Genomic DNA, 72,089 nt, shown 5'->3' with positions numbered 1-72,089 from the left:
GCGGCCTAAATACATGCTGTCAAGAGGGCACTGGCGGCGTGTTGCTTGTCGGTGTGTCTCTGGCTTCTCTCGTAACAGGCGCACTTGATCCAGCTCCTACTATCGATCTTCACACTACATCTTTGCCGACCGGTGTACTGGCGACAGTAATGGTAAGTGGAGCCTGTGGTTACAGGTCTATATTTAATGTTATATTAAACAGTCAGTCAATTTAAAGAGTATGTGGTTTTCCAGGTTGGTCTGATCTTCTATGAGTTGTTTGTTATCAGTTATGGTCTTGACAGTGATAGTTGTCTTGTAGGTGATGAGGTATTTTTTGTTATTGTTTATTCTTATGATTTCCATGTCCTTGTCCCTCATGGTAATTTTATGTTGTTGTTGGTGTAAGTGCTCTGAAAAAGTTGAATGATTTGTCCTATACTTCCACATTCTTACATGTTCTTTGTATCTGGAGTCAAATGTCTTTCTGGTTTGACCTACATATATTCCATCACATGTATTGCATGTCAGTTGGTATATTTCTGGTTTCTGATATATATCAGTTTTTTTTCAATTGTTTTTGGGAAGTATATATGAACTGAATTGTTAGTTTTGTGAGACTTTTATGCCTTGTCTTTTGAAAATATTGGATATTCTGTGTGTGTATTGTTGTTGTCTGTCATTGTCTACCATCTTTTGTTTTCCATTTCATTCTCACTTTGTGTTGTTCCTGTTCTTGTATTTTGTATGGGATTCTGCCCTTGTGTTGGTGCTAACTAGGTGTTTATTCTTTTCTGTTTCTCGATTTCATTGTTCACCTTCGTTACTAAGTTTTCTTTGTATCCATTGTTTGTGGCTATTTGTATTACAGTATTCATTTTTTTAGTAACTGTCTGTATCTAATGGTACTATATTTATTCTATGGATCATGTATCTAAGTCGTGCCTGCTTTTGAGAATTGAGGTGTTTTGATCTCTCATGTATAATTGTGTCTGTAGTTGTCGATTTTTGGTAAATGTCAAATGTGTCTTGGTCGTTCTGAATCTTTACAGTGATGTCCAAGAAATTTAACCGCCTATTTTTCTCTTTTTCTATTATGAAATGTGGCTTGTCATAAGCAGAATTTATGTCTGTGTGTAACTGGTCAATTTTATTGCTTGGTTCATCTATCAGGCACAAGATGTCATTCATATACGTAATACTATATAGGATGTAGCGCCTATCTGGCACTATTTTATTAAATATAACCTGTCCTACATGGTTTCCTGTTCTGTTATTAGCTCTATCACCTTCACTGTTTCTTTGATGTATTCATATGGAAGTGTACTGTGTGGTTTGGTTTAAAAGGGGGAGGGGGGTCATCAGTCCCATACTGTGTGTCTTAAGGTTCTTTTCTTTATTGTTTCCTTTACTGGTATATTAGGATACCTATTCTCTACAGCAAATGGCAGGAAGGTGGCTGTGTCTGGAACCTGTATGTTTTTATGTAATGTATCAATTGTGTTGTGTTTCTTATAGTTCTGCCATTTTGTAATTTGTAGTTTTCTGATAAGAGTTAAACATGTATCTTGAAATGGTTAAGCGGGCGCGTTTCTATAACTAACACTGGCTTGGACATCATCATAAATATTCAAAACAATCAACACACATTTGACATTTACCGAAAATCGACAACAACAGACACAATTATACACGAGATATAATAACACCCCAATTCTCAAAAGTAGGTACCAAACACAGTACCGATAGATACAGTCAAATATCAAAAAGAAAGAAATATTGTAACACAAATTGCCACAAACAACAGATACAAAGAAAACTTAGTAATAAAGCTGAACAATAACATCAAGAAACGGATAATAAGAAACAACAAAAAACTCCACATCACTATACAGAAGAACTACCACATTCAAAGAACCAAAACGGAAGAAACAACTCAAATGATCAGACCAACCTGGCAAAGCACATACTCTTTAAACTGATGGAGCACTTAATATAACATGAAATATACACATATAACCACAGGCTCCATTTACCATTACAACACTTGTCCCGGTTTCTTTCCTTTGATCACCATCCAATCTCCCCCCCCCCCCAAAAAAAACAACGACATTGAACCACACCTCGCAGTCACCCCCATCTCCCAAATGTCCTCTCACACCTCTGCTAAACATACAAGACATTTTCATTAATTTACACTAACACATACATACACATCCACCCTCAGCCCTCTCCCATCTCTCTCTCTCTCTCTCTCTCTCTCTCTCTCTCTCTCTCTCTCTCTCTCTCTCCCTCACTCCTACCGTCTCTCCTTCCCTTCTACCTCCAGCTCTCCAGCTCCCCCCTCACACACACACACACACACACGCGCACATATACACACACTAATTATTCAATAAAAAGTAAAAAATAAAAACGTGTATTACTGGTTGGCAACACTCACAACTTGCGTGAAATCAAACGAACAGACATAAACACTGTAATATTGTGCTGAGTGAGAACACACGTACTTCAGTTCGATTTACAAAAGCGACGTGAAGTGTGAATAACGCAAATATAGTGCAAGAAATATTCCAGAAAGGCAAAGACTGCCAAGTGTATAGGGGAATCTAAGTCTTTCGACATCAGCCACTGCTAACAAGGAGGGAAGAAGCATTGGTTGGGAGAATACGAAAACAAGAAGCAAAACACTGAAACTAATTTGTACTCCCACTTCATAAACAAAACTCTGATTTTAATCTAAAACAACAAAAAATGTACAAACATATGTATTCAATTTGCAGAATAAGCATGGAAGATGCTTTATAAATGAAAAATTCTCTTTAGTTAAATTGCAGTAAGCTTAAGACGGAAGAACCAATAATAACTGATTTCAAAAGCTGCAGCGGAAGATGGCCATTCAAACAACCTATTACTAAATATTTTGTTTCAGGATCAAAATTATTCTTCAGTTCAAACAACCTCAGTTGCACGTTTGTTATCGTTATTACTAGTTTCCGTCTACCAAGGCCGTCTTCATTTCTGAAGGAAGGTGAATCCGAACATCACCCACGAAATTTCGAAGGTTCACAGATATTTACTGATTATTTTGGTTCAAGTGGCTCTGAGCACTATGGGACTGAACATCTATGGTCATCAGTCCCCTAGAACTTAGAACTACTTAAACCTAACTAACCTAAGGACATGACACAACACCCAGTCATCACGAGGCAGAGAATGATTATTTTGATATTAGGGACCCATTGACTCCGGTGGCTCATTTCAGAGTGCTCACACTTAATTTAATTTCTTATCCTGATTGATCCTTGTATCTACAGGGTGATTATAATTGAAGTTAAACTTAAAAACGCTGTAGAAATAACACCACTGGCCAGAATGACGTCAAATTGCTACGGAATACTATCGGAGAAGGGGGAAACGTATGGCAGAAGAAAAATAATTGTGTGTAAATCGATCAGTAGATGGCACTGTGTGTGTGAGAATACGTAAATGAAAACACCTGTCATGCACACGACCCATTGAAGTTGGTATAAAGAAGCCGGGTGCACGGCATTTCCTCCTTCCGCGTCTGCGACGTTCGCCATGACTGTCCCAATGCAGGATCGCGCTCTGCTTGTAAAGCTGTATTACAAGAATGATGAATGTGTACATGTCGCTCTGCAGAAGTTCCGGACACTGAAGGGTTTGGGAAAAGGTGTTGGTCCGAAGATGCTGTGGGTCTGGAGAAAATGATTCGGAAATTCGAAAGGACGGGTTCTTTTGGTGTGCAACTTGGTAGAGGGAGGAAACGAACTGATTCGACGTCAGTGGAAGCAGTGGGCACAGCAATTCAGGAGGAGACGAGTGGTGATATGCAAACGTGTAATGCACGGAAAATTGTCCGAACATTTGACATACCAGTGAGCACGATTCCTACGAAACATCCTTCTTTGCTATCCATTCAGAATTACCCATGTGCACGAGTTGCTTCCTGTTGACCTGCCAGCAAGAGAGACCTTTGCTTTAGAATTTCTTGCTCGCATGGAAGTGGACAATGGTTGGGACGTGGAACATTTTGTGGACAGACGAAGCCCACTTCCATCTGACAGGATATGTCAATACACAGATTTGTTGATTATGGCCAATGGAAAATCCACACGCAAATCAACCAGTATCACTTAATTCTGAAAAGGTCTCTGTGTGGTGCGGATTTACGGCATCATTTATCATAGGGCCATATTTTTTCAGAGAGACCGGTACTTCCGGTCCTGTTACCTGTACCGTCACGTCATTCCAGCTCTCCAACAGCGTGGATGTGTGGGTGGGATCATTTTTAAACAAGATGGCGCACCTCCACACATTGCAAATCCAGTTAAGTAGCTGATGAAACGACACTACGGAAATGCTAGAATTATCAGCCGTCATTTCCCTGTAGCCTGGTCGTCCTGATCACCTGATCTTAATGGTTCAAATGGCTCTGAGCACTATGGAACTTAACTTCTGAGGTCATCAGTCCCCTAGGACTTAGAACTAATTAAACCTATGTAACCTAAGGACATTACACATATCCACGCCCGAGGCAGGATTCGAACCTGCGACCGTAGCGGTCGCGCGGTTCCAGACTGTAGCGCCTAGAACCGCTCGGCCACTCCGGCCGGCATCTGATCTTAATCCGTGTGAGTTCTGGCTGTGGGGCTATCTGAAAGATATTGTGTTCAGTATTCCGATTGCAAACTTAGCTGCATTGAAGGCATACGTTGCGCAACACATTCTGAACATGACTCCGGAAATACTTCGATCAATTGTGGAACATGCTGTTTCTCGATTTCAACTTGTTGCAGAAAACGTGGACAGCGTATTGAGCATGTTTTGCGCTAGTCACACGGAAATTAATAATCCGATTTGATTTTGATTGATGCTTTTTATGCGATTTTTGGTCTCAGGACAATTAAAAACCGATGTGATAGATGCTTTTTATGCGGTTTTTGGCCTCAGGACAATTAAAAACCGATATTTCCCATCCGACGCGATATGACCTTGCCGTGGTGGATGGGCTTACGTAACTAACAGTCTCACACCTGTACACCTATGCACACTGAGCAGTACAGCTTGTTTAACGTCAAACGTACACCTTAGGCATTGTTGTATGATTCATTTGTCATTTTTAGTCGACCATTATTAAATTATGGCGCTTACACTGCCATCTTTTCATACGTTTTGTAACTATTTATTTTTCGTCTGCTATACGTTTTCTCTCTTTTCCGATAATATTACGTTGCAATTTGACGTCATTTGACCAGTGGTGTTATATCCACAGCACTTTGAAAGTTTAACTTAAATTATAATCACCCTGAACATCGCACTGGATATATCTCCGAAGAGCGTGAATGTCGACGGTATGTGTTGTGAGTTTCATGTGGAAACATACTACTTCTATTCACTCCATATACACTCCTGGAAATGGAAAAAAGAACACATTGACACCGGTGTGTCAGACCCACCATACTTGCTCCGGACACTGCGAGAGGGCTGTACAAGCAATGATCACACGCACGGCACAGCGGACACACCAGGGACCGCGGTGTTGGCCGTCGAATGGCGCTAGCTGCGCAGCATTTGTGCACCGCCGCCATCAGTGTCAGCTAGTTTGCCGTGGCATACGGAGCTCCATCGCAGTCTTTAACACTGGTAGCATGCCGCGACAGCGTGGACGTGAACCGCATGTGCAGTTGACGGACTTTGAGCGAGGGCGTATAGTGGGCATGCGGGAGGCCGGGTGGACGTACCGCCGAATTGCTCAACACGTGGGGCGTGAGGTCTCCACAGTACATCGATGTTGTCGCCAGTGGTCGGCAGAAGGTGCACGTGCCCGTCGACCTGGGGCCGGACCGCAGCGACGCACGGATGCACGCCAAGACCGTAGGATCCTACGCAGTGCCGTAGGGGACCGCACCGCCACTTCCCAGCAAATTAGGGACACTGTTGCTCCTGGGGTATCGGCGAGGACCATTCGCAACCGTCTCCATGAAGCTGGGCTACGGTCCCGCACACCGTTAGGCCATCTTCCGCTCACGCCCCAACATCGTGCAGCCCGCCTCCAGTGGTGTCGCGACAGGCGTGAATGGAGGGACGAATGGAGACGTGTCGTCTTCAGCGATGAGAGTCGCTTCTGCCTTGGTGCCAATGATGGTCGTATGCGTGTTTGGCACCGTGCAGGTGAGCGCCACAATCAGGACTGCATACGACCGAGGCACACAGGGCCAACACCCGGCATCATGGTGTGGGGAGCGATCTCCTACACTGGCCGTACACCACTGGTGATCGTCGAGGGGACACTGAATAGTGCACGGTACATCCAAACCGTCATCGAACCCATCGTTCTACCATTCCTAGACCGGCAAGGGAACTTGCTGTTCCAACAGGACAATGCACGTCCGCATGTATCCCGTGCCACCCAACGTGCTCTAGAAGGTGTAAGTCAACTACCCTGGCCAGCAAGATCTCCGGATCTGTCCCCCATTGAGCATGTTTGGGACTGGATGAAGCGTCGTCTCACGCGGTCTGCACGTCCAGCACGAACGCTGGTCCAACTGAGGCGCCAGGTGGAAATGGCATGGCAAGCCGTTCCACAGGACTACATCCAGCATCTCTACGATCGTCTCCATGGGAGAATAGCAGCCTGCATTGCTGCGAAAGGTGGATATACACTGTACTAGTGCCGACATTGTGCATGCTCTGTTGCCTGTGTCTATGTGCCTGTGGTTCTGTCAGTGTGATCATGTGATGTATCTGACCCCAGGAATGTGTCAATAAAGTTTCCCCTTCCTGAGACAATGAATTCACGGTGTTCTTATTTCAATTTCCAGGAGTGTAGGTACTGTTACCAACACTAACGCTCACTTTAGTCTTTGCTCTCAAGCCTGTACTGAGTACTGTTCGACTCTGTCTCCGGTTTGTTTTTCTGGCATTGTTACTTCTACTGTAAAAGTGACACGGAGCAGTGTACATAGATTTACTGACGGAGGATGGGCCTCCACACACCCCGTACACGAGTTTGCTGAACGCAGCGGAAGAGCAGCACAGCTACGCTATGTTGAACTGCTCCGTAGCTCAGGCAGCCATATCACAATGAAGACAGATTTTGTGGACATCATAGAATTTTTTGTATCTCTCCGAGGATTGTTGCATTACTCTGTTATATGCTGTCCTTCTTGGTGATGGCACGTTACAGGCTTTTTGACTGTTGTAAAGGTATTTTAATAGAAACATAGGTAACCGGAATAGCAAACCAAATAATTCATAATTAGACTGTTACTGTGTAACAAGCCACCGGGGACAAAAATATTCAGAAAATATCCCCGAGCAACGTCTAAAGTTTTATCGGAGGAGTTTCGTTCCATTATGTACACAGGATACAAACTATATCTGTTTGCAACATACCACAGTGGTGTAGGTGATTCGAGACGAACTAACTGATGCCGGACACTTGCCGTCTATCAAGCTGGGAACACCCTCAAACTCGTCTACAAACGCAACCTAAGCTAAAGCGTATCGCGCAAGATTTTGGCTAAAATCGTCCTTGAATGTTAAAAGCCCCTTGCTCTTGTACTTACAAAACAGAAAACTGATGTTTGTGTAAAATTTACCTCAAAATAGTGTGAATTTTACAGCGTAAAATTAATAATTAACAAATAAAGTCAGACCTTTTTACTACCAAACTACTGTGCTTATAAGAGGTAATTTGACTGAAATGTCTCGTACTGAGAAAATGGAAGGAGCGGTCTCTATTTAGCTAGAAAGAACTTTTCGGTCAAATTCGCTTTAATTAATGTTTTGTTAGTGACGACCGGTTTCGATAGCAGAATCTGCCATCATCTGATCTGTAACATACTGATTTTACATAGAATACATCTACTATCATGATTTGTGATAAAAAAATTTTATTTGACATTAAAGTAAGGAAATGGAAAGTGTACATTTTCATAACTTCAAAAAATTTTTGGTTATAATTCGTGTTCCATAATTGGCTTGTCGCTCATATTATGTCGTCATTACGGTGGAGAATATATAGCACGTTATACATAGGCTTCTCAAAAGTAAAAACACATACTACAGATAAAAATCACCTTACGCAAATGGGCATGCTCACACAAGCAGCACCACACTGAGGCTTGTTTGTTCCTACAGCGCACGATATATAGCAAAAATGTACATTTGCGCGAATGTTTACGTTCACATGACATGTTCTATACACAGAGTGACAATCATTCAGCCGGCCGCGGTGGTCGTGCGCTTCTAGGCGCTCCAGACCGGAGCCGCGCTGCTGCTACGGTCGCACGTTCGAATCCTGCCTCGGGCATGGATGTGTGTGATGTCCTTAGGTTAGTTAGGTTTAATTAGTTCTAAGTTCTAGGGGACTGATGACCACAGCAGTTGAGTCCCATAGTGCTCAGAGCCATTTGAACCATTTATTTTTGACAATCATTCAACTATATGAAAAAACCTAAATTAATTACAAACTGTGGCATGCAAACACTTTATTCATCATGTAAACGTCACTACAGACATTCGGATTTAGGTTACGACTTGTTCGATACGCCTGCCATCATTGGTGACTATGTGGTGCAGACGAATAGCGAAATCTGCATGACCCTCTGAAGTGTCGGAAAATTGATGCCGACGATGACCTCCTGAACGACTGTTTTCAGCTCAGCAATAGTTTTTGTGTCATTTCTGTGCACCTTGTCTGTAATATATCCCTACAAAAAAGAGACGCGAGTGATCGGGTCTGGAGAATATGGCGGCGAATTGAGGCCCATGCCAGTGGCCTCTGAGTACCCCAGAGCCAGAATGCGGTCCCCAGAGTGCTCTTCCAGGACATCTTGCATGGAATCATGCTTCATTTTGCATGAATCACGCCTTGTCGGAATCAGGGTCACTTTGGATAATGAAGACGAAATCATCTTCCAAAGCCTTTACGTACCGTTTGGTAGTTACCAGTGCCATCAAGGAAAATCGCACTGATTATTCCGTGACTGAACATTGCACGCCACTCAGACAGTTATTGGGGGTGAAGAGACTTCCCGATCGTGAGAAGCGGATTCCCAGTCCCCCATATGCGCCAATTTTGCTTATTGACGAACCCATCCAAATTAAAGTGGGCCTCGTCGCTAAATCAAACCATACAGCCCATACTATTCCCATCACGTCCCGCTGCCAACCGTGCACTTTGAACATCCTCAGCAAACCGTTCAGAAGTTACGTCGATTTTATTTCTCGTAGTTCAATAACTGTCACATTATACCATGGACAGATCTCAGAGGAAGTGTGCGGTGGAAGTGGATGACAGTGAGGCAAAGGTAAGGCGTGCACACGGTTGCAGCCACTAGATGGCTCTCATGCAAGTATCTTAAACCAGAAAGTAAATTATTTTCTTTTTTGGTTTTGGTGCTGGCGGAAGTAAAGCTGCGGATCGCGCGAGGTTTCGGCTAAAATCGTCCTTGAATGTTAAAAACTCCTTGTTCTTGCACATAGAAAACTGATGTTAGTGTAAGTTTTACCTCAAAATAGTGTGAATTTTAACAGAGTGAAAAATTCCACTCAGGAAACATCTCTCAGGCTATGGCTAAGCCATGTCTCATCAATGATCTTTGTTCTAGGAGTGCTGGTCTCGCAAATTTCACAGGAGAGTTTCTGTGAAGTTTGGAAGGTAGGAGTAAAGCTGTGAGGACGGGTCGTGACTCGTGCTTGGGTAGGTCAGATAGTAGAGAACTCGCCCCAACGAAAGGCGAATTTCTCGAGTTCCAGTTCTGGGCCAGCACACAGCCTTAATCTGCAAGGAAGTTGAAATCGGAACTGCTTCCTAATAACAGTACCCCAACTGCTGGAAGTGCACGCCCGAATCTTTGCGCTCTTAATTCCGTAGGATGATTGGTACCAAGGCAGTGTTCTAAAGTCGCACATTCTCTCGCCTGTTGCGTGTACTCCAGTCCACAACAGTCCTGATGGCATAATCAATACCTGACAGGCCACAACTGCATGCAATGCAGTATAGTTTAATTTCGCTTCACAGTTCGATCGTTGAAGTTGAGTCTTGAAAATGACGTGGTGTTCACCTATCGAAATATCAGTGGTTGTCAGAGACTGAACATGACTTCTAACCAGTAAGTTACTTGAACATTTTATGGCATTGTCGCAGGAACTGTAAAACAGGTGGATTTCGTGAACTACTTACTGCTCTTGTCCCTGTGCGAGCTATCCGCGACGTATTGTTGGTTCTCAGCATTCGGGCGTTACGACACGATGTGTTCACGGGAGAGATTTGGGTTGGCTCTGAAGAAAGCTACCTGTATATGGCCCCTCTTTCACTGTGAGAAACGTGACGTAACGAGGCGTCATTCTCGTAGAGTGAAACGGGAAGGGAGGAGTGTGTCCCGGAAATGTCTGCAGGGGGGACGCACTGGCGAGCATCGCGCCGCTGCTCTCGCCCCTGGATCCCCAGCGAGAGTCGGCCGCAGTCACGTAACGCGGCACGTCCTTCCGGAAGGTGAGTTCCTTCTCGCAGCTGGAGCGCCTATGCTCCACGAGTCCTTCCGGAAGGCAAGGTCCTGGCGCCAGCTCCTCACGTGGCCTGCCGCGTGTTACAAAGGTGTGTTGCGTCACAAGGTCGCCGGAGCACCAGGCGCGGCGATCACCTTTTGAGCCGGTGAGCGCCTGTTGATCTCGTGCGCGCTCGGACGCTCTCCAGATGATGGTCAGACGAGAGCTGAGGGAACGCAGGCGTACGGCGCCCTTTACTCGCACGCCACAGAAACTCGTCGCAGTAATCAGTGCTGTTTTGTAGTCTGTTAAAGGCCGCAAGAAATTTTATAGGAAATGACCCAAAGTCTGAAGGCACTGTTGTCCCTTTTAATATGACGAAGAAAGACAAAACCATCTGGCTCACTTTTTGTGTTTGTTCGGATCACCAGTGTCAGCCACACCTATATGTATTGTGTGTGCGTGCGCCAGTTACGATACGTCGTACTTCGCTACATGGCCAAGGTGACAAGTCGAGTTGTCCCCTGTTCGATATATCGGCAGAATATAGCGTTGCGAATGGGGTTTCCAATTAGAAATTATGAAGTACTGGCCTGTCCAAGCCTTGTAGTTTGGGGGTGGAGTCCCCCGCATAACACTGGATATTCAAGGGTGCGGCTTTCAAATCAAAATTATGTCGTGGGTGGCCCTCAATTATGTACCCTCCGACTAAGAGTTGAAATATTGAAAGTTTTGGCTGGTTTCGTTGTCTAAAGGCTGGGATACGTAGTTGCCGCATTACAAGCCAAATACTGCTGAGTCTACAGTATACAATATGAATATACACGAGAATCGAATGGTCGAAGGTTCCCATCACTTGGCAACTGCGAATTTTGAATGAAACATAAACATTTATACATGAAAGATTGCAATTAAATAAATTCTTTAGGTACTATTTTAACGACTTTAAATGATGAATACGATAGCAGAAGTACCTTTAAGAATGCCCTTTATAACTGTAGAACACTTATTGGTGTCAATGGTCCAGCAATTAAATAAAATATAAGTCGAATAACAGGGAAACAATAGATTCCTACTTCACGTAATTAGCTATGAACAACAACATAGCTCGCGAGATATTCACTTCTAAACGCATACTACGTCTTCACTGCAGAAGCCACGGAAATCTCACAAGTGCACAAGTCGGCACTACGAAATATTTCTATCTCCCGCGAACATGTGTCCGTCACGCCATACTGTCCAGCACTCTCTCCAAGTCTTTCCCACGTCCCTCTCTCATGTCACCCTGTTCAGAACTGCCCCCTTCCATCCATTCTCTCCATTCACGAGCGCTGTGACTGGCTAGAGCGCTCCCGCCATGTCTTCAAGCCAACGCACACTCACAAACATAATGACACACATTCGAAATACTAGATTTACGTGTAAATAACTTGAAATTAAATCAATATTCCTACGGATGGACCATAAAGACACTCAAACACACATTATTGAATACATAAACAAAGTAAATCAAAATATATTAAAGGAATAGCATCACAAGGTAGGCCAGTAGCCTAATGTCTAAAAATGGTTCAAATGGCTCTGAGCACTATGGGACTTAACTTCTGAGGTCATCAGTCCCCTAGAACATAGAACTACTTAAACCTAACTAACCTAAGGACATCACAGACATCCATGCCCGGGGCAGAATTCGAACCTGCGACCGTAGCGGTCGCGCGGTTCCAGACTGAAGCGCCTAGAACCGCTCGGCCACACTGGCCGGCCCTAATGTCTGTGTGGTTTCTAAAACATAGTAAATATTTAACGAGTATCTTCATGAATAGTATATATCGGATATAAACAAAGACATAGACTATTAAATATATGTATAAGCATGCTGCTACCGTTTTTCAGTGTAACTGTGGAGTACTAATGGCCTGACGCGATCGGTAGTGATCGGCCACTTTGAGCTCCAATAACTCACGTACTCTTAAAGTTACATGCCTGTAATTTATACCAAGTCATGTTTACACTAATAGCTTTCTAAAGACACTCGATCGACCAACTCGGATGAACCGTGTAGATTTTGGAAATTCGTTGCTGGGTGTTACTTGTATAATTTATCGTCAGATACTAAACTTTAAACTAATACAGATATTGAAAATCTGATTGCATTCTCAGAATCGTCGTGCAGATAGTGGTAATGTACATGTTTCTTTTTGAAGTTTCATGATCCATCTGGCTACTATTAATTTCTATACGAACTGTGAAATGTCTGCCATTAAGGTTTAACAAAGTCCGCCATCTTTGGCACTCTCGGCATACAAGTCTCTTTCATCGACGGAGCGTCACCAAGGAATCCCCAGCCATGCGGTTGGCTAGCAACCACGTGGTCCAGAAATTGTGCCGCATCACGTGGTTGCTGCCGGGCCGCGGCTTTGATGACCGTCCTGTGCGGCCGCCCCAACTCCGAACACATAATATTTCCAGGGCGCCGCAACTCGCCCAATACCTCACAAGGCCATTGAGTAGCATGTCGTAAACTACGTTTGTGGACCCATTTCTATTCCTCCGATTACAGCGCTATCTGGGGCGAAACGAAGAAAATGCTCCAGAAAAAACTTACCTAAAATTTGCGGTAGAATCGTAATCTGAAATAAAAAGGAGGGTTCCTATCGAAGATTTCAAAGTAACCCCCCCCCCCCCGTCACCCACATTTGCGAGTATATTGTGTGTGTGTGTGTGTGTGTGTGTGTGTGTGTGTGTGCGTGGGTGACGGAGGGTAACTTTGAAATCTTCAACGGAAACCCCAGTCTTTTATTTCAGACTACGATTCTCGGAAAAATCTACATACGTTTTGTCTGGAGCATTTTCTTCGTTTCGCCACAGATAGCGCTGTAATCGGAGAAATAGCAACGGATATGCAATCGTAATGTACGACACACTACTCAATCGCCCTTCAATGTCTAATGGAATGTGGGATCTCTCCGCCATGCTGTGAGGGTCGGACAGACCAGTATTTCATAATTTCTATTTGGAAACGTCATTCGCAGTGTTGTATTCCTCCGACATATTGAAAGGCGACGCGCCATCGTGGCAGTGTAGCGAACTTCGTCGTATCATAACAGGCAGTACATTGCGGTCGGAGCTGACGTCTCGTGCAGGCGTGAAACAGATAGCGACTCTACATATTACAGTACTTGCGGAGTGTTTGTTGTCGTCACACCCACCTACCATTTGGAGAATAGAAGTGGAAGTGGACGATGAATGTTGCAACCACAGAAGAAAAAATTGAAATTGTCCTGATTTGCGGAGAATGTAGGAGAAATGTTTTATCTGCTGTTGCCTTCTATACGGAGCTTTTTCAGAGCAAGCTCGCTCTCTTTCGTTCTTTTACAAGGCTGTGAGCACTTTATGTCTGATGGCGGCATACGGAGCGTGAAAAGGAAACGAAGGGAACGTGTGTAAGTAGGCTGTTTAGCTTTTAATGATGATAACGCCACGTAGTCGCAGTATGAAAATCACTGACTATACTGTGTGCAGTCTGTGGCTGGTTGGCATTGTTGGAATATTCGCTTGTGTAGTGTTGAGCAGTTGGATGTGAACAGCGCGTAGCGTTGGGCAGTTGGAGGTGAGCCGCCAGAAATGGTGGACGTGGAGAGAGAGATGCCAGAGTTTGGAGAGGTTACTATAAGCGAACGATCTGGACGTGTGTCCGCCAGAAAAAGGAAATTTGTAAAGATGATCGTCATGAATTGATAGATATTATGATGACTTTTGAACATTATTAAGGTAAATACATTATTTGCTCTCTATCAAAATCTTTCATTTGATAACTATACTTATCAGTTGTTACTGCCTTCAGTAGTTAGAATCTTTTATTTAGTTGGCAGTATTGGCGCTCGCTGTATTGCAGTAGTTCGAGTAACGAAGATTTTTGTGAGGTAAGTGATTCATGAAAGGTATAGGTTATTGTTAGTCAGAACCATTCTTTTGTAGGGACTATTGAAAGTCAGATTGCGTTGCGCTAAAAATATTGTGTGTCAGTTTAGTGATGATCAGAATAAGTAGAGATAAAACTGTTTGAGTACATTGAGTTTTGCTCAGCTGTTTGAAAATCAAATAACGTAGAAGTTTAAAGGGGATGTTTCACGTGTTAGAGGAGAAGCAGATGAAATAGCTGTACAGCAGCAGTGCACCACAACCCACAGATAAGCGCTCGGCAGTTACACCGCGGATCCGGTATGTCCGTAGATGGCATTATTGCAATACTGCATCGTTATAAGTATCGTCCAAACAACGCGACATGGCGTCGAGAATGGACACATCAACTTATGCAAACTACCCCCACGTTGTTCTTTGCGTTGTACTGTTTTCGGAGGAGTCTACATTCACAAATTATGTTAGTGTTTAACCGGCGTTACACGCATTACTGGAGTGTAGAAAATCCCACTGGTTATAGCAAATTGACCATCAACGTACTTGGTCGGTTAACGTATGGTGTGGCATCGTGGGGAACAAACTCGTTTTTTTTTTATCGACTGCAGGTTAAATGGACGAAAATATGGAATGATTTTGGAGTAGGAATTAGCAGTACTACAGCAACACGTTGCCCTGGTCGTTCGACAGTGTATATGATTTGAGCACATTACGCAATTGAAGCACGGGAGATATTAGACGGTGTTTAGAGTGGTCGGTGGATAGGCAGAGGTGGTCCCTTTAATTTGCCCGCTAGGTCGCCGGGTTTAACGTCGCTGGATTTCTTTCTGTGGCGATATTTAAAAGGTAAGGTGTACCAGCAAGTGCCAACAGGCCGTGATGACACGGTCGACCGCATCAGAGACGCCTGTGCTGACATTCTCGCAGATAACCTTCTGTCCTGTGTACGGTTATTTAAAAAGGGGATTGAAGTTGGCGGTACTGTGTTCGAACACTTACTTTAATTGGGAAAGTAGAGTAGCGTTTGCTTCGAGCCAGGGCCACATTGGAGCGTCGAGTACTCCCCAGTCCGATATGTCGGAGGAATACATCGTTGCAAATGGCATTTCCAACTAGACAACTAGAAGTTATGAAATACTGGCCTGTCCTATCTTCGCAGCATGGAGGCGGGGTCCAACGTGCCATTGGGTATTCAAGGGCCACTGAGTAGCTTGTCGTAAATTATGATTGTGTACTCATTCCTCTTCTTCCGATTACAGCGCTATCTGTGACGAAACAAAGAAAATGCTCCACAAAACGTGCCTAGATTTTGCCGTTGGATCGTAGTTTGCTATCAAAAACGGGGTTCCTATTGAAGGTTACAAAGTTACCCGTCCGTGTGAGGGGTCGAGTGTGGTATCACTGGTTGTCCACCTCTGAGACAAACAAATTTGAATCATTACTTTTTTGATTCTATGTGTAGTTTTTGAGATATTTCAGTGTCTTGATTTAAAATGAACACCCTAATATTGAGTTAATTCTAGTAAAGTTCCAGTGCTCTGAAACATTTAAACAAATGACATAAAGTGTGCCCACCTCAGCACAGTCTTTTACACAGACTGGCTCATAGTAACATTTAATAATAGCAGTCATCTATTAAATTTTTAACAGACAGTTTCATTAATTGTGATTATGCCATCAATATATTTGTTGCCTTTAAATTGTGGCTCATTCTTCATATGTCTGCCTAGCCCCAGCGCGCATGTGGCAGTTCATTTTAGAGTACGACCACACTGATTAGTCAGAATAGTATGAACGAAAATTGTGGGCGAACCAGCGTCATATGCCGTAGGTAAATGTCATAAGGCACCGGACATGACACTCATCGTCACACTTGCCTGTTAGACGGGACGTCAGTGTTCACACCAAAATCTTAATAATCAGAGTGTGAATAGCCGCCAAATGGTATCCATTCCACTTACATCCTTATTGCATACTGGTATACAAACTAGAATTGTGAATGTCTGTGTTTTAAAATATACCGAATTGGCGTCGTTCCCTGTGATGCTTGGAATTGCTTTACTCTTTCTGCCACAGTAAAAAAGCAGTACTACGTCAACATTCATCATTTGGATAGAATATCTTCCAGCAACAGCAAAACTGTTTTTTTGAGTGAATGTCAATCAATCATATTAAGAAAAATAATTAATTTCATTTTTAATTATGTGTCAGTCAATCCACTGTAAACGGAAAAGGGCTAAAATAGGACCCGTTTCTTAAATTTTAATTGTAACTTGCGTATTTGTTTTATTATTCCTGTTCATTGTGTATATATCTGCCAAACAATTGGCTTTATCAATATTTGCAACTTTTGCAATGTTTGTTTAATTATTGTATTCTTCGTATATATATTCATCATTTTCATTTGCAGCTCATTGTGTTGGCCGTGTTTGCAGTTAAAATTGTTGGCTGTGAGGTCCGCCAGTTATGCAAAACACCGTTTTTTCTCAGTACCCAAACTTGTTTCGGCCCTACTGTGCCATCATCAGTGAGTTTTCGTTTTTATTTATTCTGTAATGTGAACATTTTTGTTAAATGATTATAAAATTATGTGGATGTTTAGTTCAAACAATAGATCGTTTCTTTTTGTAAATACCTTTACATTTGGTGTGCATGAATTTTCCTGGCCACTTTCGTGTTAATTACTACAGGTAGCTTGTCATCTGCAACCAAACGATGTTGATGAGAAAGTATTTTGCTGGGAGTTAACCTACCTTCTAGAATGTAATTTAATTTGGCGCAATGTTTTCGCGCCTATATTCGTTTTTACTTAAGTTTTCGTGTGGCAAACACTTTCATTCTCCACATCATGGTGAGGTGTTGTGATGCAAACGTAACTATAACAAGTAGTTTCCACAAATAACGTAGTAAAACATTTTCCACTTCACCAAAACACAGTGTGGTTGTTGTTTGTTGTGTGTCCCAGCCCAGTCAGTGTTCATTTGTTCACCAGAGAGTTCAGTGCCAAATTTGAATTTGGTTTGCATCTTTTATATGGTATTCCTTTTGTGTGTAAATGTGCGTCTTTGCAGGTTTTAGTGTGTATATTTATCGTGTGTGTGTGTAGACTTTATCTGTTTGTGCTGTTTCTATTTGTAAAGTTCCTTTAATATGTTAAATAGTGTGCCCTTTTTCGTGAAGTGAAAAGTGTTTACTACTTTAATTGTGGAAAATACTTGTTATAGTTACATGTGCAACACGACACCTCACCACGATGCGGAGAATAAAAGTGCTTGTCACACGAAAACGCCAGTAAAAACGAATATAGGCGCAGAAACATTGCGCCACATTAAATTACATTCTAGAAGATAGGTTAACTCCCAGCAAAAACCTTTCTCATCAACTTTTGGTTGCAGATGACAAGCTACCTGTAGTAATTAACACACATGTGATCCGGAAAATTCATGCGCACCAAATGTAAAGATATTTACAAAAAGGAACGATCTATTGTTTGAAGTAAACATCCACATAATTTTATAATCATTTAACAAAAATGTTCACATTACAGAATAAATAAAAACGTACTGATGATGGCACAGGGGTGCCGAAACATGTTTGGGTACTGAGAAAAAACGGTGTTTTGCATAACTGGCGGACCTTACATCCAACAACTTTGTATATATGTTTGCTAAACAAGTGACACCACCGCTTTACTGAAAGCTCTCTTTCGTTTGTATCAAACTTCTTGACTAATTGTAAAGTTTTGTGAGTTTGTGTGATTTTCTTATTGGTGGCAGATGATCCTAATCCCCAAGCGTCAGTTACAGAACTTCTTTCTGTTAATATAGTCTCCACACATACAAGACGGAAGAGACCATTAGATCCCACCTAGAATTATATTCACTTTCCAAGCTTTTGTGGTATTAGAATGCGCAATTTGAGCTAGTTTTCTCCTTATGATGGATCTTTACATTTGTATGCCTATGTTTACTGAGTATTTCATTTCTGACCATACAGCTGAAAGACACCTGCAAGTGATCGTTAAACAGAGTTGTGTATTGTTTTCGTATTACTGTTGTAATTTGGTTTAGATGAGGAGCCAGGATCCCTTCCTCAATGCAAAATAAGATGTTACTTAAAAAACGTTTGAGGTTGCCCTACTATTAGAACAACCTCTGGACTTTTCTTTTCCTGAGGCGGACTGTGAAGAAAGTGGTCAATAGCAACTGGTTCACGAATGTTAAGTGCAACTTGAACCTTAGCATGATTGCGGCTACTTGTGTTCCTGCTGACTTTCACTGTTACAGCAAAATGTATCTTCTGGAGAAGAAAAGAGATCTCTTTATTTATTTTACCTTGCACAATCCACTTGGTTTCCCATCTTTACCCTGTATGAGCGAGTAAATGCGAGAATGTAGTTTGAAATTCTCCCCAGTATTCCAGAGCCTTTTGTAGAGCAGTGGCCATCTTAACTCGTACGTATCTGGTGCTTACAGCAGGACATTGCTCAGTGACAGAGCGCAGAGGTCTGTTTTTGCGAGCTACAGGTGGCTAGCTGATAACGGACCTATACCCCTCCACTAATCGTGGGGTGAATGCGCCTCTGACATTGTTTGCGGCCGCTTTTCCGCGAGTCCTATTCTATTATTGTAAGCCAAGCATTCGTCGGCGTAGTTTGAACTGAGTAAATGGAAACGCCACTCATGGATTACGTCTTAGCCCTGTTCTGACTGCTTCCTACAAAGGAGTACAAGGAGCGATCTATGATCATGCGTAAATGTGATTAACATGTTGCCGATCCCTCCAGTCGTGATTTCCAGTAGATAAATCCTAATGACGCTGCTACTTATTTATTCAAACAGCTCTTCATCTGGTCTCACAAGGGATGAGTTGATTCCGTACCAGACCTTCTACCTTAGAATTAAGCTGAGGAGGTACCAGGAATTGAACATATGGTTATTTGCACCGAAGGTAGCTAGCAACAATTCACCTATGGAGCACTTAACACTTAATTTGAACTGAGATAACAATTAATTCTCTTCATTTTCTGGAGAGATTATGTCAAGGTTTCGTGATCCTTGTTTCTCCCAAATTTTTCATGGGTTTATTCGTGTGCTAAATGTAATTTTGTCGGTATTTCTTTGCCTCATTAGGATAACCGTTTAGCTTATAATGTAGACGTTTCTACTGCACTGAGTCCGTAGAACTAAGTGACACTTGCACACCGCTTTACTGCCGTAATGTGCATCCGCGAAGGATGGTCACATCATAACACTGCAACTCTGTGGGTGATCATACATTTTCTACGTGTTTTACGAAGTTTATTTATTAGTTGTGCTGAATATTATTCTTGTAAATATGTTGTCAAGTTACAAATGTTATTGTTATTTAAGAAAGAAAATACGCATGGAATGTTAATATTTTGTAAGTAGATACGCTAGCCTAGTCAGGGAAAAGCTATTGTCAAAGAGTGTAATAAATTGTAAAGGCATTATCGCTGGGCGTGCGAGCGCGCCAAAAAAGTAGCAGTTCGGAGTCACGAGGAGACGATTAGTCTCGTTGGTTGTGTGTATTCGCCCGGTGTGGCTGTGCAAACGTGCGGAGATAAGAAGTCTGTTTCCGAAGTGCGGAGCAGTGAAAACTGAAATGGTTGTTTTGGCGGATGTTTAATGTGGGCAAGCTAGGTGTATGGCATTTATTGAGCACAGTAGAAATGCACAGAGAGTAATTCACATAACATCAAGAGTACTGTGGGCTCTTGTTATTGGCTATGGTATGGCAAGAAGATCAACTTGTGCCCTATTTTACCGCTAAATGAAGCCGCTCGACAAACCAACGGCATCATGAAGTGAAGTAAGATCTAGACTTTTTATAACTAGATGTGTAATAGGCTGAGCAGCGTAGTTAGAATTTTATTACTTAAATAATATTATTTTTGTGCATATTGTCACGTAAATAATTTTCCTAAGTCGTTATCCACGTAGTATCCATCGCATCAGAAAATGAGCTGAAAATGAAGTGAACAATAATTTATTAGATTATCAAAACATAATTTTTCCAACTTTCGGACAGTTACATAATAATGAAATCTTTGGTTGTGGTATGAATGATGTCAGAAACACAATGATGCAAAAGTCAGTAGTAATTCATTTGCTAAAAACAGAGTAACTTTCGTAATAAATAATTGGTAGTAAAACTTTATGAACTTGGACACTGAATTTCATTGTCAAAGCACAGTTCTAATTTACAGCTTGTGGCATAATTATAAATTTCATTACAAGGAAATATCAGAGTAACTGATAGGTAAATGACAGTCCTTACCAATGAGTAAATTCAAGCAATCTTTCTGCTTGCTACAATTACGACAGTCAGTCTTACGGTGAGTAACGTTACAAAAAGTTTCTGTCCACAGCCAGCAAACAATCTTATTTTAATTGATTTTTGAAAATTATTATAATATGTTGTATGTGTTTGCTATTTGATTGTTATTGGACTACTGTGACATGTGTGGTATGAAGTACTTGAAACTGCGCATTAGGTACTGTTCCTATGTTGTGACGCCAATAACTATTCTTACATAAGATTACTTACGAGTACAAAGTTCAGTTTCAATTTAATTATTCTTTTTCCGGTGAGGAGCTGCACACCGTTGGTTCTTTTCTTTAATGACAAACTTTGGAAACCTTTTTTACAAATTTTCCACTAACTGCTGTTAATTAAAAACTAGTTTACATGATAAAAATATATAAAATTAACAGAACTTTGTTCCTGATCGTCATTGCTATTGTGCTGAATAGTGACGATTCGGTTATAACTTTATCTACTTCTCTCGATTTTGCATTATTCTTTTTGGTAGATGCTTTTCCCACAGGTCAGGAATGGGTACACGGTCATACAGAAAAGCCTAATTAGCCGGAGTGGTAGGAGGGTTATAACATGACAGGTTGGTACCAGCTCTACATTATCTAAGTCCTCTAAAGTAACCATTGTGCTCTTTTAAGGGATGAGTAGTATTTTGTCTACTGAGATTATGTCCGTCTGTGTAAGCGAGGTCAGTAAATGGCTTCAGTTCTCATGATGGATGACTTTTTTCTCACTGATGTACCGCCAATAAGAGGAGCAGATGTGATGACGTTAGTCTATGTGTTACTATCCTGCAGGCCGGCCGCTGTGGCCGAGCGGTTCTAGGCGCTTCAATCCGGAACCGCGCGACTGCTACGGTCGCAGGTTCGAATCCTGCCTCGGGCATGGATGTGGGTGATGTCCTTAGGTTAATTAGGTTTACGTAGTTTTAAGTCCTTGGGGACTGATGACCTTAGATGTTAAGTCCCACAGTGCTCAGAGACACTGTCCTGCGTTATATCCAAAACAGTTCCTCAGTGTCGCATTCAAGAGAAGCTAATCATGCAACCCCAGCCAGAAATGAAGTTTATTAATTTAAAGTCACCCATCGCGTTCGTCCGTCGTGTGTAAAGGCTAATCTCAGGAATTATTGTAGGGGTTTTGATCCGGTTTTCGTTAATACCTAGACTTATTCACGAGGAAGGTTTGTGTAAATAATTTATTATCGCTATGCAGGACAAGTTGTTCGGCCGTAGATATGTTGTGCTACCCGTGCGAAGCCGGGACATGTCACTAGTTTTCTTTCCAAACGATATAAAATTAGTTTCAGGTTGGGTCCTTTTATAATGTCGAAAACATGCTCCACATTTGTCAGATCCAAGCTTGTGCTTTCCTTGTAGTGAATTCATAGTTGACAGGATCCCAAACACTAAACATACTTTTCCTCAAAGTGTGGAGAAATGAGGAGCGATGACACTGGTAATACGAGCTGTCCGTCTGTTGAAGGCTTTGATCTCGGCATCTCATTCCCTGCTGTTTGAGAGGAACAAGCCATGTGCAGGGACAGGGTTTCACCGTCTCCTTTCTCTCTCTCTCTCTCTCTCTCTCTCTCTCTCTCTCTCGCCGCACTCGCGAGAGAGAGTTGGTCCACCTCTGGCCCTTATGCAAGCAGTTATACAGCTTGACATTGACTGATAGAGTTGTTGGATGTCTTCGTGAGGGATATCGTTCCAAATTCATTCCAACAGGAGCGTTAGATCGTCAAAATCTCGAGATAGTTGGAGGGCCCTGGCCATAATGCTACAAACGTTCTCAGATGGGTATAGATCCGGTGACGTTGCTGGCCAAGATAGGGTTTGGGAAGCCCGAAGACAAGCTGTAAAAACTCTCGCGGCCTGCGGACGGCCATTATTTTGTTGAAATGTAAGCCCAGTATGGCTCGTCATGAAGAGCAACAAAACGGGGCGTAGAATATCGTCGACGAACCGCTGTGTTGTAAAGGTGCTGCGGATGACAACCAAAGGGGTCCTGGTATAAAAGACCATCAATCCTGGTTGTCGGGCCGTAAGGCGAGCGACAGTGAGGTTGATATGCCGCCGCTGTCTGGAGCGTCCCCAGACACATCTTCGCTGGTCATCTGGGCGCAGTTCGAAGCGGGTCTTATCACTGAAGACAGTTCTACTTCAGTCAATGAGATTGCAGGCCGAAGAGTGTCTGGAGAAGCCTTTGGTTGTCATCCACGGCAGACTTAAAGTATAGCGGTCGGCGATGACATTCTAGACCCCGTCTTGCTGCCCTTCGTTGCAAGCCATCCCTCCCACAAACAGTTACAGTTCCTACTGCTTGTCTTTGTGTTTGCCAGTCCACAACTTGCCCAGCGAGATAGCCGGATTTCTCGCCAGTTGAGAACATTTGGAACCTTGTAGGCATGATCCTCCAACTATCTCGAGATAATGACGATCTAACGCGCCAATTGGACAGAAATGGCACTGTATCCCTCAAGAGGACATCCAACAACACTGTCAGTCTGAAGCCGAATAAATTCTGGCATAAGGGGGCAGAGGTAGACTAATGCGTTATTGACTAGGTCAGTTTGTGAAGCTCTTTCACTTGAATAAACCATCTAATTTTTCTGAAATTTTAATCATTTATTTGTATGTATATGAACATCACATTTACCTATTTCGGTCCCATTCGGATAATTCCTTCGTGGTGTGTCGTTTGCTTTTGTCTTAAGTGTATTTTTCGACGCGGATATTGGAGTAGAAACTGTTTGTAAGACTAGTTTACTGTATTAAAGCGTTTGATAATTTCCCTCATGGGTATTTTTTGTGTTTAGATACAAATAAGAATGACAGAACATACTTTTCTCTTTCACTGCACGTATCAAACTGTATTAAATAGTTTTGCATACTGTATTATAACGTTGACGTTGAACATTGCCGTGCCTGACGAGATTATGTTGTTCTCAAATGTTTTCAGCGGCTGTAGCCGGAATCTCTAACATATGATTAACGAATGATGTTTATACGACTGCCTATCGTTGGCAGAGTTTCATAACAACCAAGCAGAACGTGCTGGAGGAAAGTGGAACACCAGCTGTTATTAAAGCTTACCGGAAAATCGTTTCGAGGCTCAGTTCTCAGAACGAAAGCTTCACAGCGCGAGAGCTGTCGGGCTGACCTGCTCAAGCAGGTTGCCCACGAGGTTGCCCTGCACGTCATATACACAAGGTGACAGTTACGTTGTGTGGCAACAGATTTTCAAATGTGGTAATAAGACATTAAACTTTCAGCATTCATGGATACCCGTGCGAGTGCGGTCATTTGTGAAGAACTATTTACACAGTCTTACTTTGATAAACAGCTTTTATAATATCTGATGAAATTGTTTAACAAATTAAATACTGTGTAGGTTGAAGCAGCTCAGAAAGGCCACCGAAAATGCAAATCTAAAAGCATTATGTTTGGTGACCTTGCAAGCCAGACAGTGTGACCATCAAGCCCAATCCACCTGTCATGAAATTTTTCATTAAGTAAATTTCTAACATACATCACTAATGCAGCTAAGACCATGTTGTTAGAAAATCAAGTTGCGTCTCTCTCAGTAGCAGTTCCGTGATCTGTTCTAGCATATCCAGATATATCTTAGCTGTTACTGGTTGTACAACAAAAAACAAGGGCCAATGACTCTATTGTGCATAAAACTGCACCATACATTCATTTTAGGGGAATCCCTGAAGTAACATGTGGTCTTTCCGAATCCCATATATCCTCACATTGCTCTTGTTAACTTTACCTGATTTGTTGAAAGAACCCCGTTCCGAAAAATAAATTCGCTGAAGAAACTCATTGCTAGTGTCGATCCGTACCGATCTCTCACTCGCAATAGCTGTTCGACAAGTACCAACGTTTGGTTGTAATGCATGTCTCATCTGAGATTACCTAACGGTTTTCTGCTGCTGAGTTCTAAACAATATCCTATACGAGCAAGACAGTTGCGTCTTTACGTGTGGTTACTTTAGGTACTTGGGGTATATTTTTGTCTATTTAAGAAGAATAGCTCGACATAGTCACAGGCTCGATCCACACATGTCTGCTTTCATGCCCTGCAGCTAAGTCGCTGCAAATAATAACCTGTAGCGGTGATTCTGCAGTCAAGCTGTCTTAGAATGGCTAGAATTTCGAGTTAATAATATACACAGAAATACAACATAAAATTTAAATGAATAATTTTAATAACAACGGTTCTATTCTAATGCCTGTAACTGACGTAGAAAACACAGAATTGTGTTGCATAATGTTTATTCAAGAAAGGACATTTCAAATAAACGGATAGTGGTACAATGACATTCGTTTAAAATAAGGACAGAAAATATTCTTATAAAATGCAGTAAGGTTACGTTGAGAGCGTTATGAGAACTAAATTGTATTCAAAGATACACGAAAACTAAGTCTATTTCGTAATCGCCGGCTCAAAAAAGTTCAGGGTTCAACATGATGATTTACAAATTAACACACACGATACAAAGAATAGTAACTCATACAAAGAATAGCAACTCATTTCTGTAATACGAGTGGAAAAAGTTAGAGTTCTACTCTGGAGTATATTCAGACCTCTAGAAACCCAAAGTCCCATCACTAGTTAATCTGTGGTAGCGGCCACTCAGTGCCCAGGATCAAATACCTGCATGATGGAATACCACACGTTACCACAGGCAGACCTGCCTCCTTCCAGAACTCACGTAAAAGTACCGAAATCGCTCTCCTGGGCTCTTCACTCGAAAGGTTCCAGTTTCCACTTGACTCCAATAGTGATCCACTACTGTCTGCTTTTCCATTGGCTGAAGGCCATCTCCACCAAAAATACTTCGTACTTGAGTTCTACAGACACGATTTAACGCAACTTGACCACTTCCCCTACTAAACTAATATATTACAACAATATATAAGTAAAGAAATGTTATTAACATTTACTCACACTCAGACCATTCACAATAAATATACACTCATCAAAAAAGGTTTTGCATCACCCAAGTTCCCAGAACTCCTGAAGATAGACGTTGACTGTGGATACTGTGTCATAGACACAGTCACTTTGACTGTTCGGAGATGTCCCTAAACCCGCCCAAAGATGTAAACAACCATGCATCAGCAGCGCCTATTAGACGGAGAGGGTTCTACAGCCGGTCAGTTCCAGTTATTCCTACAGGAAGGAGGTACACAGCAAATGCTGTCCGTAGTTCAACCATACCTAGACGGTCAATACCGCGATTCGATCGCGTCCACATTGTTACTTTGTACCAGGAAGGGCTCTGAGCAAGGGAAGTGTCCAATCGTGTCGGAGTGAACCAGAGCGATGTTGTTCGGACATGGAGGAGATACAGAGAGACGGGAACTGTCGATGATATGCCTCGCTCAGGCCGCTCAAGGGCTACTACTGCAGTGGATGACCACTACTTAAGGATTATGGCTTGGAGGAACCCTGACAGCAACGCCACCATGTTGAATAATGCTTTCCGTGCAGCCACAGAGCGTCGGGCTACTACTCAAACTCTGCGCAATAGGCTGCAGGATGCACAACTTCGCTTCCGACGCCCATGGCGAGGTTCATCTTTGCAACCACGACACCATGCAGCGCTGTACAGATGGGCCCAACAATATGCCGAATGGACCACTCAGGATTGGCATCACGTTCTCTTCACCGAAGAGTGTCGCATACTCCTTGAACCAGACAATCGTCGGAGACTTGTTTGGAGGTACCCCTGTCAGAATGAACGCCTTAGACACACTGTTCAGCGAGTGCAGCAAGGTGGAGGTTCCCTGCTGTTTTGGGGTGGCATCATATGGGGCCGACGTACGCCGCTGATGCTCATGGAAGGCGCCGTGACGGCTGTACGATACCTGGACGCCATCCTCCGACCCATAGTGCAACCATATCGGCAGCATATTGGCGAGATATTCGTCTTCATGGACGACAGTTTGCTCTCCCATTGTGCACATCTTGTGAATGACTTCCTTCAGGATAACATCGCTTGATTAGAGTGGCCAGCATGTTCTCCAGACATGAACCCTATCGAACATGCCTGGGATAGATTGAAAAGGGATGTTTATGGACGACGTGGCCCACGAATCACTCTTAGGGATCTACGCTGAATCGCCGTTGAGGAGTGGGACAATCTGGACCAACAGTGCCTTGGTGAACTTGTGGATAGTATGCTACGACGAATACAGGCATGCATCAATGCAAGCGGACGTGCCACTGGGTATTAGAGGTAGCGGTGTGTACAGCAATCTGGACTACCACCTCTGAAGGTCTCGCTATGTGGTTGTACAACATGCAGTGTGTGGTTTTCATGAGCAATAAAAAGGGCGGAAATGTTATTTACGTTGATCTCTGTTCGAATTTTCTACACAGGTTCCGGAACTCTCGGAACCGAGGTGATGCAAAACTTTGTTTGATGTGTGTAGATATTGTTTTGCTCTTATATAAATAAGCCAATATTGTTGCATGCAATAAGCCAGTATTCTTGCTCATGATAGGTGGCAACAGACTGTCGTTAAATATTGTTTAAAAAATTATTTGGACCTGCTTGTCAGAAGCGTTTTTGCCACTCTTTTATAAAGCCGGTGTCATCTAACACATGCTACTGACCATGTCTTAAATTACCATGATTTTGTATCATCAGTTGTAATTAGTATTTAAATGTAGTTACTGGCATAATATTAAATTTTTCATTAAATAAATACACAAGTATGACGAAATGTAAGGTATTCATGCTGTATTCATTTGCTGTGTAATTGTGGAGGATATGACGTTGTGACAAATATTTAGACAGTGAAAACATATGAAAAACGTAATAAACCAAGAAATAAAATAGATACATATACGTAGCTTTCAGAGATGATAGCTATAGTGCAATGCTACCATCTGAGCTATTATATGTTGTAATTGCATGAAGAATTTAAAAGTTCCCAGAAGTTTCAATTTAAAAGTTATTAATTCGTAGGTTCATTTTGAAAACATTTATTCGTTATGAAACATTAATGCCTGTAGTTTTAAAGGTACTGAAATATTGTTGTGTCACTGGATGCGCCTCATATTTCTGAAATCACAGATGCATTCAGATTTGCCTTAATACTTGCCTGTAAATTATTGTTGATTCTTGAAGAGCTGTAAGAAGCCATCTTTCAGCTTGCCTGACACTCCGACCTTTCTTGGAGCATTGTCTGCTGTCCTATCAAAATTTCCCACCCCGGGATTTACCCATTTCCGACCATGCGCTTCTTGTCTTTGCACCAGAGCTTGCCTGGAGCGGCGCTGCGACTTCTTCATCCCGCCGATTCGCACCCAGCCAAGCAAGCAAATTCAGCTCTCCTGGGTACCAGCCCTTGATGGACGAATAATTCGCCCACATACTCGTAACGTTACAACTGCCCAGTGACATCGCTCTGTGCACCACGCCAAGTGTCGCTTAGGATAGACTATGGGAGATGTGCGGCTAGTGAGGAGCTGCTCGACCATTATACCTCTTTCTTTTTAACTCCCTATGATGAGTCTAGCTGGACTGTTGGTAGCACTTACGTACATAGGAGTGATTTCTTCTGCCGATTTCATGGGATTTTACAAGCATCCTCTGCAATGCCTGACAGTGGTTATCTGTCTATACATTATGTCCAAGTGTCTCAGCTTTGTCTTCTGTTGAGTACAGGTTCGGTATAACCTCTGTTTTGAAAATAATGGAGATATCGTCGTGGAATAATTTATCCATCATTTGCGAGTCGCAATGGAGAAAAACTGTAGTTATTCTTCTTAATGCTTGTCTTTATCTACCAAATGCGTCAGGTCATCCTACCATTAAAAAGTACTGTGTATACAAAGAATCTCAATCTTAAACAATAGAAAATCAGTCATGTTGGAAGTAAGGTGACTCACCCTATGTCTTCCAGGACACTCAGCAGCAACCCTGACGAGCGCTGACCACTGGTTTGCCACAACACTCGGCAAACCAGTGATATGTGCTCAGTTGCAAATTAAAACGATACCCATGGCACTGGAGACTGTGACATAATGCTTTGGTGATCCAGGTAGTACATATCTTCTTTGTAAGACGCTGGAGGTATTTCACCTCATCAGAAACCTTTGGGTCTGCGTCAGCTGTAATTACCAAGAAGGGGGTTCTGCAGATAATGTGCAAGATCATTCTCTTCTTGTGGAATTAGAGACGACCATATTTGATGCATACGCTGTCTTCACTTATTTTACGGAGAATTCCCAACATTTCCAAACAGTGTTTTGCTGAAATTTTATTATTAGTTCCAGAATGTGAGCCACTGAGCGCTTAACGAGGTCATATTTGGACACAAGGCTGAAGTTGCTGTTGAAAAGCTGTTGACATAACTCCAGCGACTTTCCAGCGTGCTCTGGTGCCATACTGGGAGTGCAAAATGTAAGGACGAAAGAAACTTTCGCGTGATGTGTCGGTGCCAAGTAACAGCTCAGTGAAACATGGACCATACAAAGAAGGAACACCGGCCGGAGTGGCCGAGCGGTTCTAGGCGTTACAGTCTGGAATCGCGCGACCGCTACGGTCGCCGGTCGAAGTGGCCCAGAGGTTCTAGGCGCAACAGTCTGTAACCACGCGACCGCTACGGTCGCAGGCTCGAATCCTGCCTCGGGCATGGATGTGTGTGATGTCCTTAGGTTAGTTAGGTTTAAGTAGTTCTAAGCTCGAGGGGACTGATGACCTCAGCAGTTAAAGTCCCATAGTGCTTAGAGCCATTTGAACCATTTTTTGAAAGAAGGAATTGGTGCAGTATAGTACAGAAGACAACTGAAATAAACACGCAGTGAGGGAATCAGAAATGAAATTTTATAAAAATTAGTTACAACGTAGTCACCGCGATTTACGATGGTCTCTTGGACATTAAAAAAGGCAGGATATAGTCATTAATAGGTTGCGTGATCACCACGAACGGCAGTGCGTGCTCCGCAACGTGTTGCCGTACTGGCCAAAAAATTGGTAAGGAGTATGATACAATGTTAAGCTTTCACGGCCGGTATTGTCTTCACTTAAAACTTCCGGGCTGATAAGCCGTGGTCGATACAGCTGTACCTCCGAGGATGTCTCCCGCAGTCGGAGAAGAAACGTCAGGGGAGAGTTGTATACTTCGACCACGGCCTATCAGCCAGGAAGTTTTAAGTGAAGAATTGGTAAGGAGGTTTTGTGGTAGAGTGCTTCATTCCACCATCAGCGAGGTTGGCAACAGTTGGATGGTCGATGGCGCGGTGGTCGTGCTGCAGTAAGTCTACCAAACGCATTCCACATGAGCGCGATGGGATTTCAGTTGGGAGAATGGGCAGGCAAGTCCTTTCACCGAAAGTACCCTCGTTCCAAGAGCTCTTCCACCTGCGCTGATCGATACCATCTCGCATTGTCATCCAAAATAAAGAAGACAGGGCCGAATGCACCCTTAAAAATATGCACATCGGTACGTAGTACAGTTGACTGGTAAATCTACCGTGTTCGAAGATTGCACACTAGGTCAATCATGTACAGGACGCACAACTCCTATATGAAACGCTTCATTCCGTTTCTGATTTTCCCGTAGTTTAAGCCGTGATTTCTGAATTTGACACTCATCAATAGATTGTATTGTGAAATGACTCTTCCGACAAGTTTTTATTTTGATTCTGTTACAGAAACAATATTTCACTCCGCAGACCCTTTATACAGCTAGCGAGCTTGGTTTTTCTAAAAGCTGTAAACTTTCGTCTCGACATTTTCAGTTTCAACAAACGCGTAACTCGCACACTAGTCTTCCCAAAGACTGAATTCATGTGTAGTATTATAAAAATGGTTCCTCAGAATAAACAGGCAAATTGTCCATACTTCTGGAGTACGGAAGAAGACCAGTCCGAAAACATGTAGATGGTGTCCGGAACAAGACCACGGTCGACGGCGCAGGAAAACAAGACTTAAATCATTCCTGTGCGCCTCGTGTTTGTGACGAGCAACTCGTTCCTCATATCGATGCCAAGGACGACAGCCTCGGTACGGAGTGTGTTTGGTGTGGTCGTTGAACCAGTGCGGACCAACGCGATCCAGCTGTAGAGCGCTGCCTGGTGGGGAGTGGGCTGACTGCGCCGGGATAGCAGTGCTGACCGCGCGGCAACATCGCTACGCACGAAATACGAATTAGGGACGATGCAAGTAATACGATGGCTCTTTCAGGCTTCCTCGGCGTCACTGACTAATGGCGTACTTCCGGGTGTTCAGCTGATTAGTTGATTCCATGTTCAAACACAATATTTAGTCGACTGGCCCAGTGGTGCTGCGAGGTATGTTACGTGTGCCCGCTGCCTGGACTCAACCATACTGTGAACTATGTTGTGTTGCGCCGCTGTTTGTAGCCGAGTTCGACTCTCAGCACCCTACGCGATGTGGTCCTTATTTGTTTTTCAGAACCCACACTGACATTCCGTGACACACACATTTTCTCCACGTTTTCCGGCTCTTTTAGACGAACTGGCCAGCAAGGTCTTAATAAATTGAATGGTGCGCTCGAAGCATTGTTTAAAGTGAAATTTGCATCCACATTTATAGTGTTTACCGATTTATTTATCTTGGTAGATTTTTTTATGAAATTGTGTAAGAATGTGGGGGTCCGGGAGTGGTAAGCGGCGTGGCCCACTCTCAGTAGAAAAATTTTACAAGTTATTTAACATAGTGCGTACGGCCTTGCCGGAGTGGCAACACTGGTCCCCATCAGATCATCGAAGTTAAGCGCTGTCGGGCTGGGCTAGCACTTGGACGGGTGACCATCCGGTCTGCCGAGCGGTATTGGCAAGCGGGGTGCACTCAGCCCTTGTGAGGCAAACTGAGGAGCTCCTTGATTGAGAAGTAGCGGCTCCGGTCACGTAAACTGACGTACGGCCGGGAGAGCGGTGTGCCGACCACATGCCCCTCCATATCCGCATCTAGTGACGGCTATGGGCTGAGGATGACACGGCGGTCGGTCGGTAAGGTTAGGCCTTCATGGCCTGTTCGGGAGGAGTTTTTTTACTTAACATAAATAATTTACATAAGGCCCGCTCTGGTAAGCTGAGCACGTTTAATTATTAAACTGTCTGCAATACATCAAATGTTATACATATGAAAAAGGCGCCAACGGAGAGGTCTGATAGCGTAACATTTATACAGATATTTAAAAGTGCCACTAATCAGATGTCAACATCAATATTGTTTTGTAAGCCCCAGTGGTTGAAGCATACAATTTAACATCAAAATTATTTAAAAGCTTCGACAGTTTGATCAAAAGTGGCTATTAACAAAATGGTTTACTGGCGCTAATGAAAAGAGTATGTCACATTGTAGTCGCATGTCGTTATGCGATGTTCCTCTTTCTGTTTGCACGTTTTTTATTGTGCCTGAGGAAAGCTGTGGAGGAAGGTTTCAGTTTGCCATGGTAAAAACAGAGCAGCATCGTTGGGCTCAACACGACGTCTGTCTCAAAGGCTCTGGTGAAAGGAGACTGGACACATGGGTGCTGCTTTTCACAGAAATGTCTATAGTGAGCTCTTAGCCGTCCATTTCCGCTACGAATGTGATTTTTTCCATTGAAAGGAGTTGCCATCTAATTCCCAGAGAATTTCCATACGAATTCACCTCCTGACACACAAACACACACACACACACACACACACACACACACACACACACACACACGAAAACACACGCACGCACGCACAAATGCTGAAGAGAACGATACGGTGCCGCTAGCCTGCAGTGGGAAGACTCGTTGCCTTCCATCCAATGTCGGGTCACCCGATCATGAGAATCTTGTCCGACATCTTGCTTTGGCGCGAAGCACTCGACCAATGAGAGGAATCTGGCCACCCTTCTGCAGCCTAAAAAGCATTCAGTGATACAAGAATGGTAAATCTGAGCAGGATTGTCCTTTGTTCTGGAGAAGGAAGCGAAATTACAATTAGGGCTGTCCGTTATCTCAGCAGCTCGCAATTCTTGTCTTATTTCGCGAGTCTTCCACTCCATAGTTTGAATTTGTGTGCTGCGCAGATTACGAAAGTTTGCTGCCTTCCAGTTAGATTTCACTTATCCTATAACGCCTTAGGGGTACATTCAAATACAATTAAGCTTCTAATGAGCCATAGTTTGCCGTTAATGTTCGAACTGAGTGTTCTCCGACAGTACCTACTTGATAGCCATTTTCTTTAATTAATGTAGAGCTTCATTCACAATAAACCGATATTGTACACCGCGTTTCTGCTTTTCAATTATAAATCCGATTGTTCTACAACTAATCCCAACTAGGCGATCCGTAAATAATAAATATAGTTAGATATTTGCATATCTAATTTCTTGTCTCTCTGTGACGGTATTTTCTTTGCAGTACAGGACCCATGCTTCAGAGATTTTGGTTAATTTGTTCAAATTACTGTACGGTGAGCATTGCACCCGCTCGTCTAGCATTTCGATGATGGAGCTGCAAGAGAGGTGGGCAGAGAGCACTCACAACTACGGAGCAAAAATGGTTCAAATGGCTCTGAGCACTATGGGACTTAACATCTGAGGTCATCAGTCCCCTAGAACTTAGAACTACTTAAACCTAACTAACCTGAGGACATCACACACATCCATCCCCGAAGCAGGATTCGAACCTGCGACCGTAGCGGTCGCGTGGTTCCAGACTGAAGCGCCTAGAACCGCTCGGTCACGCCGGCCGGCAACTACGGAGCCCCAGCACGACTTCCACACGTCTCGCTGAGACGCTACCAATGTAATACCGTTAAAGGGTTAAACTTAAAATATACAATACAGATTGGATTGCAATAATATCGGTTAAATTACACTTCGCAATTTATACCAAAACGGCTGGCTAGAAACCGACGACGGACATCAAGGTCTTATCCTGAAAGCCTCGTTCAGAAGACGGTATAAACGTATTTGCATGCGGCACAGGTCTCAACTGCCAGTCCCAACAGATTTAAAGGTACAATAGGACAATTAAATTTTAGAACTCTGAAACAGGAGAAAACAACAGTATTACCACTATTCTATAACATCTAAAACATTTACACCAAATTTAAGAGAAGTTGTCAGTTTTGCACCTCCACTATATTTGGACAACGTAAATATATTTACGAAAATCTGTGTTGTGATACATAGTTAATCAGACTACCTCTTTCAAACTGGGTGTCAGCTCAGGCAGCGTAATACAAGCGCCGTTTACGGCTAGGTATCGCCCAGGTGGTGCGATAGTTACAGATGATCTGAAATCACTGAAATACACACAAGTTACTGCTGGGATTCCATTTGAAATTTAAATAACAGAATACATAAATTATAGGGCAGCCGTGTTCTCACGTGCACTATCAGGACTGGTGCAGCTAGTACTATGTTCACTCGCCAACTAAGTTCTACAATAGACGGGAGCTCATCATTAACTTCCGCTGTAAGACGATAATAACTGCCACGATGGTCGCACTGAAGGAACACCTCAGTGAAGTACTCTTATGTGACAAATTGACAAGGAAACAGGAGAGCAGAATTTGCTAAGTTCTAGCAGCCGGCGTTACTCAATCACGTAGAAGTATCAAAAGCCGCCATCCGGGAAACGTAAACATTTCAGGACCGTTACTTGATCAGGAGGACAGCAACCTCGCACTCTTGAGAGAGACTGTGAGAGAGGTCAGCAGAAAATCGTCAGAAGAGTGACATTAATAAGACACACAACGCCGCCTAGCGGGGGTTTGACTGACCAGTAAAGACACTGTAACAAAGACACTGTAACGGAAACGAAGACCTCTGACGACTCGAGAAGAACAGAACGAATTCGGTCATTACAAATGACGTCGCAGAGCGGAGCCTCTCCTCGACGACATGAATACTCCAACCCAACTAGCGCAGAACACCCGATCAGTAGGATCGTTGGCGTTCATGTCGTTCGCAGGTAGTACTCCGGTTACTGTGTGGTAACATCTTGTATGTGAGATTTGTGTAGTGTTGGTCTTACGCTTGCAGCTTGCGAGAAGATCAACGATAAGTACCAACGAATAACAAAGTCCAGCGTCGAGTGCTAAAGTCAGCACAGAAGACAGCACTCATGGGTAGTCCAGGGCCCTACCAACACGGCTCCAGTCCAGAGCAGAAGCTGGCATAAAACATCAGCGTCACACGAGTCTGACGGACTACCGTACCAGCGCGCCAGGTCCTGTATTCAGCACGACATCACAGCATCCGACATCGCGGTCCACCTGATGGGACAACGCGGTCAGCGATCTGGGAGGGACTGAGTACTCCCTGAAACGGCGTGTGAATCGAACTCACACGTCGCTGTCACTGCCAGCTCTGAGCAGGGCTACCGACGGGGCGTGCCTTCTTCGCCACGCAGGCCCTCGGTCGAATCCTGACAAAAAGGTACGGGTTTCCAGTCCGCCATTGGGCGACCTCTGCAGCAGTTTCATGTCCAAATTACGCATGGAAATGCTCCAAACTAACAATGAAAATGCCACGAACGAACCGACGTCTTTGTATATGGCCACCCATCACACAATAAGCTGCAAACATGAACACCTGTCACATTCCCATCTCAATACTCCTACTGTCCTGGGTAACGTTCACGTGCTCGACACTGCTAACACACACCCTCTGAGTCTATCGACTGCTTACGCCATTATCCCACACGTCCTTCAAAGGCGGCACATGCGGAAGTGAAGCCTTCTTGTGGGGTGACAAGGAAGTTTCAAGTCGAAGCGCCGCCGCTATCTCACCCAAAATTATCGACACGAACGTATCACATTCATTATGCTATCCCAGATACTTAGCACTTGCATTCTGTTTTATGCTGCTGCTGCTCCTGTTGCATCCGTGTGGTCCACGTATGAAGAATGAAGATGCTGCCCTTGGAACAATGTCTTCTTTCTTTTCCCTCCGCCCAAATCTCCTGGTCTGTCTCGATCTCTGCTTAGCTGCTGTACAATTAATTGGCACGGAGACCCCATGCAAACTTACCGTTTCTTAACTTTGATTTTTAGATTTCGGATAACGCAGTGGGATAATCCAATCTGGGGAATGAGCCTCAATATGTAAACTCCCCCTCTCTCTTTCAACTGATAAAATTAATATTAAAAGATGCAATCGACCATTTTCGTCCTTGACTGTAGAGTTGATAGATGTTATCTGAGTTTCTTAGTAGCTAATGAAAGCCACAAAATACAGCAACATTTACAAATAAAATTAACGAAGTAGGAAGACGCCAAATATTTATTATTGAAAATTGAATAAAGTTTATTTTATTAATTAAAATTGAATTCACTTGCCAATAGTGGCCACACAAAAAAGAAAAGAAAATAAAAACAACTTTGGCATGACAAATGCGACAGCAGGGTTCATATACGAGGCGTGACTGGTAAGTTTTAAGAATGGATCCGCTACTGCTTACTGATTTGGCGGGCGGGTACGCGGAGGGTGGTGAGTGAGTTATTGCCTTGTCCATGAACGCTCTCTGACAGGAAACTGCGTTTCCTTTATTCAGTTCGTTGGGGAAGCTGGTTGAGTGTGGGTCTGTTACGGTTTGTTGCCAGATTTTGTCTGCGTGAAAATGGTCGTAAAAACGGAGCAGCGAGTTTGTATGAAATTTTGTTTTAAAACTGGGAAATCAGCTTCTGAGACTTACAAACTATTAAAAACAGCTTTTGGAGATAATTGTATCAGCCAGTCAAATGTTTTTGTCTGGTTCAACAGAATTAAAAATGGCCACAAATCATTTGAAGATGAACCATGGTCCGGCTGTCCTTCCACCTCGAAAACGAATGAAAATGTTGTGGAAGTTCGCGACTTAGTGCGCTCTGATCGTAGACTTATATTCAGGAAGATTGGTGAGGAACTTAATTTAAGTTTCTATGCAGTTCAGTCAATTTTAACTGAAGATCTAAACATTTGCCCAGTGTCTGCTAAATTCATTCCGATAGTGTTGTCAAGTGACTAGAGACAACACCGACTTGAAGTGCGCCAAGAACTGATTAATCGGACTAAAAATGACGCAGAATTGTTGAATAGGGTAATTACAGGTGACGAATCGTGGGTATATGGACATGATCCTGAAACCAAAGTGCATTCTTCGCAGTGGAAGACTCTAGGTGCACCACGACCGAAAAAAGTACGGCAAAATCGGCTGAAGTTCAAGGCAATGTTGGTGATTTTTTCGATTGTACCAGTATTGTGCATCATAAATTTACCCCTGGAGGACAGACAATTAACCAGGAACACTACAAATGTGTCCTTGAGCGTTTGCGCGAAAAGGTGAGGAAGAATAGGCCTGCATTGTGGAAAGACAGGAGTTCGGTGCTACATGACGACAATGTCCTGGCTCATTGTGCCTTCTCCAGCATTGAATTTTTGACTAAATTCAAAATTCCTGTGCTTCCACAACCGCTATATACACCTGATTTGGCACCTGCGGACTTCTGCCTGTTTCCTAAAGTGAAATCTTCACTGAATTGGAGGCGATTTCTCTCGATTGAAGACATCCAGACAAATACGGAGAGCGTCCTTAACACACTCCAGGAAAAAAATATCCAGGAATGTTTACAAAAGTGGAAACACCGTTGGAGTCGGTGTGCTCAGTCAGAAGGGGACTCTTTTGAACAAGATACATCTCAGTAGCATGTAAGTACCACCATTGTACAATTACAAGCCCATTCTTAAATCTTTCCAATCACACCTCGTATGTGTGGGATAAAGCCAGCGTTACTTCAAATCTGAAAACTCCGAATTCCCATACCAAACAACGATCACACTTGAGAGCTCAATTTCAAAGTCCAAAAGCGTCCCCTAAATTCATGAAAATCAGAAATTGATGTTCATTAAATGATTCTTTACTGACTAAAAAGAGGTAATAAAAGTGTCCAGTAATATCTGTTTAGTTTCTGGTTAGCGCCACTAGATCGCAAGAAACTGATTTAAACACATTTTAGTTCACTGCAGCACATCGCGACACACTGCAAAACGTAACGTTTCAGCTCGCTTCAGTGTCTAACGCACATCAAATGTTAAGGTTCTGCAGTCTGCAAAGAGCTATCACCCGTGAATTATGAATTAAGGCCGGCCGCTGTGGCCGAGCGGTTCTAGGCCGCTTCAGTCTGGAACCCCGCAACCGCTACGGTCGCAGGTTCGAATCATGCCTCGGGCATGGATGTGTGTGATGTCCTTAGGTTAGTTAGATTTAAGTAGTTCTAAGTTATAGGGGACTGATGACCTCAGATGTTAAGTTACATAGTGCTCAGTGCCATTTGAACCATTTTATGAATTAAGATAGAGTTCAACACCCAGTGTAAAATTACAAGTCTTTCTCACTTCATGAACCGATACGCCGCAAAAAATTTCCCCCCAGTGCTGCACATTGCCAGACTCACTGCCGAGATTACGACCGCGACAGACAAGGCGAACCATCGATAGGTCACTCTCTGATAGAAGGAAGAAAATGGACAACTGCTTTGGCTTCGGTTCCGACACTCAACAGTTTCCGAGAAATGACAAGAGTTTCATCAGTTCGCTCGCAAGGCATACAACCTAGTGAAGCGGTAGTGCAGTGGCTAAAAGCAAATTTTCGAATGTTAGGTCTTATTTTCAAATCCATTGGTATGTTGTTTTCTTTTCTTGCTGCGTGAGCATGGGATTAAATGTTTTTGTGACATCGAGGAATACAATGGATTTATCGACAATTGTTATTAAAACATATTTTACTTCACAACCCTTATATAATCTTCCATAACAAGCAGTAATTGAAAATGAAGACATAAAATTCTAGTACTCAATTTTTTCTTTGATTTTTACTTCTGTGCTTAAAGAGAACCAGTGCTTTCCCCAGGGTGATGATATCTGTGCAGCATCCCGCTGCTGCCAGCTGCACAACTTTGAGTTTCACAGCGGCCGTGGTGAGCGGCGCCTTGGTGTCAGAGGTCACCAAGCATGGATTAGCAGCCAGGAGCTTGCAGACGAAACAGCTTTTGGTGCCGAGCTGATATGTTCAACATCGTGTAGGCCGTTGGCTGTAATTGCTGCGAGCAGCGAACAACGGCTTCAGGTCTGTCGACACTTGGAAGCCTAACCGGATGTGGTAGGGTCCCCCCTCTGTATCACACGTCAACAGGGGTCCTGAGGCAATGGTCAGCAACCCAGGAGGAGCCTGAAGGACGCTACATTTTCCTTTTAGAACAGGTGCTGAACTCCTCTTCCGTATTTGTAAATGAGATCATTAAAAGTTCAAATTGTTAAAAATTTTACCAGTCAGGGCCCAACCCCTTATGCTCCTGCTGTTGTTATAGTAGCCATTATGCCTGAGCAGTTAAATTCAATTTTATATTTGGTAAATAAATTAAACTAAGTTTTTTTCCATCAAGGCAATGCACCGGAGAATTCTTATTTGGCTTTTGTTTTTAATGAAAATTGTTAAGAATATCCTACACAATCAGCCAACCCTTCATTTCTCCCTAACTGTGCTACACAGTGGTGGTAGATGTGATTGCTTCTAATGGTGTGGGTTATTGGTAATTAGTGGATTATTTTCTTTAGATAATTTTGGATCATTTAAACTGGTTGAGATTTTTTTTTTAAATTTCAGGATGGGTGACAGATAGGTGCCTGGAGTCAGTGACATGAGGACAGAGGAGTTACAATATTAACTTAGAATTAGGTGGTGCAAGCCCCTTGGGAGTGTAATTGACCAATGCAGATGTTGAAGGAAGGATTGCACTATACCATTAGCGTAACACCGATGCATCTAAATAAGCCGAGTGGCGCTGAAGATGTCACTAAATTAATTTTAGCTGAAGTAGCATCGGTTGTGCCTTCTTTGAAGTAGAGAACTCTCCCGTGCGCAAGTAACGCACTTGGAGGCCCAGATAATGCATTGCAATAGGTGACAAAATTCATGGGATACCTCCTAATATCGTGTTGGATCTTCTTTTGCCTGGCGTAGTGCAGCGAATTGGAATGCACTCTACAAGTCGTTGGAAGTCCCCTGCAGAAATATTGACCCGTACAGCATCTATACTGTCCGTAATTGTCAAAGTGTTTCCGGTGTAGGATTTTGTGCACGAACTTACCTCTCCATTATATCCCATAAATGTTTGATGGGATTCATTTCGGGCGATCTGGGTGGCCCAATCATTGGGTCGAATTATACAGAATGTTCTTCAAACGAATTGCGAACAGTTGTGGCCCAGTGGCATGGTGCATCATTGCTTGGGAACATGAAGTCCACGGCTGCAAATCGTCTCTATGTAGGTGAACATAATCATTTCCAGCCAATGGTCGGCTGAATTGGACCAGAGGACCCAGTGCAGTCCATGTAAACACAGCTCATGCCATTATGGAGCCACCACCATCTTGCACAGTGCCTTGTTGGCAGCTTTGGTCCAGGGCTTTGTGGGGTCTGCGCCACACTCGAACCCGACCATCGGCTCTCACCAGCTGAAATCGTGACTCATGTGACCAGGCCACGGTTTTCTAGTCGTCTAGATTCTAAGCGATATGGTCAGGAGCCCAGGAGAGTCGCTAAAGGCGATGTTGTGCTGTTAGCAAAGGCACTCGCGTCGGTTGTCTACTGCCACAGCTCTTTAACGCCGAAATTCACCGCACTGTCCTACCGGGTACGTTCGTCGCACGTCCCACGTTGATTTCTGCGGTTGTTTCAAGCACTGTTGTAGCAATGACAACTCTGCGCAAATGCTGTTGCTCTCGTTCGTTAAGTAAAGGCAGTCAGCCACTGCGTTGTCCGTGGTGACAGGTAATGCCTGAAATCTGATATTCTTGGCACACTCTTGAACCGGAACCGCGCTACTGCTACGGTCGCAGGTTCGAATCCTGCCTCGGGCATGGATGTGTGTGATGTCCTTAGGTTAGTTAGGTTTAAGTAGTTCTAAGTTCTAGGGGACTGATGACCACAGATGTTAAGTCCCATAGTGCTCAGAGCCATTTGAACCATTTGAACACTCTTGAATCTCTGAATGCTGAATTCCTAACGTTTTCCGAAATGGCATGTCCAATGCGTCTTGCTCCAACTACTATTCCGCGTTCAAAGTCTGTTAATTTCGTCATGCGGCCGTAATCACGTCGTAAATTTTTTCACGTGTGTCACTTGAGTACACATAACATCCCCGCCAACGCACTGCTCTTTTATATCTTGTATACGAGATACTACCGCCGTATATACATGTGCATATCGCCATCCTATGACTTCTGTTACCTCAATCTATGTTAATAGCTCACACGATATGTGTTGCATCAGAGGGAATGAGCAGAGGGGTAAATAGATGGAGCAGTTACAGGAAGAAGCCTCTGCTCATTTGGAACGTGTTGATGAAATTTCGGCTCCCAGTCTATGAGAGACCTTAGAAGTGAAGTGTTCGGAGATGCAACTACTGCAGGTGAAATTGATCACGATAATTGTTGATAGCCAAGGAGGCTTAATGGAGAAAATGTACAGTGATTTCTTTACTAAGTTATTAATTCCTTACTTGTGTTGGTACAAGAAAATAGAAAATTATCGGTGGACTCGGTTGCTCGATGAGTTAGTGGAACAGGGGGATAATTTTGGTTTGAGAGGACAGCAGTTTTACACAAGTTGTTATATTCAAAATGTATAGAGCAGTTGATGGATTATGCTACTACTGGTTTGATGGGGCAGTACAGCCGCAGCAAATTTCTGTAGTATTTGTCTAAGCAATTGATAACACCATGAGCACTGGAAGAATTAGTACAAAAGCACAACTGGCGGGTACAAGAAAATCTGGAGCCAATAGTATGACATGTGTGGCGTATTCAGTGCAGAGTAAAGGCATTATGTTTACCGTGTAGTGTAGTAAACGTCATCAACAATATTCTTGAAAGGGTAAATCTGGAGGATAGGTCTACGTTGCTATTCGTGACAAGACCGCAGTTATTCATCGATTTACAGGTGTGTTACAGCAAATGGACGCTGTCCATTATGCGGATATGAAGCGAAACGCAGAGACTAGGATACGAGATTCGAAGGCGCCTAAGGGAGGCGGATAAGGATGCCTTACAGGTAATAGGATGTCATATAAATGTTTTATACGTGGGAATCCTGACCATTTTAAATGAGATTATCCAGGCATCCATCAGAAGAATAGGGTGAAATCTGACTAGAGGCCAGGGATAGGGGCAAGGTTGGGTTGACTAGATCCATACTGTGTAGTAAGTTGTACCTGAGCCAACTGGTCCTGTTTCATTTATTTGTCTTAGTGTGAATGAAGAACTGATTTGTGCCTTACTTCACATGCGAAGCTCATTATCATTAATTTTTGATGAGCGGCATCAATAGTGTCAATCATTGTGCTGGTTTACTCCATCGAGTATGGAAGTTGGCGGCTGCAGGGTGGCCAACTCTGGAAAACTGCCTTCAGCATTAAGCCGAGGGCAGCAGGTTTCACTTGGAAGTTTAGGGCGAATGTAGCGTGTCAGTTAGTTCTTCCTGGAATTCTTGGTTGGGGAATATTTATTACGCTCAGGAGCGAACTTAAGAATTTTGTACGCATTCTCCTGAAACCGTGGCGCAGGTTGACATGATCAGGGACACAGAGGAACAAGTGAGGGATAATTTTAGTCATCTGTCTTCCGGGCAGGCCACACAATAATGGTGCATATGTCGGGTATATCCGTATGTGCTTACCGATGGTTTGGGGATTGTGATATTCGGTGAGTGCAAGATCGAACTTATTGACAATATCTCCTCTGCGGATGACACAGTTCAGGTTTGTTTTTGAGGAAATGCTTAAGGTTCAAAAATGGTTCAAATGTCTCTGAGCACTATGGGACTCAACTGCTGAGGTCATCAGTCCCCTAGAACTTAGAACTAGTTAAACCTAACTAACCTAAGGACATCACAAACATCTATGCCCGAGGCAGGGGTCGAACCTGCGACCGTAGCGGTCTTGCGGTTCCAGACTGCAGCGCCTTTAACCGCACGGCCACTTCGGCCGGCGAAATGCTTAAGGATGGATACATTATATCTTCTCGCTCTCGTATTCTTCACCCATTTTTCTGGTTCCAAAATGAGATTGTAAGTTTGGTCAGTTGTAGATAATTGGGCGTTGAACAAAAAGGTAATGTTAAGGTGCCCCATGAACCATGGGCCTTGCCGTTGGTGGGGAGGCTTGCGTGCCTCAGCGATACACATGGCCGTACCGTAGGTGCAACCACAACGGAGGGGTATCTGTTGAGAGGAAAGACAAACGTGTGGTTCCTGAAGAGGGGCAGCAGCCTTTTCAGTAGTTGCAGGGGCAACAGACTGGATGATTGACTGATCTGGCCTTGTAACACTAACCAAAACGGCCTTTCTGTGCTGGTACTGCGAACGGCTGAAAGCAAGGGGAAACCATAGCCGAAATTTTTCCCGAGGGCATGCAGCTTTGCAGCTTTACTGTATGGTTAAATGATGATGGCGTCCTCTTGGGTAAAATATCCCGGAGATAAAATAGTCCCCCCATTCGGATCTCCGGGCGGGGACTACTCAAGAGGACGTCGTTATCAGGAGAAATAAAACTGGCGTTCTACGGATCGGAGCGTGGAATGACAGATCCCTTAATCGAAATGGTAGGTTAGAAAATTTAAAAAGGGAAATGGATAGGTTAAAGTTAGATATAATGGGAATTAGTGAAGTTCGGTGGCAGGAGGAACAACACTTCTGGCCACGTGAATACAGGATTATAAACACAAAATCAAATAGGGGTAATGCAGGAGTAGGTTTAATAATGAATAAAAAAATAGGAGTGTGGGTAAGCTACTACAAACAGCATAGTGAACGCATTATTGTGGCCATGATAGACACGCAGCCCATGCCTACTACAGTAGTACAAGTTTATATGACAACTATCTCTGCAGATGATGAAGAAATTGTGAAATGTATGATGAGATATATTATTCAGATAGTGAAGTGAGACGAAAATTTAATAGTCATGGGTGACTGGAATTCGAGAGTAGGAAAAGGGATAGAAGGAAACATAGCAGGTGAATATGGATTGAGGGTAAGGAATGAAAGAGGAAGACGCCTGGTAGGATTTTGCACAGAGCATAACTTAATCATAGCTAACACTTGGTTCAAGAATCATGAAAGAAGGTTGTATACATGGAAGAATCCTGGAGATACTAGAAGGTATCAGATAGATTATGTAATGGTAAGACAGAGATTTAGGAACCAGGTTTTAAATTGTAAGACATTTCCAGTTGCTGACGTGGACACTGACCACAATCTATTGGTTATGAACTGTAGATTAAAATGGAAGAAACTGCAAAAAGGTGGGAATTTAAGGAGATGGGACCTGAATAAACTGAAAGAACCAGAGGTTGTACAGAGTTTCAGGGAGAGCATAAGGGAGCAATTGACAGGAATGGGGGAAAGAAATAGAAGAAGAATGGGTAGCTCTGGGGGATGAAGTAGTTTAGGCAGCAGAGGGTCAAGTAGGTAAAAAGACAAGGGCTAGTAGAAATCCTTGGGTAACAGAAGAAATATTGAATTTAATTGATGAAAGGAGAAAATATAAAAATGCAGTAAATGAAGCAGGCAAAAACGTCTCAGAAATGAGATCGACAGGAAGTGCATAATGGCTAAGTAGGGATGGATAGAGGACAAATGTAAGGATGTAGAGGCTTATCTCACTAGGGGTAAGACAGATACTACCTACAGGAAGATTAAAGAGACTCTTGGAGAAAAGAGAACCAATTGTATGAATATCAAGAGCTCAGATGGAAACCCAGTTCTAAGCAAAGAATGGAAAGCAGAAAGGTGGAAGGAGTATATAGAGGGTCTATACAAGGGCGATGTACTTGAGGACAATATTATGGAAATGGAAGACGATGTAGATGAAGATTAAATGGGAGATACGATACTGCGTGAAGAGTTTGTCAGAGCACTGAAAGACCTGAGTCGAAACAAGGCCCCGAGAGTAGACAACATTCCATTAGAACTACTGACGGTCTTGGGAGAGCCAGTCCTGATAAAACTCTACCGTCTGGTGAGCAAGATGTATGAGACAAGCGAAATTCCCTCAGACTTCAAGAAGAATATCATAATTCCAATCCCAAAGAAAGCAGGTGTTGACAGATGTATAAATTACCGAACTATCAGTTTAATAAGTCACAGCTGCAAAATACTAACGCGAATTCTTTACAGACGAATGGAAAAACTGGTAGAAACCGACCTCGGGGAAGATCAATATGGATTCCGTAGAAATGTTGGAACACGTGAGGCAATAGTGACCTTACGACTTATCTTAGAAGAAAGATTAAGGAAAGGCAAACCTACGTTTCTAGCATATGTAGACTTAGAGAAAGCTTTCGACAATGTTGACTGGAATACTCTCAAATTCTAAAGGTGCCAGTGGTAAAATACAGGGAGCGAAAGGCTATTTACAATTCGTGCAGAAATCAGATGGCAGTTATAAGAGTCGAGGGGCATGAAAGGGAAGCAGTGGTTGGGAAGGGAGTGAGACAGGGTTGTACCCTCTCCCCGATGTTATTTAATCTGTGTATTGAGCAAGCAGTAAAGGAAACATAAGAAAAATTCGGCGTAGGTATTAAAATCCATGGAGAAGAAATAAAATCTTTGAGTTTTGCTATTTGGGGAGCAAAATAACTGATGATCGTAATTCTGTCAGAGACAGCAAAGGGCTTGGAAGAGCAGTTGAACGGAATGGACAGTGTGCTGAAAGGAGGATATAAGATGAACATCAACAAAAGCAAAACAAGGATATGGCTTGTAGTCTAATTAAATCAGGTGATGCTAAGGAAATTAGATAAGAAATGAGACACTTAAAGTGGTAAAGGAGTTTTGCTATTTGGGGAGCAAAATAACTGATGATCGTCGAAGTAGAGAGGATATAAAATGTAGACTGGCAATGGCAAGGAAAGCGTTTCTGAAGAAGAGAAATTTGTTAACATTGAGTATAGATTAAGTGTCAGGAAGTCGTTTCTGAAAGTATTTGTGTGGAGTGTAGCCATGTATGGAAGTGAAACATGGACGATAAATAGTTAAGACAAATGCTAGAAACGTAGGTTTGTCTTTCCTTAATCTATTTTCTAAGACAAGTCGTAGGGTCAGTATTGCCTCACGTGTTCCAACATTTCTGCGGAATCCAAACTGATCTTCCCCAAGGTCGGCTTCTAACAGTTTTTCCATTCGTCTGTAAAGAATTCGCGTTAGTATTTTGCAGCTGTGACTTATTAAACAGATAGTTCGGTAATTTACCCATGTGTCAACGCCTGCTTTCTTTGGGATTGGAATTATGATATTCTTCTTGAAGTCTGAGGGAATTTCGCCTGTCTCATACATCTTGCTCACCAGATGGTAGAGTTTTGTCAGGGCTGGCTCTCCCAAGGCCGTCAGTAGTTCTAATGGAATGTTGTCTACTCTTGGGGCCTTGTTTCGACTCAGGTCAATCAGTGCTCTGTCAAACTCTTCACGCAGTATCGTACCTCCCATTTCATCTTCATCTACGTCCTCTTGCATTTTTATAATATTGTCCTCAAGTACATCGCCCTTGTATAGACCATCTACATACTCCTTCCATCTTTCTGCTTTCCCTTCTTTGCTTAGAACTGAGTTTCCATCTGAGCTCTTGATATTCATACAATTGGTTCTCTTTTCTCCAGAGGTCTCTTTAATTTTCCTGTAGGCAGTATCTATCTTACCCCTAGTGAGATAAGCCTCTACAGCCTTACATTTGTCCTCTATCTATCCCTGCTTATCCATTATGCTCTTCCTGTCGATCTCATTTCTGAGACGTTTTTTGCCTGCTTCATTTACTGCATTTTTATATTTTCTCCTTTCCTCAATTAAATTCAATATTTCTTCTGTTACCCAAGGATTTCTACTAGCCCTTGTCTTTTTACCAACTTGATCCTCTGCTGCCTTCACTACGGCATCCCTCAGAGCTACCCATTCTTCTTCTACTGTATTTCGTTCCCCCATTCCTGTCAATTGTTCCCTTATGCTCTCCCTGAAACTCTGTACAACCTCAAGTTCTTTCAGTTTATCCAGGTCCCATCTTCTTAAATTACCACTTTTTTGCAGTTTCTTCGGTTTTAATCTACAGTTCATAACCAATAGATTGTGGTCAGAGGCCACATCTGCCCCTGGAAATGTCTTACAATTTAAAACCTGGTTCCTAAATCTCTGTATTACCATTATATAATCTATCTGATACCTTCTAGTATCTCCAGGATTCTTCCATGTATACAACCTTCTTTTATGATTCTTGAACCAAGTGTTAGCTATGATTAAGTTATGCTCTGTGCAAAATTCTACCAGGTGTCTTCCTCTTTCATTTCTTACCCCCAATCCATATTCACCTACTATGCTTCCTTCTCTCCCTTTTCCTACTCTCGAATTCCAGTCACCCATGACTATTAAATTTTCGTCTCCCTTCACTACCTGAATAATTTCTTTTATCTCATCGTACATTTCATCAATTTCTTCATCATCTGCAGAACCAGTTGGCATATAAACTTGAACTACCATAGTAGGAATGGGCTTCGTGTCTATCTTGGCCACAATAATGCGTTCACTATGCTGTTTGTAGTAACTTACCCACACATTATTAAACCTACTCCTGCATTACCCCTATTTGATTTTGTATTTATAACCCTGTATTCACCTGTCCAAAAGTGATGTTCCTACTGCCACCGAACTTCACTAATTCCCACTATATCTAACTGTAACCTATCCATTTCCGTTTTTAAATTTTCTAACCTACCATTTCGATTAACGGATCTGTCATTCCACGCTCCTATTCGTAGAATGCCAGTTTTCTTTCTCCTGGAATGTAGTCTAATTAAATCAGGTGATGCTAAGGAAATTAGATGAGAAATGAGACACTTAAAGTAGTAGATGAGTTCAGCTATTAGGGGAGCAAAATAACTAATGATCATCGAAGTAGAGAGGATATAAAATGTAGATTAGCAATGGCAAGGAAAGCGTTTCTGAAAGAAGAGAAATTTGTTAACATCGAGTATAGATTTAAGTGTCAGGAGAGTTTAGACAAGAAGAGAATAGAAGCTTTCGAAATGTGGTGCTACAGAAGAATGCTGAAGATTAGATGGTTACATCACGTAACTAATGAGGAGGTACTGAATAGAGTCGGGGAGAAGAGGAATTTGTGGCACAACTTGACCAGAAGAAGGGATCGGTTAGTAGGACACGTTCTGCAGCATCAAGGGATCACCAATTTAGTGATGGAGGGAAGCGTGGAGGGTGAAAATCGTAGAGGGAGGCCAAGATATGAATACACTAAGCAGATTCAGAAGGACGTAGGTTGCAGCAGTTACTCGGAGATGAAGAAGCTTGCACAGAATAGAGCAGCATGGAGAGCTGCATCAAACCAGTCTCTGGACTGGAGACCACAACAACAACAACAACAACAACAACAATAACCCCTTTTGTCCTAAGTATAGACAGCTCCCCCACCCCTCTGATCTCACAGCTCACTGACACAGCTTGCATGTTTAAACAATTTCCTTCACCCATTTGCCTATCCACTTGTGCTGTTACTACCACCTCTGGCGTAGAATAGGTATGTTTATGTCTTTATTTAACCATATGCAGAGAGAGCGCCCTTCAACAGTCCACTCGCAAAGTCTCAATGTTATGTCCGTTTCGTCGTTCCATTCGCAAGTGCGAAATCTACCCACCTATGGCGCTCCATTGACCGAGTGCCAGCAGTCACCAAACACTTCATGCAGATTCATAGATCCTTGTAACCAGCCACATGTGCAACTGGTTGCCCCAACTCCAATCTACTCTCGGCGATCGTATTTCAACCCAACAACACTATTAATAAGGTGTAAATGTTTGTATTCTTGGGGCAAAGACATGTGCAATCCATATGTGTCTTCCAACTCTATGCACTAAAATTCAGCCGAACATCTTAATTAAGTGTGTAGGAATGATGCATCCACAGCAGACGTAACTGTACATTGTTTGATGTAGCATTCTCAGTTATGATACACAATTTCTGTAGAAAGAAGAACAGGTGACTGGAGTTGAACAAAGTAGATTTGACTGTTACGTAATTTTTTCCAAAATATATTTTACATTTAACAGTTCATTAACATTAGAGTTTGGCTAATAAGATGATTTTTCAGAAATATGTATCCCATAAGTTGGAAATGTTAATACAGTTTACAGTTCTTATGGTATAAAGTTTTTACAGGAAACGAGATACAAAACTATTTACAAAATAATTAAACATTGCACAAAAAACATATACAAAACAGGTCTCAAAGGTTAATATGTTTTTTACAGAATGAAGCACTTACGTTTTCAACAATTTCTACAGCTTAGAATACCCTACAACCGCAGTTTACAGCGTAAAACAGTGGGTACTGACGTACTGAAATATTTTCAGCAGATTTTTCTTACTGTTTGGAACCCACTTTAACCACAGTTTACAGTAACCAACAGGACATGGCAGCATAATAAAATACGATCTGGATTCAAAAGTCAGCAACTGGAAAGGAAATATGCTAATTCATATACACATCATGAAAACTATCTAGCTCACACATAAAGTGTGCACTAGCATATGAATTACACATATACACACACACAATGTCCATTGCATCACTCTAGTGAGTAGTGTGACAATGGTAGGCTTCCAAACCTGTCCATACAAGTCATCCACTTACCTTCGTAACATGAAAAGCCGATTCTCACTTTCGATATAATATGTACCTCATTCCTTTGTTACTGAAAATTGACTTGGCACACCAGACGTGAAGAATCATCCTTTGAATCACCGCACAGGCACTTCAGGTAATCAGCGATGAAAGCCACTGAGGCCACACGTCCGTCTCTGGATGTCTATACACAGTATGTGTATATTTTTGGGGAGAGATCTACATACAGCACAATCTGCAACCAACTCCCTCATCTTTCATCAAGCCGATTACATTATTGTTAGCCAGTATTATCCCATGAGTATTATGTACTTGATATTAAGAGGTGTCGTGTGCATATGGATTGCAACTCTTTAACCGATAGATAAAGCTGCCCCTGTCCATGTAAAGGAACTTCTGATCTGTAAAATGAGGTTTTACAATGTCATAATGAATCTTGTACATGTGTAGCTTGGACAGGGCCACATAAATAAGTTTCGTAAATTCTACCAAAAACCTTCACCGTTTCAGAGACATAAATTCGTTATTGAAGACTGTGGACCATTTAAAATTGACCTGAAGGTATGTTTTCTTGCAGCGTGAAGTCCATCCCATCAAGTGATAAATGAATACCATGGCGGCTTCTAAAATTTTGCGCAGTTCTATCGAAAATTTCATTATTCATTAATTTATGAATATCTTCCTAAAATGACCGTACAATGGAAACCATCATTTCGTTATTTTTATCATGCTATTCCTACAAATAGGGGAGCTGCTTGAAGTAAATAGTGTGGATGACTTTATCCAGTTGTAACCACAACTTGAGATGAAGCTGGAGATTTCAGTAATGTATTACGCAACTTGTTTTTCCCTTCAGTGCTGCCAACAGGTTACGGTGGGAACAGTTTCATGGAACTCGTTGTTTTGGATATAGAGCAAATCACTAGAAAACATATCCTACATCAGAATTTGCCTCCACAGATGACAAGTCACTCTATCCGACAATTTTATCGCGAGATAGCCATCAAAATCTCCACTAGGTATAAAATGTTGCTTGGCATACCTGTATAAATCGTTGACATTCAAGCACAGTATGTAGCTCGAGTCATCGGGTGTTCATTGAACTCTTCGCCCATTCATGGGTTATTTGCCTTGGTATTGACATGAACATATTGGCGAAGTCCCCTGGGAAAGCTGTGCTAAAAAAAAAAAAAGCAGTATGTCAACCCTGGATAAGAGTTTGAGGTTGATATATATGACTTTCAGCATGGTGTCCCATTAAAACACTGGCCCAGTGTAATAGAATGTAGGTTGCATGTTTCTATGCATGCACTCTGGAATCGTTCGAAAATGTCGGCAATTAAGCATGCATTTCTGTTCATATAAAGACTTGCCTAATCCCCTAAGTTAGTGATGTTAAATTCCAGCCAGACACTCGCCATATGCCCATATCAATTATGGCATCGTCGGTAAGTTTACTGGAGAATGTGATTATGTCAGGCAATGTGATTTCGTTGAGTTTCTTCACTGAATTCCAATATTCCCACTGGAAAGCATCTTGCTTTGTTATTAACTGAATCTTAGCATCGTTGGGAGATGTGTATCTCGACTGAGATACATACCTCTTTATGTATAACTTAAGCAAGCTTGCACATGGTGCCTGCATGAATGTTACCAAGTCTAGGGAGTGCTTCATAGTATTCTTGGTGAATCAGTGTGAAAAGGAAACATATTTCTCTGCGCTGTCGGCCAGGATACTAACCTAATAGCTATACAAATTAAAATCAGGCAAGGTTTCAACAAGAAAATGAACATTGTCCCTGCTCAGATTGTGAATGAAAACACGCACGTGTCATGGGAATTTATAATTCAGGTTGCATAAATTTTGTGCAGCACTGCAGAATTTTCCAGTTTGATGGCAATAATCCCTACACGGTGCTTCAGCTTTGTTAGCTAATTTCTGCCCACAAATATAGCAATCAACTGCTTTCTCATGCAATTATTTATCTTTCTGTGTGTTGGTCATGGTAATGTTGGAGTGATAAATTGCCTAAACTTCGTTTACGAGTTCTTCAAGCTCAACGAGCAACCATCTCACAGGATCTTCTCTGATGTATGATTCAAAATAATTACTTCTCAAGTTGTATGCATTACACACATGACACACTGCCACTAAGAGTACTTACCATGCTGTGAGAGTAGTATGTGAGGTAGTGCAATCATCCTCACAGTGCAACATAGGGGCAACAAGGAAATGGAAGTCAACGTATGCAACAAAGGATACACACTCCTTGTGGAGAAAATTTTTAAACTTTAAAAACTTATTTGCCTCATCAGACATCTCTACGCATACTGGGTCCTGTGTAGAACAATCCATCGGAGTTAATGTTTATTTCTCACTCGCAGTATACGAGTCCAGGCACCTAGGACAAAAATGCCTTTATGATCGTTGATGATCAAGACAGGACATGTTTTCAATCCAGTATTAGTGCTGTTTCTGAGCCTGAGAGTTTAACAATGGATTTACATATTTCTGTTGTAGATCATCAAATTTGGAAAAATGGTGTTTAACAACTTCATGCTTATCACAATCTGCAGAGTGCACTTATCTGACTTGTATTCGCCCAGGTCTTACATATATTCATATGTAATTTGAAAACAGTGGGTACTGACGTACTGAAATATTTTCAGCAGATTTTTCTTACTGTTTGGAACCCACTTTAACCACAGTTTATCCACAGTCAGATAAGTTCAATTTGCAGATTATGATAAGCATATGAGGATTGTACATATAAAATTTACCAGCATCTTGGAGTCTCATAGGAATCTGATAGCATCATTTTTATAATATTCAATAATATTATCTAATTGGCATTCATTTGTAAGCTGTGCATCTTCCTTAATTTCTTTCGCAAGCCAGAAATGACCATACAAAGCAATAGTTATTGTCATTTTGGACATTAATAATGTGAATGTGAGGGCTGTATCAGAATTTTCCCAGAACCCTTTTTTGGAATTCAGGGATCAGGCCTGGATTGGGTCCAGGGTAGATTACTCAAACCAATCAGCAACTGAACTTTCCCATGATTGACGGTATTATCACACTGCATATGTATGACGGAACTGCTAGAAACTATCAGGTTTCGGCAGAAGAGCGAACTAACAGCATATCATACCACTACACTTTGGCAGGGTACCATGGACCGTTTAAGATCTCAGCAAGGTCTCTTTCCACAGTGCATTAGGGTACGTTTAGAAAAAGTATCAGACCATGATACCCGACCATGTTATTGACAGAGGCAAGTGAACTTCGAATCATTCGATATGGCAGAGCTTGCAACATAGCTGACCATATTTACCACTAACAGAAAGGGCATAGTAGCTGCTGCTGGCCAGTAGATAACCATCACTGAAATTATGGTGGCCCTGTCAACATATTGGCGGACCTACTGTCAGTGCACGTGGTGGTCCAGGTCCTGGTGATGGTGCTATAGAAATCGACAGCGCAGATCATATCGTCACCACTTATGATAACCTCATCATTGGCTCTGACTATGTTGATGAAACTGGCACTGCTGCTGATATGGATACAGGCTCAAGCTGTGTGGAAGCTGCTGGAGATGGTGCATATGTCGTCGGTAAAAGTGATGCCAGTGAAACTGGTGCTGCTGGTCATGAAGGCCCAGGTGCAGACGCAGGTAATGCCTTCAGTGGGGTCAGGTCCCGTTCAAGCAGAATTTCTGAAAAAATCTCAAAAAGTAGCGAAATTTTGTGCACACAGACAGAGAGAGGAAGCGTGTGTGTGTGTGTGTGTGTGTGTGTGTGTGTGTGTGTGTGTGTGTGTGTGTGTGTGAGAGAGAGAGAGAGAGAGAGAGAGAGAGAGAGAGAGAGATACGTAAGAATTCAGCCGTGGCTGAATCATTCAAGGATCTGCTCCCTATAGCATGTGCATGCACCCGTCACTGCCATCAGGTTGTAAACTCTGCACTGGTAATAAGAAGTATAACCCGTAGGTTCTGCGTCGACTTCGTGAAGCAGTGTGAGACAAACAGCCAGACTTGTGGGAAGAGGGCAGTTGACACCTTCACCACAATCGTGCATCTGCTCATTTCCTCAATTAATTCAGGGTTTTTTGGCCAAAAACAACGCAAATGTGGCTTTTCAGCCTCCCTTTTGCCCTGACCTAGCACCAAGTGACTTCTGACTTTTCCCTAAACTGAAAAATGCTGTGAAAGTGGTCGAGTTTCATAACAGAGAGGATATTACACAGAATTCGATGGAGCAATTGTGCATCATACCAAAGGAGGCTTTCCAGCGATACTTCCAGCAGTGCCAGCAGAACTGGGAGAGGGGAATACTTTGAGGAGGAATAGTGTCAAACAATCGTATATGAATAAAGATTGATTTTATAAATAAAAATCGGAAACTTTTTGAACAGACCCCATATGCGATATGCATCTTGAGGTGGTATGGCCAACACATCTATACAATGATTCACTTCAGGGCGCCTGCATTCCGATGCTGATGGAGCTGAGAATTGGCTCAGTACCAAAACGTGGTCATTCAGCGATGACAAAACACTAAAACAACCACACTCCATAAGTATGATGCAAAACACACACACACACACACACACACACACACACACACACACACACAAACAAACAAACAAACGAACAAACCACTGGACCACTGGTGCATGAAATCTTCATCTTCAATACAATATGTTAAAAGAGCAAATATATCAACAAATGGAGTGGATGGCATCCTATCATCCTCATCATAGAGACAATGCCATTTGCTGCCTCTACTGCTGTTTCTTCTGGAGCACTTCATGATGATGCTGATACACACACTATAAGAATACTAAAATAATACATGGGATGCCAGCCCACCTTATATAGTAGTGGCCAGTGGAGGGCTGTGGGGGGCTAAAATTGGCCATTAGTAACACAATTTTCACCAGAGGAGGACCTGTGCTTCTGTGGCTCCATATGTGAAAACGAGCGTTAACTCTCAGCACACACGAAATAAAATGACCTGAGAGATTGTTTTAAAATAAAAATCGTTTTTGTCACCCAGATGTATAGTAGGTTTACATTATAGATTTCTAGCTGTAGCATTTTTGTAAATATCCTGTATCCATAACGAAGTGTCCATGCCTTAATGTAAACAACTGAGAAAATATAATAAAAATTAAGTGATGTCATCATATCTTAAAAAAATCCCCCTGCACTCCATGACAATTTCGACTTATCCATAGTGCACTTTTACGAGCCTTGATGCATTTCATATCTCTAAAAAGTTGTCTCGAAGTGAAAATTGTGGAGAATGTCATATTAGTTTGTCCACTACTTGTGAAGACGATGGAGGTGACTTCTTTAAAGACAAACCACCTATACTGAGGAAGCCTTAGACGTTAAATATTACGTTTTGAGGTGCCACAATGAAATGGTTTGCCTGTCATCTGCACCTATTAATTTATACAGATCTCTGTATATTTCCCCTGGGGGGGGGGGGGGGGGGGAGGAGAAGTGTTAATGTTGTGATGATCGAACATTACGGTGATTGCTGCTGTGTTTCTTGGGTGTTTCCAGAGGATTCCAATTGAATGCAGACAGCACCAGTCAAGTCCTCTCATCTTGCTTTGCTCTGCCCTTAATGACAAGTGAAACCAGCTTCTTAAAGTTCTTTGGATTGAGTAAGCGGACATCATCTTCATTCTCACAGTTCATTGGCTGAAACCCTGAATACATGTTGAAAAGCAGGCTGTAGGCATTATTAGTCCAATTTTGTTCTAAACTGCCACGTGGGTAGAACTCTGAATTAAAGTACAAATTTGCATTTTACAGTTGTCAGGTTCACCTGAATGAATCACAGGTTCACTTACTTACTGGTTTGAAATGAAAGTACAATAAATCGAAGTGCTTCTAACTGGACAGAGGTTTTATTAGTCCATGGCTGTCGAGACATATTCAGAAGCATAGGATATTCAAACAGCTCTCATGGTCAGAAATCTAACAGCAATTAAATCCTAATGCGAAGTATTTTGTAAGTTTTAAGTATTCTTTGTTGGCTACAGAGACATGGAACATTTCGCAAATAAATCTGTCGAACATAATCCTATTCTCTTCAACTTTGCCACCTTCTCTATGGACACATAACATACATTTCTGTCCACTCAGCTTCACCCTAAAATGAGTTCTTGCTTTACATTAACTTCAAGGTACAGTCGTGCTCAAAAGTATCCGAACGACCTGAATTGCATTTCGCCTGATTCGAATGCAACCCACATAACGCAGCTGTCTAGCAGGTCCTCTAATCGCTCCTCGGTACAGGCGTTTGACTATTGAAAATGGTTCCCACAAGTCACCACTAGAAAACACAGCTCTGTATCACAATAACTCAAGATGTAAAGTAATACCAAGGTACTACAAATATCAGGGAACATCTTATCACAGATATGACGGTCCTAAAGGTTTGTAAACTCACATTTATTACAATAAATGACATACCTGACATGTTACCACTCTTATTATTACGCCAGATAGGTAATTCACGTAGTACATTCGTCGTATTCATGATTTCCTCTTCAAAGTAACATACCGTACTTCTTATTTAACACAAAATGACATTAAAAATTTAAGTTATTCACGAGCAGCTAGTTGAGAATATGTATGAACTTCAAATGACACGAGGAACCGTCTCGTTCTGCATATGGATTCAAACCCAGGTCATGCAGACTAAGCAAAGGCTTCGTGACTGACGGAAACTAACAGTCATTCCTGACTAGGCACACAGAGAGTGATATACCTCGATTTTAGACAGTATCAGTTAGCAAATATCAACTTTAAATTACATAACGTACACATCTTTAACGAACGTGAATTCCTACACAGCATCTTTTGTCCTTGTTAACGAACTACGAGAGATGTTAAATATTGCTTCATCACAAGTAACTTACTTGCAATGCCGTGAGGTAAAGCTTTTTGTTGGACAGGGATCCGAACTCGGAACCTAATTGCATTGTCATCGATGCACAATCAACTGTGACGTATCGGATTTTCTTGGCAGTAGCTAGATGTGTTAACTGAAATGACGAGACGAAACATTAATTTTTTCTTTCCCAGGACTCCATCCTGGCACCTGTCGCTGTTATATTCTAGAGAAAACTTTTACATTATGTGTGGGGAGAGCACATCGTGCCAAAATACGTCAAAAAAGTATTTTCTATATTAGCTGTCGTGTAGCAGTGGCATTTTATTCTTCATCAAACCTTGTTTGACAGCTTTAACTCAGAACAAGTTTTCTACATGCATGTAATCGATAAACTGCATGTGCATTGTCAGATGACATCAGAGAATTCGCATATATCGTTGATGATTAACTTCTCTCTCATGTTAACTAATGTTTTAACAACACTAAAAGAACCTTACGAAAATTGTGCACTGTATTATAAGAACTGAAGCTCTTTCACGGAAGGGATAAAAATGTTATAGTCAGCAAGACTGGAATCGCAACCCATGATAAACGCTTTTTCACAGGTTAGCACGTTTCCACAGAGCCAGGAAAAAGGTATGCGTCTAGATTTCCTCTAATGAGACCAATAGTGGCTAGAACTCGTAAACCGCTATTTAAAGGACGAGATTAGACGCGATTTTCAAGTGCAACGACTTTCCTGGGCTGAAAACCGTAAATTTACAATCTTTTGTTACAGCTCAAGCGATAATAACTCAGATTATTCAATGGAAATGACAGGAAAAATCAAGTGAACTTTGAGGCTTAAATCAGTGCACACCAGGAAGTAACTGGTCGGTCACAGAGTTGCCAAACATACCTTGCCTTGTTGCCAAATCTCAGTTACATTACCAGCAGGAAGAAGACGAACCGATGCGATCCTACAGTGGGCTGGGAAGTGACCATAGCTGACGTCTCAAAGAGGCGGCTGCTACGTCGTGGAATACTTAATCCGTCCGATACCCATTTCTGTAACTGGGTTTAGGAACTGAAGCATAGTTACTAATACTCAGAACTGACTGCAAACTAAGCTTCATAAATCAGTAACTCTCATAGTTGTTTTTATATTTCTTTCGTAAGTATACTCAAAACTAAGATACTCATTGACGGACGTTTTGTGCCTCGCCACTAGTCGAGCACAACAAACAAATAAAAAAAAAAGAATGTGTGTATTCGTGTGGTGTGTGTGTGTGTGTGTGTGTGTGTGTGTGTGAGAGAGAGAGAGAGAGAGAGAGAGAGAGAGAGAGACAGAGAGAGAGAGACAAGAGAGAGAGTGAGGGAGAGAGAGAAAAATAAAAAAGAATGAGAGAGAGAGAGTAAAAAATTGTTTCAAAGAAACGGAATCATGGTATGTAAAGATATGTTTGATTAAAATGATACGTTCAATGTTATGTATCGGTTTTTCTTTCCAGCTGCTAGATGTTTGAATCTAAATAAGGATACTAATTTTTGTGCCTGAGCGACAAGTGAACCGCACTCTTAACGTCCTTCTTTATCATCCACGAACATAGCTGAAGTATCAATTTCTTACTCACCAACAGTAAGATGTGTGCATGTTTGACCAGAAATAACGACACCTATTGCGATTGTTGGCAACACATGAACAGACATTAAAAATGCATGTTAATTTTCACTAGCAGACTGGTATGCACGTGATTGGGCTGGAAATGAAATTATGAATATTTTTGTACTAGATCAGGATTCGGACCCACATACTTACCTGTGGAGGAGACATAGAGAAGATTGCAGTCGTGGGAAAAGGAATGAATTGATTGAACTATACTGCTCCTACTTCGAAAGCTGTATCTAACGTTGCTCTCAAAACTAATTTTAGTAGATGGGAGGATACAAAGAAACAATCAGACTCATGGGTGTGGACAGAAACTAAAGTGCAGATGTGGGACTGTGCAGATCTGCGCTTTTCCATCTTCAGATCTATACAAATAATGTATACTAATCAGCGTATGCATTGCTTTAATAATGTTTCCATCTTGTTTAGTCTTCTAATGATGAACTGGACCCACAGCCATGAGTCTGATTGTTTCTTTGTATCCTTCCATCTACTATCTTTGTGTGTTAGTACTCGGTGTTCAAGAAGCAATACATTATGCCTGCTCCCACGAGGTAATAGAACGAGGTCGCAAGAAGACTAACGAATTATAATCAAAATACACTGAAACGCCAATTTGTCTGTCGTCATGGTGTTAAGTCGGTAGAAATAGTTGAGTATTATTGCCTGCATCACTGGCATGCCATTGTCGTCTTCTCTTTCGTTTGTGTGCTGCGCATGATACAAGAAATATTTGTGTTTTGCTTGCTTCTGTGACAGGTTTCACCCCACTGAATGCGAGCAAGCTCACGAATAGACTGTCAATAATTGGAATTACGCAATAATACACTTAAAATCTGTATTTTTGTATTACGTATCCCGATGAAAATAACTGTAAATAGATTATATGCCTACTTGCTTATCACTCGCGCTTCTCGATGCGTTCCTCAGAAAATAAAAAGAAAAATAAAGAGAGAGAGAGAGAGAGAGAGAGACGGACAGAGAGAGAAAACAGAAATGTATTTCAAATATCAGCCGCTGACGCCATGTTCATCTCGTGATGTAAAGCAAGGATAGTTGATAGCTAGTATCTCGCTGTACTAGCGATATGTATAGCTACGGGGTTCTTTCTTTTCTCTCTGCAGACAGCCAGAACAGAATTCAGTAACAAAGTGGTAAGAAGACCAATGCAGTGCGACAGTTAAACACTCAGTCTTTCTTGGTTATTTTGTTAATCCTTAACAATTGTCTCTAATGCAGTAAACATCTTTGATTACTGATTTTTTATTACTACCATTGCCATTGTTATTCGTTATCTCACAACAGATTTCCTATCACTCACTGCTGCCGATGCACGTTACGAATGGATCAGGATGAATGGAATGTGGGATGTTTCGTCACGGAGAATATACACATTTCTCTCGGCGTCTTATGTTCAGGGTAATATGAAAATCTCAGTAAGAGAAGACGACAACGGGATGCCGGTGATACAGGCAATAATATCCAACTATTTCTGTCGACATAACACCATGACGACAGACAAATTGGCGTCCCGGCGTATTTTGATTATAATTTGTTAGCCTTCTTGCGACGTCGTTCTAATACCTCGTGGGAGCAGGCATAATATTTTGCTTTTTGAACACCGAGCAATAACACACAAAGATAGTAGATGGAAGGATACAAAGATATAATCAGACTCATGGGTGTGGATCCAGTTCATCATTAGAAGACTAAACAAGAGGGAAACATTACGAAAGCAATGAATACATTGGTTAGTATATATTATTTGTATAGATCTGAAGATGAAGAAGCACAGATCTGCACTTTACTTTCTGTCTTAATGGGCATGATTTTTAGTTTCTTCTCTTCTGAATTTTCAAATGAATTGGTTATTACATAGCACAGAATAATTAGTTAACTGTGTTTCTTACAGCTTCCATTCGCGCCAACATTTTTCTACATTCTCGCGCAATTCATGAAATTCAACCTGTATGATCACAAGACTGCACACAGATGCAATCGATTTCGAGGTGCATAGTGGTTGTTATCTTACTTTCTGTGACAGGTGGGCAAAGTTGATTTCCAAAAACTTTTTATTGTACTGAAATAATTTTTTGTCACAAAGTAACAAGGTAAGTGTTTTATTCGTATATAATTTGTGGGAAACTGGAATCTTTATGGAAGATTATACACCTGAATGTTTGACACAACTGGTAGGGGAAAACGCTGCATATTAACCAAACCACACGCCTCCTTTCCGTATCCTGCTGTGACATAATCATGGGATTCTCCTCACATACCGCTACAGAGCTGTTCCTAGCACAGCTGAGAATTGGCAACACCGACACAAACATTTGGCAACACTGTGACAGTGCAATCACTTCCACGTATGGTACTGAATTGACTCGCTAAATTCACTTGATATTCCCTTTCCATTTGAATGACTCGTGCTATATAATCCTCATGTAAACTAAGACATTGAGACTGAAAATTTAATTTTTTGGATAAAGAAATGCTATTCTTCACATAAGTGACAACTTTTATTGTCTTTCACGTGTTGTTATGAGGCTGAGCGACCAATATCATGATGAGAGTGGCGTGCTGGCAGCGGTGTGCCCATAGCCCCGTGGTACAGCCCGTGTCTCATGTCGCAATGGCTCGATGAATCGTCAGTTCTAACCGTGGTAGGGGCCAGCGTGTGAGAGCTTTTTTTCTGATTTATTTTATGGAGCTACGAATTTCCAGAAAAAATTCAGTGACGAAATCGGAAGAAAACCTCTACACCTCAAGTCCTCTTGGTAGCTCGACCCAGTAAGTTCTGTGAATGGTCATAGATCTCGACTTTCTGACTGTCAAGCTGCTTCACAATACAAGCGTCTTTGAAGAAATTCGAATCGACCGTCAACGATACGAATTTCAATATTGTTCTTCACATAAGACTCACATGCTAGCGTGATAAGTATGAAGGGAATGAACCTCTTGATTACTGTAGGGCCGCTATGCTGAATTTCCAAAGTAGCAATTAGGAATTCTCTGCAGACATTTACTAACAGCGGCTCTAGCGACTTACTTTTTCTCTGGGTAGCTTCAAATATGGGCAATTTTGTCGCCTTAAATCCAATTGAATATTTTAAATATCACTTCTGAACAGCGTTCACTTCTCCATTAATTAATGTATAGACCTAAAAACAAGCAATATGTCTGAGTAGCTATGGAGCAGGTTCTGAAAGGTATTGAAAAAATGTTTTGCATCCATTTTCCATAGGGAATCAAAGAAAGGAACCAAAAACATTACACAGCATTTACTCTCTGTGCCTTGACTAACACATATGAATCCATGAAAAAAATTAATTATTATTTGAAGAATCTCCTGTGACAGGAAAAAGAACAGGATTTGAACTTTAAGTATAGCACACTGGATCACAATGAAATTAAATCTGTGCCACATTGATGTATTGCATACTACTGTAATAAAATACTCACCAAATAAAAACGGTTTTGTGCCTCCGTTGCAATAGTGTGAAACACAAATCGTAGACAGATTTTATGGGTCACCACTCAACAACAAAAAGCATTTTACGTCGTCGAGAGTGAGGAGTGGAGCAGACGTTGCCGGCAGAAGGCGTGGCACCGCAGTGCCTCAGCCCCAGCCGGTAGGCAGCAAACGGGTCCCAGAGAACTCAGACGCATGCGGTGTTCAGAGGCGGATGGTCGGTCGAGAAATCTCTTGGTAAAATATTGTTGAACCAAACTGTTATTATCAATGTGACAGAAAGCGAAATATTTTGTAGATTCACTTGAAATAAACTCATAGCTTCAGCACCAAGAGGAAAGGGGCGATAAAAATTATGGCGACGTGTGCTCTCGGTTGCCAAATGTAGTATTTAGCCAGTCTTGCGTTTTACATCAAGACTACAGTCGCAGATGAAAGTGATGCACTCAGACTGCAGTCAAGACTTCCTCCAGGAAGTGCCGCAGTCTACAATGTAGCCAGATCGAGCATATTGCCGGACATACAATTCTGAGGGCAGGACGATTGTATTGTCCACCTTACGGACAATTTTTTTGTTTAAGACTGTATTTACAACTCATATTGCACGCTGAAGACCCAGAAAAATTAACAAAACAAAATTATTTTATAAGAGAAACGTTAGATACAGCGTTGGAAGTATTCACAGTATTGTATACGTGTGTGTAAATGTCTTCCAATGCCCACTCAAGGAAGACAAAGATACATGGTCTAGCTTCAGTACACTACTTGTGATACCTCTTAGACAAAATACTTATGAAGTGCTATAAGACGAAAAGATCGACCTGACACAAACTGGGAAGTTTGTCTCACAACCTTCGTGCCTGGATAAAGAGCTTTTCCTATTTGAGATATCTGTGAACGTTGCTGCATAAGACGATTTAAGAAGAAACTAAATTCCTTCAGCTACGCCAATGTTTAAAGAAATCGTCTTAATGGGACTAAATCGTGGTTTGTGAATCGTTTACTGTCCGTACTCTACCACATTTCGCTGGTTGGAAGTCAGAAACTTACTGACAAATTTCACACAAGAAAACGGGGACGTAATGTCTCCCACTGGGAGGTCATGTTGTTTTATTTAAACGATTACAAAATCAGCTAAAACGAACAGTGACGCTGTCAGTATAAGCACATTACTGTTGTCAGTATGATGTTGCACTGCCCAGGGCCTGTAATGATAAAGGGCCCGTTTAGGTCAGGCATATTGTATATAGGGAATGGAAGAGGGAGCACCACTAAACTTTACAATCCGTATGCATTGCATACACACAGAAATTTCTGTTACAGTGTACTTATGGAGCCCAATGGGTTAATTGCGTATTTTCCGGTGAGAAAGAGCACTGGCAAACAGGCTTCGCTACATTAGGTTACTTCAACTGGTGTCACTCTGAACTAGAATTTATAGTCAGCGACTAAGCGTAAGGTCCATGAGTCTGATGCGAATTTTGCAACTGTGAAATACTTTCCTACATCACAGAAACGAATATTAAATTTGAACTAATAATGCGAAAACTTTGAACTTGGATAGCTTAGAATGAAAATCTTTCTGTTTATTGCAAAGGAAAACAATTGATCTTCTAAAACATTCTCTGCCATATACAACTTGAAACAGGTCACGTCGACCAAATCATGTGGAAGAACTGACAGCGACGTATATTGGAAGGCAGTAAGATCCCTGGGCTTTTGGTTTGGCAGTATTCGACAGCCATTACTAGGCGCAACTAAATTAAGAAAGGCAGCGCGTTTTTGTTATCAAGTAACGTCTTCATCAATTACTTTAGTTTTAATGTAATCTGCGAGTAATTGCTGATGATTGATATTGACATGAAAAGGACTCCGTAGACAAGAAAAGAACCTCTTCTTGGGCAACTACTTCTATAATGACCAAAAGGCATTAGATGATCTTCAAGCAGATGTGTTCCAGCAACGGCATGAAGAAAATGGTAGTAATAATGGCGGTAATAAATGAATTATCCGCTAACTTCACACTTCACAGTGGATTTTCTCGAACTAAGAAATTTACTGAATTAGCGATAATTTCAAAATGGCTTCACATCGAGGCTATGATGCCTACAAGAGTCTTTACATCCTGCTGACGTGAGAACAGCATAATCTCCACATCAGAAGATTGCTTCTACTTAACCATTTAATAGACTCGCATTTTTTCCACCGTGACTAATATTGTAAGCTAAACACATTATCCGTTACAGCACACTCCTGGGGCTGGGAAATGTGGCCACAATGGTCTGGTGGAACGAACTATCACAGATGCAATGCGTGGGTTGAGGCACTTACTTTCAAGAGGCACAAACAGATTTACTTTACCTCTGGTAACCTCAACAGAAAGACATTATAATCCAGTATCCGCATTAAACATCACGTTCCTTCATTACCACCTGGGCAGAGCCGGTTTACGTTGGGAAATGACATACGCGGAAGTCATGGTAAACACAAATACTGTCTCCAGTAAACTTACTTACACTAGAAAATTTTATTTTATTTGATGAACCGATAGCCATTTAGAGGAATAGGGCCCTTATTTTACTTGTACTTGATTGATTCAGAACCGTTGAAAAATTTGGTACTGGACTGTGATTCGAATTCGTATCTCCTCTGAATCTCTCAGAACAGTATAGTTCAATCATTTCGTTCCATTTCCCAAGACTGCAATCTTCTCTAGGTCTCCTCCAAAGGTAAGTATGTGGGTCCGAATCCTGATCCAGTACAAAAATATTCATAATCTCATTTCAAGCCCAATCACGTGCATACCAGTCTGCTAGTGAAAATTAACGTGCATTTTTAATGTCTGTTCATGTGTTGCCAACAATCGCAATAGGTGTCGTTATTTCTGGACAAACATGCACACATCTTACAGTTAGTGAGTAAGCAATTGATACCTAAGCTATGTTCATGGATGATAAAGAAGGACGGTAGGTGTGCGTTTCGTTTATCGCTCAGGCACAAAAATTTGTATCCTTATTTTAGATTCAAACACCTAGCAGCTGGTAGGAAATACCGAAGCTTAACATTTGATTTTGCTTAGTTAACAATCAGATTGCGTGTTGGGTTCGTATCTCCGTCATAACGTCACATCATGCGCTTCATCTTTAAATGCATGAACACTTGGTTACTCCTGAATGGAGGTATATCACACATCTTTCGTGGTTAGTTAACAGGGGCGAAAGAGTCTTTAAAGGAGTCCCGGTTTATTACAAAAACTGTCGTCTTTTTTTTTTTTTTTCCTTAGATTTGGTTACTGATATTGGCGAAAATTTCTGTAAGTCGTGCCACTTCATGACTAGTCAGCAATATGATATGATTAGATTACATTAGATTAATACTTGTTCCACAGATCATGAACACGACATTTCGTAATGATGTGGAATGTATCATTTTAATGAAACATATCTTTACATACCATGATTCAGTTTCTTAGCAACAATTTTTTACTCTCTCTCTCATTCTTTTTTATTTTTATCTCTCTCCCTCTCTCTCTCTCTCTCTCTCTCGCTCTCTCTCTCTCTCCCTCTTTCTCTCTCTCTCAACCATACACACACACAGACACACACACACACACACACACACACACACACACACACACACACACGAACACACACATTCTTTTTTTTTTATTTGTTTGTGCTCGACTATCGGCGAGGCACGAAAACGTCCGTCAATGAGTATTTTAGTTTTGAGTACACTTACGAAAGAAATATAAAAACAACTCTGAACTCTGAGAGTTACTGATTTATTAAGCTTAGTTTGCAGTCAGTTCTGAGTATTAGTAACTACGCTCCAGTCCCTAAACCCAGTTACAGAAATGTGGATCAGACGGATTAAGTATTCCACGACGTAGCAGCCGCGTCTTTGAGACGTCAGCTATGATCACTTCCCAGCCCACTGTAGGATCACATCGGTTCGTCTTCTTCCTGCTGGTAATGTAACTGAGATTTGGCAACAAGGCAAGGTATGTTTGGCATCTCTGTGATCGACGAGTTACTTCCTGGCGTGCACGGAATTAAGCCTCAAAGTTCACTTGATTTTTCCTGTCATTTCCATTGAATAATCTGAGTTATTATCGCTTGAGCTGTAACAAAAGATTGTAAATTTTCGGTTTTCAGCCCAGGAAAGTCGTTGCACTTGAAAATCGCATCTAATCTCGTCCTTTAAATAGCGGTTTACGAGTTCTAGCCACTATTGGTCTCGTAAGAGGAAACCTAGACGCATACCTTTTCTCTGGCTCTGTGGAAACGTGCTAACCTGTGAAAAAGCGTTTATCGTGGTTTGCGGGTCCAGTCCTGCTGAGTATAACGTTTTTATCTCTTCCGTGAAAGAGCTACAAGCAGTCAGATCACACATTCTCTGATGTCATCTACAACAGTCTGACAATGCAGATGCAGTTTATTGATTATATGCATGTAGAAAACTTGTTCTGAGTTAAAGCTGTCAAACAAGGTTTGATGAAGAATAAAATGCCACTGCCACAAGACAGCTAATATAGAAAATACTTTTTTGACGTATTTTGGCAGGATGCGCTCTCGTCATACATAATACAAAAGTTTCGAGATGCATCTGCAGCCTGGCCATCTATTAAACCTGAAAAGAACAAAATGTCACAGAAGTTAGCCCTTTTTCCAAATGCGACTATTTTGGGTTGAGAAGTGAAGGGAATTATGTTCAAAGTTCCATTAGATCGATAACTTCAGCAGACAGCAGTAAGGCGTTTTAAAAAATGTAGCAGTGAATGTACCCGAGCTCGCGACGTCTTATAAACAGATCGCGACACTTACCATTACGCTACTAGCTGGCCTGAAGTCAAGAACAATTCCTCCAGAACTCCCGCACTGCACAGTGCTGTGAGATAATGCATATGGCCGGATCTAGACTTCTGAGAGACAGACAGTTACAGCTTTTCTTTTGCACTGCACAACGTTTTCAACAAGCAGATAACTCAATAGAGTAGCTTAAGTCGAAAGGAACACTTCCTATTTAAATTTCTGCATCCTAAACTTTTGGCAGTTCTGTGTAGGTGTTAGTTACGTGATTTTAATTTGGTGATTACAAAATAGAGTCGAATGTCTGCACTGGGTAGCTGAGGCAGCTAGTTCATGGCGATTCGGTCAACCTAGTAAATGAATATACTGAACATGCTGCAAACCACTACAGGGAGCCTGTGTGTCAGATTCTCATCCAGTGTGGCGCAACGTTATTACGAATGTCTGATAGAGAAGAGAGTTTGGTGGTCTCTTGGATTGATGCTAGGTTTATAAAATTATGGTCTGGGTTCGATTGCAACTTCTGCTGATGATTTTTGATAAGGAGAAACAGATTCTGCTCTCTTCTGGCTACGCCAAGTGAAGAAGGTATAATGGCATTGTGCTCTGACAGTCACGTGAAACATTATATTCCTTCTCTACCAAGTAGACGTTAGGTTGAACCACAATAAAGGCATTAGTCGCGACACGTAGAAACTCTATCAGCAGTATACTAGTTATTTATTTCTAGTGACGAAACAAACGCTATGTATGGTCACAGGGCACTTATTACATCTTTTCTTTGTGCTTCTATATGTTGATAAAATTGGTTCTGAACTGGGAATGCAACTCAATCCGCCCTTAAAGCGGAATTTGATCCCTTCGTGACAATACAGCTCGACTGCAATTTGTTGTTTGTTCAAAACTGCAGATTCTTCAATATCTCCATATATTGCACGTGAATGGGTTCGAATCCTGGCCCGGCACTAAATCTTTCATTATGTAATATCAAGCTCTAGCATGAGAACACCTATCTGCTGGTGGATAATAATTTTGATTTTTAATGTATTTTCATTCGTTGTCAACATTAACCATAACTGACGTTTTTGAACCCCGGTGAGACACAGAACTGTTTGCGAGATCACTGTAAGTTCAAGGATGTTATTCCGAGCTGCTGGTGGAGAAAAATTCGGTATCTGACGTCCGTTTGTGTGCAGTCAAGAACGATAGACGTGGGGTTCGATCCCCAGTCAGCACTGAACGCTTCGTCATATTATTTCTAGTTCAGACATGCTCACATGTCGCTGCTGGAGTAACAAACCCATTTTTGACGTTCGTTTTCTCTAGAATATAACAGCGATAGGTGCCAGGTTGGAGTCCTGGGAAAGAAAAAATTAATGTTTCGTCTCGTCATTTCAGTTAACACATCTAGCTACTGCCAAGAAAATTCGATATGTCACAGTTGATTGAGCTTCGATGACAGTCCAGTTAGGTTCTGGGTTCGAATTCCTGTCCAACACAAAGCTTTACCTCACGGCATTTCAAGTAAGTTACTTGTGAAGAAACAATATTTAACATCTCTCGTAGTTCATTAACAAGGACAATAGATTCTGGGTAGGAATTCGCATCCGTTAAAGATGTTTACGTTATGTAATTTAAAGTTGATATTTGCTAACTGATATTGTCTAAAATCGAGGTATATCACTCCCTGTATGCCTAGTCAGGAATGACTGTTAGTTTCCGTCAGTCACGAAGTCTTTGCTTAGTCTGCATGACCTGGGTTTGAATGCATATGCAGAACGAGAGGGTTCGTCGTGTCATTTGAAGTTCATACATATTCTCAACTAGCTGCTCGTGAATAACTTAAATTTTTAATGTCATTTTGTGTTAAATAATAAGTACGGTATGTTACTTTGAAGAGGAAATCACGAATACGACGAACGTACTACGTGAATTACCTATCTGACGTAGTAATGGGAGTGGTAACATTTTAGGTATATCTTTTATTGTAACAAATGGGAATTCACAAGCCTTAAGGACCGTCTTATCTGCGATAAGATGTTCCCTGATATTTGTAGTGCCTTGGTATTACTTTACATCTTGAGTTATTGCGATACAGAGCAGTGTTATCTAGTGGTGACTTGTTGGAACCATTTTCAGTAGTCAAACGACTGTACCGAGGAGTGATTAGAGGACCTGCTAGACAGCTGCGCTATGAGGGTTGCATTCGAATCAGGCGAAATTCAATCCAGGTCGTTCGGATACTTTTGAGCGCGACTGTACTTCATGTCCTCTTGAGAGGTATGTATGCAATAAATAGTTTGTATTTGTCTGTAGACGCTGGTTTCCCCACAAGCCATCCTACAAGCCTGATTTTGGCACTGGGACATACATTTTTTTGGTTGGTATGATACCAACATTCCAGTTGCTGTCAGTTTCCGTCTCATTCAGCTCATATTTTAATCCCTCAAACAGGAAAATTAATGTGTTAAGTGTAAGATGAGATGTTGCTGTTTCCCTCTAAGTGTACGAAACTGTTGCTTGGAATGGGTAAATCATTTTTGCGCTCGATCAAAATCCTGATTGTCTCACTGTTATCGAATGCCACTGAAGCAAAAGGTTTGTGTAAGATGTATTCCAGATGAACGATTCCTAATTCGTCTCTGCTCCGCTTGTACGGTATCCTTACTGCATAAAGTGTAGGCAAGGCCACCAGGTGGGGGCATTAAACCTCGTAGTGGACAACAATCATGATGTTACGGTAGGAGCCACTAGAGATCAACTTTCTGCGATGTAGTTGAAAGGGTCATTAGAATTTCTGGAAGGGGATGGAGGGCACAGGAACAGAAGGGCGGTGTCGTCTACTTGTGGCAGGTTTATGTCTCCCTTTGTACTCGACTTCGAGTAAACAATACCGCTAGTGGTGTGGTGCATGGGATGTGGTCGACCTCTGCAGCAGTCGATGACTCGATTACCGTTTCTAGAGATTCCAGTGGTTAACGTTAGAGCTACTTGAACAGCTATAGACGTGTGTACACTACAGATGCGCTAAACTATTAATTACTATTAGTCTGTTACATCGTTCCAGTTCCAGCCACGTACTAGGTTCCAGAAACCTATTAATTATTTGGTACGTTGCACATATTCGAAACCAAGGAAACACGAAAGCAGAATATGAGATTTATGTGATTGCTGTAGGGAGACTCATTATTAGAGTTCAGATCGTCTGATTGCAGACACAACGACGTCTGAAAATAATCAAAGTGTAGTTGTGACAGCACATTTCATAACAATTTCCTCACAGTCTACCGAACATAACGTTTAACTAAATATATTGTATTGTGCAGTTTTGCTATATTCTTGTCTTAAAGAAAATATTTCCATAAATTAATATATTTTTCTGCTTTATTCGTCGTTGACGACCTCATGCAGCTACACACGATATAGTGCATAACGTTTCTGTATTATAAGCTCACGAAACTAAAAAAGAATTAGACCCATAGTGAACACGCACAGATGAATCTTTAAGTCCGTGAAGACGACGCAGCAATCGAGGCACGTGCTCGACCGTTTGCGCACAGCCTCTGCGTGAGCATAGGGCAGTAGGAGACATTGCACTAGTCGAACGTTGTACATAAACATGGAAGTAACGGAGTAGCAAGAAGGGGCAACCGTGGTAGGTAGTACCCATGGCCATACCGTGTGTGAAGTTGCTGGATTTGCTGATGTTTCGCGGTGAACTGTTAAAGGTGTCTGTCCCTGACAGAGTGACTGCAGTCGTGTTTCACAGCTTGTGAATCAAAATCTCTTCCAGACACGACAAAAATTGCTGAAGCAATATACGAAGGTCCATCCAAACCTAGTAGCGAGAAAACATTACATCGGTAACTACATGCATCGAACATTTGGAGTCGGTCACCTAGCAAGAGCCAACTGCGCACACAGTCACATAAAGACGACAACAACAAAGTTCATCAGGCTGCATGAATATGTGATTGGTTTTGGGACACTGCCCCATCCTACAAAATCTCGATTGGCCTGCAAAATCACTTGATATGAACCCCACAGAAAGTATGTGGGATATTTTGGAATAGCGGTTAAAATAGCAACATCAGCATCCCCGCAGTTTGGTGGTACAGCGATTTCAGACAATCAGGAAGTGATGGGATGAACCTGCATAAACTCCAAGCTGATATCAAGCGCAGGGGCACAATTAATCGGTATTAAATGAGGCTTGTAATGATTTATTTAGGCGTGATTAACTTTTTTGTCCGTTGAGCTTATTTCCTTATAATATATCAACTTTCGAGTCCAGGACTGCTGTCAAGAATCAAAAAAATGTTCAAATGTGTGTGAAATCTTATGGGACTTAACTGCTAAGTTCATCAGTTCCTAAGCTTACGCACTACTTAACCTAAATTACCATAAGGACAAACACACACACCCATGCCGATGGAGGACTCGAACCTCCGCCGGAACCAGCCGCAAAGTCAATGACTGCAGCGACATCAGACCGCTCGGCTAATCCCACGCGGCTGTCAAGAATCCAAAACCCACTTGGAACAATGAATGTTCCAAGGCGTCGTCTGTTAATGAGTCACGACTGAACTACGGAACGGCTACGATGGAACGTTACAAAGAAAGCTGGACGTCGTAGGCACGCTACAAATACCCTTATCGTACGGATCTATCTGGGCGAAATAGAATCCAAGACGTAACTTCAAAGTTGCCTGAGAAGGGACGAATGGTACTGATTTGCTTAAAATTACTGATATTTTAATAGTAAGAAGAAAATTACTGTAACAAAAGGTGTATAGTTCTTATTACTACCCAAGAAGTAGGTGAACGATGATAGCTCGCTCTTCTACTGGCGAACCCTACCCTGCTGAGAATTTAATAGCGTGTAACGTATTATTTACTTGATATGTACGAGTCAGTAACAGTGTTATTTGAATAGTTACGTTAAATATCTCCGATTCCTGCTGTACACAATCCCTTTACTGCGCTTTGTCCTTGAATCAGATCAGAAATAGATCAAATGGAGCCATGTATTTTCTACCGAGCAGTCAGTGATGACTTGACGTGTGCGACAGCAGCTGTGGGTGAACTTTTGTGAGGTTGTCACACCTGTGCAAGAGTGCAGAGCCCTTGTACGGCGTCCCGTTGGCAACCGATGCGCCATTCGCAGGCGTCAGGCTAATAAGCACTTTGCACGCGCGCCAACTGCAGCCGGAGAAGCAGACTTCGCCGCTCGTTATCCAATTCGTCGCCCGGACAGGACAGGACAGGCCAGGACGCCGTGGGAAGTGCGGCGGCGCCCTCCCGTTGTGTACGCGCCTGCGTCTCTGCGGACCTACTGGCAGGAACAGCCTCAGGAGAACATCCATAGAGTGGAATACGGGGACCGGTGGACTCGCACACACGATCCAGTCACATTAATGTAGTGGAGCGCTAGCAGTGGTTGGTGTACAAAGCGTCTTGGGGGTGGGAGGGAGGGGAGACGCGAAGAACAGTGCAGTCGTCCTCGTAATGCAAAAACGGACCGATTTATCTGACGTCCAGTAGGGCATGATCGTTAGCTTTCGGACCAAAGGTGGTTCAAATGGTTCAAATGGCTCTAAGCACTATTGGATTTAACATCTGAGGTAATCAGTGCCCTAGACATAGAACTACTTAAACCTAACTAACCTAAGGACATCACACACATCCATGCCCAAGGCGGGATTCGAACCTGCCACCGTAGCAGCAGCGCGGTTCAGGACTCAAGCGCCTAGAATCGCTCAGCCACAGCGGCCGGCGCCAAACGTG

Source organism: Schistocerca americana, chromosome 3, assembly GCF_021461395.2.
Source record: "Schistocerca americana isolate TAMUIC-IGC-003095 chromosome 3, iqSchAmer2.1, whole genome shotgun sequence".
In the NCBI taxonomy this organism is placed as follows: Eukaryota; Metazoa; Arthropoda; class Insecta; order Orthoptera; family Acrididae; genus Schistocerca; species Schistocerca americana.
The sequence above is the reverse complement of the archived record's forward strand: the minus strand, read 5'-3'. Positions refer to the sequence as shown.